The 72,089-nt window shown below is 47.3% G+C and overlaps 1 protein-coding gene across 1 annotated transcript; it reads left to right on the forward strand.

Moving 5' to 3' along the window:
- Positions 1-1,507: 1,507 nt before the first annotated feature.
- On the forward strand, positions 1,508-36,153 carry Scara3 (scavenger receptor class A member 3). Its single transcript, XM_028890020.2, has 6 exons — positions 1,508-1,771; positions 17,476-17,574; positions 18,771-18,890; positions 21,467-21,565; positions 22,813-23,856; positions 34,329-36,153. The coding sequence occupies exons 1-6, from the start codon at positions 1,765-1,767 to the stop codon at positions 34,778-34,780; spliced, it is 1,821 nt and encodes a 606-aa protein (XP_028745853.1). The 5' UTR covers positions 1,508-1,764; the 3' UTR covers positions 34,781-36,153.
- Positions 36,154-72,089: the final 35,936 nt, after the last annotated feature.

Below are 72,089 nucleotides of genomic sequence, written 5' to 3' on the forward strand. Positions count from 1 at the left end.
AACCGACCCCCTGAGATGAAGTTCCTTTTGATGGATATGACTGTCTACTCAGCACTTCCAAAGAAGTCCCCTGATGCAGGCTGTGACTCTCAGAATCCCGGACTTGAGTGGCAGACTTAGTGTCTGGGCTTCCCTCTTTCCAGGTGGTGTGAGTTTCTGTTGATATACTCCGGGACACCGTCTGCAAACTGTAGACTTCCAGGTCAGGGCCCAGCAGAGCGCAGCTTTGCCCTCTCTGGTCTGCTGGATGAGGAGCAGCGTCTTGCTCTACCCCTGGCCCTCGGGGCTCTAGTCCAGCCTTCAGTGAGGAAGACATGCAGGGGCGAGAGTATACAGTATACAGCAGGGCTGTAGCAATCAGGATGTGATAGGGGTGGGTGTGAAATCTTGGGGGCAGTAAAACTAGACCAGGACACATGTTAGAAATAGGAAAAGAGTTTTAAAAAAAGAAAAAAGAAAAGAAAAGGTAAAGCCTCCCTCCACCCTAAAAATGAGAATGGACTAGTAAGCCCTTTTGGGAAATGCCCCGAAGTGCTGGGCCAGGAGGTCATTTAGGTAACACCATTTCTCCTAAGTCTGTGTCAGAGAGACCTGGTCGGGGAGTTGGGGGGTGGGGAGTCCAGCTCTCCTCCGCCAATTGGCTTTCTTTATGTTAATCTCGGTGTTGCCATCTCCAGTCTCCATTCTTCAGCCACAAGAAGGGAAGAGGCTAGGTTGTCCTCACTCTGGAGTCCCTGCTCTCTGCTGTCACCGGCCCCATCTCTGGGCTATTATTGCTTAATTGCTGGCTTTCCATTCCTTACGACAGGTGATGTGTTCCCCACCTTCCCTCAACTTAGGGCAGGATCTGGAAGCTGGTAGGTGACTAGTACACGCGTGGTTAACATAGGCTCATTAAGTGCAAAATAACGCACAAGAGGGGACTTTATGAGCAGCATCAACTTGATTGTCTGAAATAGCTTTCCTTCTAGAATCCTTTACAGCAGCGGCCCCGCCACGTGTAACGGGATTTGGGAGTGCTCGAGACACAGTTCTTCCGTGCAGACAAGAAGTTCAACATTACTGAGCTTGACAGTGGCAGAGAGCCATTGCAACCAAGAGGTGTCAACTACAGTTTATCAGGACTGAGGGGCTCCCTGGAAGCGGAAGCTTGCAGTGCAGGGGGTGTGTATTGGGGAGAGCACAGACCGGTGCAAAACCAACAGTCGGCGGCGGAGGACTGGTCCTTAATAATTCTTGCTCCTCCAGGTCCCTCTTCTTTACAGATGGGCGAGGGAACTGTGCAGGGCTGAAATCCAGGGTCCCGGTCCCCGCCCACCACCATGGTAACGGTGCTATGCCCCGGAGTGGCGAACTCTTCCTCGCACCCATCGCCGCGCACCAGGGGCACAAAGGGACCCGGCCGCGGCAGTTTTGAAAATATCAAGGAAGTTGATCTGGGCTGGGGCCCAAGCGGTGACGACGAGGGAGGGCGGGAGGAGGAGGGAGGGATGCGCGCGAGGCCAGGACGGCGGCGGGCGCGGGGCAGCACAGCTCGCCCGGCTCCGGCGGGCAGCGCGGCGGCCCCAGCCTGCGACCCCCGGGATCCTCCTCCGGCCACGCTTGTGAAACTACACAGCGCCGCATGTATCCCCACACGAGCCCCAGTCCCGCGGGCCGTACCTAGGGGCGGCGGTCGTTGCCTGGGGAGGACCCCGGCTTCCTGCTCCATCCAAGGCTACTCCAGCACCACTGGGCCCTGCAGAGGCCCGTGCAGAAGGGACCATGAAAGGTAAGCAGACTCCCTGGGAGCACAGAGATCATCCATCCTTCTTCCTCCAAGGCACGGGCCAGGGGCACCCTGGCGCCTGGGCTGCAAGAGGGCTGAGAATCCCCAGAGCTGAAGAAGGTGTTCCAGGTCGGCCCCCCTGCCTCTTTTACTATCTTTGAAGAGAGAGTGAGGCGGAAGGTGGCGGAGGGTGGACGGGACAGGAAGAGTCCTGAGTCCGGGGGCGGGGAAAGGGGGAGAGAAAGAGAGTGAAGGTGAACGAACCTTCACACATGGCCCTTGATGTGCCGGCCTCCCCGCCATTGCTCACCCCTCAAAACAAATTTAAAGTCTAGAGAAGATTCCGATCCGGTTCCCAGGGAGCCCAGAAAGATGCTTGGTGGAGATCACAGCTGAGGTCCCATCCCAAGGGCTCCTGCAGGCCCCACCCAGGCTTAAGCTGCTCTCTTCCACTAACTTTGGCCCCTTCCCCTCAAGACAATCATGCCAGTCGGAGTCCTAACTGAGTCCTGTCCTTCCTGACATCTGAACCCTGTCTGACCCTCCCTGACCTCTGACCTGGGGACCACGAGCAAGCCCTGAGGGCCAGACAGAGTTGGGATGGAAGGAGAAACCCTTCTTGATTCCAAGCTGCTGCTCCTGGGTCCTGGAGAGCTCCCTTCCTAGCCAGGGGAGAAGCAGGCTTTGGAGGAATCATGAGGTTGGGGGTACGCTTTCTGGCGCCTGCAGGTAACCTTCCTCTAGCAGTTCCGACAGTGAGAACCTCACCACGCTTCCCTTCCTAAGAGGACCTTTGGGATGGTGTTCGGGGCTCCAAACTCCTCTCAGGTGTAGCTGGGCAGGGGCCGTTGTGCCAAGAGGTCAGGCCCCATCTGTCCAGCCTGTTTCATCTGGAGCAGCTGTGGTTTATCTCTTTGATACTCAAGGACTGGGCATTCAAGGGAAGGAAGAAACAAGGGCCTCACAGACAGCTCCCTGACTCAATTCAAACTCTGCATTGTAGAGCGTAGGAGACTGAGGCCCAGAGAATAGGGTTAACCCTGAATTTGCAGTACCCCCATGGGACCCGTACTTTGTTTAAGGTACCACCTATGGTATCTTGAAATTTATAATGTTTTTTTTTTTTTTAAACGGGGGATTCTCCCCTCTCCCCTAGTTTCATTTTGTATTGAGCCCCAGGAATTTCACAGCTAGTACTATGGAAAAGCAGCCTACAACTCATTGTTAGCCCAAGGGTCTGGAGCCCAGGACTCCAACCTTCAGTGCAGAAGAGACCCATCCCTTTCTGCTTCCATCCGTCCCTCAGGCGTCTGGCACATTCTGCCAATGCTTTCTGATGGCCTCGGGGGATCTTAGACTGACCTGGGTGAGCCAAGCAGTTGTGGGACTCCCACCAGCCCTGGGGAGTCCCCTTGGCAGATGAAGAAGAGCCTTGCCCATGGGCCCCTGCTCCTAGCTGCGGCATCCCTGGAGCGCTCTCCTCCCATCTGTAGTCCTGGGGGAGGCCGTTTTCTGAAAACTCTGAGGACACATCTCACTATAGTCCACAGGGCCACAGGCTGCCCTGGACCTTGCCGATGGTGCTAGGATGCTGTGTTTCTCAGAGTGCTTTTGACCCCCGCCACCCCCGGCCCCCAATTGCAGACAAAATATAAAAAGGCAACGATAGGGCTCAAAACTGTGCTGGGGACAAAAGAGCAATTTCGAATGAATATTTCTTAGGAGGTTCCCCAGTGAGGAACGGAGGCGACTGTGAATCCTGCCTGCTCACTCCTGCGCCAATTCTGGTGTCTCCCCAGATTCCAGGGTAACTCCCCTCCGCCAGCTTCAGGTTAGCTCTTTAGAAACCTTCAGTGATTTCCCGAGACACCCAGGGGCCTCAAGGGGTACAGAGCTGCCAGGGGAGAAAATGATTGACTCCCAGCATGCCTCTCGCCCAGCAGCCAGAAAGAGACATCACCTCTACCTATGATGGAAAGGGCAGGGTAAATGGAAACAGCAGATATTTGGCCTTTGTGATCTTCTGAGTGAAGCTTTTTTTTCTCACTGGAGTGAAAAAAAGCATGGTGCCCTTCTGAGGGAGGGAGGGGGACTTTCCAAAGAGGCCCTTCCCCAAGGGAGGCTGGCTTTTCTGGCTCCTTCAAGGCCCCACCAATCTTCCAATTACATCTGGTGGCAAAGACCCACAACGTCCCCTGCTCAAAGCAAACACAGTGATGTGATGTTTTGTGGAGGGAGGGAGCATTGGTGGGCATAGTATTTAAACCAGAAAACAGGTCTGCTGAGCACCCCAATGTCAGTCAGGGCCCTGCTCTGGCAGCCGACATGTTTTCTGCTGAGGGGGCTCCTGCCTGACAGTGGCTGGCCAGGCCTCCCAGGTAGCGGTGGTGTCTTTTTATGTAAGCTGCTGGCACCTGGCCTCTCTCACACCTAAACCTAGGAGCAAACAGCTGCTGCAAACCTCTGGGTGACAAGCCCACCTCAGAGTTTCCCGCTGACTTGTGAGCCATTAACAGCCACCTGTGACAGGGGCATGACAGAAAGCTCTCCCAGAGCCTCGCAGAAGGAGCCTGGTTGGCTATAAAGGCAGAAGCTCAAACTTCAAAGATGCCCAATCTGCAGCTCAGATGTGTCTCTCCAGTCCCGGTTCGGGTCTTTGTCTTTTCCGGCTCTGGGCCCCTTTCTCCTGAATGTTCCATGAGGCCCGGGAGCTCTGGGCCCCAGTACCACTTGGGGAGCAGAAGTGATGTGGTGGGCAGTGGCGGGAAGCATGTGCTTGGTGTGTGTCTCTGTCCCTGAGAGACATGTGGCTCAGCTGCCTGCCCATGCGAGAAGGGCATAGTCAGGCTCCAGCACTCTCCAGGAGCCATTCCCCAAAACTGAGAGAGGATCCTGAAACACAGAGTAAGAGCAGGCAGGGAGGAAAGGAGGTGGAAAAAATACGGCCCTGTGGGACTGGAGAGACGGTTCAGTAGTTAAGAATGCTGGCTGCTAGGGGTTGGGGATTTAGCTCAGTGGTAGAGCGCTTGCCTAGCAAGCCCAAGGCTCTGGGTTCTGGGTTCGGTCCTCAGCTCCGGGGGTGGGGGGAAAATAAAATAAAATGAGAATGCTGCTCTTCCAGAGTGCTGGGCTCTGATTCTCAACACCCGTATGGTGGCTCACAGCTGTCGGTAACTCCAGTTCCAGGGGATTTGATGCCCTCTTCTGGCCTCTGAGAGCACCAAGCACACACATGGTGCACAGACCTACATGTGGGCTACTTTGCCTACATGTATGAAATAGAAATAAATTAGTAAAACAAAAATACAATCCTGTGATTGACATTTGATTTTGGCCAAAAGGCTGAGAAACTTCACACTGTGAAGGCCACCCCTCAGCTTGCCCTGGAAAAAAAGTTATGCTCATTCATGAGGCAGCAGGCTATAGCCTCCATCCCCAGAATTCTGGGCCCAGAAAGGAGACCACGGTCAAAAACAAGGAGCTAATGGCAGGAGCCACAGAGGTCATAGGAACTTGGATGTTAGAGGTCAGCTCCAAACCATTAAAATTTCTCACACAAAAGTTCTTCCCTGCTCTCCATCTGTGGTAACTTTAAGACCAGAAGACTCGTATCTCAGAGCTAATTTGTAAGAGAGGAAAAAGCACGCTGCCTTGTAACAGGCACTGGTGGGTAGCTTGGCAGTTCCCATGGATGCACAGCTGGTCTGGGTGTTAGAATTGGCGTCTGGGGTGGTAGGATGGGCCCTGAACTCTTGCATACACTCCACCTGCATTCAATTATGTTGTGCCCCGTGTGTGTGTGTGCATGCGTGTGTGTTGAGGTCAGCCCAGTCTAGCGCAGACAAGCTTTATTACGGCACACCACAGGGCCCACTCCCCTCATCAAGTAGGCTGGATGATGCCACAGAGAGGTATCAGAATACGGGGTTTCATAAGCATTCTGTCTGCCCATTCTCTGCACTCAAGACAGCTCATAATACTTGTTTATTGAATCATGTGTTAACTGTAAACACACACTATGCTGAGATCTTTTAAATCAAGAATCATGCCATGCTATCCTCAGAATTGAGCCCAGGAAGTTGATAAAATGCATGCTTCTATTTAGTGAACATGTATTGACCAGATGTTAGATGCCAGGGTTCTTGTACTCTTGGAGACTAGAGTCCAAGAAAGATACAAAGAAGAGCTTGGATACCACCCTTCCTCTCAAGGAGCTTTCTTTTTGCTAGGACACAGGTTTATACCCCATAATTATTATAAAAGAGGCTGAAAGTGACCAGCCTTACAAAAGAAGCATCAAGGAAAGAGTACATACCTGTGTACTTTTCTGGCTGGTTTTTTGGGTTTTTTGTTTTTGGGTTTTTTTGTTTTGTTTTGTTTTTGTTTTTTGTCTTTTTGGATGTTCCTTGGCCTTGGATGTGAACTCCTGGGGTCTCACTGGGCACTTTCCCAAGTGGACCCAGAATGAGTGTCCCATACACAGTTCCCCAAAGTCCTGGCCAGTGTTTCCAGTAATGTCAACATCTCTATTGGAGACTGCAGACCTTTTTGCAGAGTTCAAGGAAAGTACCCTCACTCCCATCTGAACCCAGTCGGGACAGCTGCTTATTCTGGGATGTCACACTACCCCTTCCAGACAGCCGATCTTTGTGGGAGACCTGCTTCGGGGGATGAGACCCAGCAGCTGAGAAGGAAGCCACGTGGCTAACTGTGTAATCAGGACAGGTGGCGGGGAAAGACAAAGGGAGGCCACGGGGAGTGGACTCCGGGGTCCCAGGGCAAGTGCACGAATGTTCAGAAAAGCTTCAGTTACGAGTTAAGGGTGGGGCAACTTGGATCAGAGAGCTTGGGAGAGGCTAGAAGTGGTGTCAGTGAGTGTTGAGCCTTGGGTACTTGAGGAAGTAGGCTGGCGGGTGGTCAGATTTGCCTAGAGTCGAGGGCTTGCAAAGAGACGCCGAAGGCCATGGGCCAGGGCAGCCTTGTGCCCCCTGTTGTCCTTGGAGAACCTGAAAGGCTTGTCAGAAAAAGGCACATTTGACATCGCTCACTAGGCTCACCTATAACTTTATTCCTCTTCTAACTTTATCCTGTGTTGGGAAACCTACTTTCAGAGGGTGAGAGGATGAGAGTAAGCTCACAATGAAGCTGAGAGGCATGCTTGAGGACACAGGCAAAGAACTAAACCTGGAAAGTGGGGTGGGGGGGTGATTCGTACCTTTGGTGGTGATCAGAGGTGAGGGGGACTTAGCAGGCTGTGAGGAAGCTGGCTGCATGGGGGAGAGTGAGGCCAAGGGGCGGGGACTTCGGCGTGAGGGTTTCAGGAGAATGGAAGGGGGTTCTTGGAGTAAGAAATGAAGCTGGGACTGAAGAGGTGGCCAGCACTCAATGGAAGACAGAGGGACAGAAGAAAAGGGGAGAGAGCAGAAACAAGGAGATGATGGAGGAAGAGTGGGAGACCCCGTCAAAGGAGATGGAGGAAGAGTGGGAGACCCCGTCAAAGTTGATGGAGGAAGAGTGGGAGACCCCGTCAATGGTGATAGAAAAAGAGTGGGAGACCCTGTCAAAGGTGTGGAGAAGCATTCATAAGACTTGGACATTTACTTTCCTAGATGGTTATTTTGTAAATTCAAAAACTTCAAAAAGGAGGGCAAATACAGCACTTACGAAATCCCCACATCCCAGAGCTGACAGATGGCAAGACATAGATGGACATATTTTCATAAAACTTTATATAGACCTTCCCCCACTACAAAGATAAGATACTATCTATATTACTTTGTCTTACACAGTTTTGTTATTTTTACATTTTTAAGTTTGTTTTTTGGTGGGCTTGCCAGTGTGTGCTATGGTATAGATTCCATTTGGTGGCGTTGGCAGTATGTGCTGTGGTATGAATTCCACAGTTCACAGGCAGAAGTCAGAGGGCAACCTCTGGGAGCTAGTTTTCTCTTTCCATCATGTGGGTTCCAAAGACGGAACTCAGGTCATCAGGTTTGGCAGCAAGTGCCTTTACCCACGGAGCCACCTCACCAGCCCTGTGTGTAGCTTTTTAAATTAACACAAGGTAATGGGGATGTAGACTCATAGTAGAGCTTGTGCTTGGTATATTCAAAGCTCTGGGTTCAATCTCTAACATTAAAATATTTTTAAAGAGCTGGAGAGATGGCTCAGAGCTTAAGAGCACTGGCTGTTTCTTCCAGAGGTCCTGAGTTCAATTCCCAACAACCACATGGTGGCTCGAAAGCATCTGTAATGAGATCTGGTGCCCTCTTCTGTCATGCAAGTACACATGCAGGCAGAACACTGGATACATAATAAAGAAATAAATCTTAAAAATATTTTTAAAGAATTTTTAGAAGGGATGCATATATTTTCCCCAGTAATAAACATAAATCTACGTTTTTATGGAACATTTTTGTAATGTTCCATGGTATGATTCTGCAATAGTTCACGGGCATTGAAGCCATCCACATTTCCACTAGGTTTATTATAGCACTCAGTGGTCAACTCTGTAGGCACTTTTGCTGGCTGCATAGTTATCCTTTTAGGAAAGTTCCTAGAAGGGACACTGAGTCAGAGGAGAATACTCATTTGCATATGGTCAACTTAACCCTGATCTGTTCTAAATCCACATGGGTCCCCTCCCACACTGTCCACTTGTGCTTGAGTAAGAAGCAGATGGATTGAGGGCGCCAGTGAAAGATAAAGAAGTTAGACCGCAGTCATCAGTCTTTTTAGAACTTCTGCTGCCTGGGGTGGGGCTGTCTTCCACAGTGCAGAGAAAACAGGCTGAGCACCAACAGCCTGCCCAGGAGAGAGCTACAGGCTCTCTGACCCTGCAAAAGGCTCTTGTTGGGGTTCAAGATGGGTTGTGGGTAGGTGGAGAACAAGTGTACAGGCTTAGTGTGGTAGAGACTGGGAAGGCGTGGGGGCAGGGTGCAAAGGGAGGTGCTGGAGCCCATTTGTGAGGAGGAATGGCAGTCGTGCTCCAGAGAGTGAGCAGGCTGAGCTGCAGCCAGCCAGCGTGGAGCTTGAGACCCGCAGATTTCAATTAAGAAGCTTCAGCTCGGTGTTGCTCCATTCACAGGTACGGCAGGAGGAGGAGGAGGAAAGAATAATCCAACCCAGCACTGGTACTATCCAGAGCAGCATTCTCCAACACAGGGCACCTCTGAATCCTCATTCCACAGGATCAATCAATGAATGTTTTTCCAGATTGACAGGAAGTTCTGAGGTCAAGTCAGTCTGAGAAACACAGAATTAGACATGCATTTAAATGTCTTTCTTTTTCCCTCAAGACTTCTTTTTGAAATATTTGCTAAAAGCTTTTTATTTTTCTTCCCCCCACAAAGGATGTTTTGGAACCATGCTCTGTGAACACACTTTGTAAAAAGGGTTTCTTGGAAGTTGGAAATTGGTCCTGAGGGGGATGGGGGTTGGGACGTGGTAATAGATGACAGCTGTGATTGGGTTCAGGATAGGAAAATAACCCTACCCAAAGTGGCTGCGACCCTTAATCTACATGGGAGTGTGCCTTATGCTGCTCTTATTGCTGCATTCTCGGCATCCATAGCCCAGGGAGAACACCGCTGTTGTCTTACAGAAGAGGAGGCTCTGAGGAGGAGGGTGTCACAGGAAAGGCATCAGGGAACCTGAGAAGTGAGAAAGGGTGGCATTCCACAGAGCGGATTGGCAACAAGGATAAAGCAGACTGCCAACTCCCATCTCTACCATCCCACTAGAGTCTTGGGGCTCCAGGGAGTGGAGGAGGGGCTGTTTCTACTTAAGATTCTAGTGTAGGTGTGATCGGGATGGTTGCTGCCTGGGCTGAAAACTCCTAGCTCTCTTCTCAAAGAGATGTCATGTCATCCATTGGGGAACTGCTTAGAAATAGGGTAGACATTGGGGTTAGCAGAGGGTTAGAGTTAGCTTAGGCTACCCCTAAGTTAGGATGACTGTGAAAACCATGGGATCCCAAATGCCAACAGTTAGTAACAAGGGAGAGGAAACGGGAGAATATTGTTTAGAGAAAGGAATTTATCCTTGCTTAGGATAAATCAAGAATGAACTCACAATGTCTAGAGCCACCAAGAACACAGCGAGAGGTCACAGAGAGAAGGTCCAGAAGGAGGTGGCAGGGATAGAAGGGACCTAGATCCTCGCAACAAATAAGTATAAGGGTGAAGACTAACCAGGAAAGGGGTTGAGAGTGAAGATACCACAGGAGCACCGAGCCTGGCAGAGCCAGCTTACTGAGCTGGGCACACGGATCGGAACCAGAGGCCTGGCTTCCTTGGAGCTGAGAGGGACAGAAGATTCCCACCAGGCTTCAGAGGAACCCACAAAGCCATGGAGAGGGGCAGTAGCAGGCGGCTTCTGATGAAAACAACCCTGGGACCCTAATTATAGCATTCCCCGACCTTAAACTATAGCTGTCCTGAAACTTTAAATATAGCATTGGCTCCTGAGAAGGTTTCCCACATCTTTATTTTTCCTGTCCCAATTGGCTGTTTGGAAAACCCACTCTGAACTCGGCTGAAGGTAGTCATCAAAATATGTTCTTTGGAGTGCCCAAAGAAAGACCTTTTTTATTCCTCGAATCTCCCCCTTCTGACTTGTGCAGAAGAATTTGATCCAGGGGGGTGGGGGGAAGAAAGGATGAATCAATCACACATTTCTTGGTCAACCAGAAGAAAGCTTGTGTCAGGGACCGTGTCTGGGTGAGCAGATGGCTAGCACTAGAACATCCCGGATGTTTTCTACCTACAACAGGAAAAGTTGAACCAGGCTCGACCCTGAGAAAGTCAGCAGCTACTGCAACCAGGTGCCAAGACATGCACCTACCAATCCAATATTCTACCTGGCTCTTGCAAGCAAAAGCTTAAAAACAAGGAATCCCTCCTCTCTGGCCTTCCTTCTGGCATTTAAGTTGAAGATTACGCCCCCAGGTACCAGTGGAACAGAAGCCCTTTCAACCCTGCAGTGTTTGCTGTTACCTTATGAAGCTGGCTGGCAACACTGGCCTTTAAAGGCTGTTTGATGTTTTTCCTTTTTTTCCAAGCACATTGCCTGCAATGTGGGCCACATGAAGAGTAGCACCCGGCTGGCGTCTTCTCTAGGTGAAAGCACTCCAACATCGTCACAGTTCAGATTCCTTGTGGCCTTGGGACAAGAGAGGCAGTGACTGGTTCCCAGAGCCTTAGATATTTGCCCTTTCATGATTCCCAGGCACCATGCTGTTCTAGGTGTCCCTCAGAGGGGCTTCACAAAAGTTTTTAGGTCTAGAAATGTCTTGTCCGCTCCAGTGTCCTCGTCCAAGCCCAACCTGTTCCTGATGCTGAGAGCTGTAGGAGGGAGAAGAGAAAACACACAGCATGTACCTGCAATGGAGGCAACTCCTTCCTGGAAGCTTAGCCTGCTCTGGACACCTCTGTCCTATTAGAACAAGGCTCTCCTTGCTGTTCTGGACACCCAGCCACCCTTATATTTTACAGAAAGGTCACCATAACTTTGGGCAAATCCAGAGTCCTAAATGTCACATATGTTCTTGTCCCTACCCTCCCACCCACTCCTCACCCAAACAGGAATCCTTCTGGTTTTAGGAAAAGAATGTCTTATCCAGTCTCTAGCTAGCTCTGTAGAAGGCAGGGAAGCCCCACCTAAGCTCTGCTGCCTCCCTCGGCCCCCCTCCTCCCCACTTCCATTTCCTGGCAGTTCAAGCCTGAAGCCCCCGAGCGATCATTTTGGCTCTGGCGTGTTAAGCTCTTGCAAACCCCACGCATCAACACTCCCTTGGCCATAGAGAATACCAAGAATAAAACAGATTGAAACCATATTTCTAATGGTTAATCTTCACTTGTTTTTAAATTAAAACGAGCTCATGATTGAACCAGCAGAGAACGTTCAGGCCTTCAGCAAGAGTCAGCAAGCTACCTTGACTGACGCCCAGGCAACATCAGCCCTGGGCTGACCTGAAGGAGGTGACACAGTGCTGGGGGGGGGGGTTGTCTGATGAGTAAACAGACGGCAGGTCTGGGTGAAAGGGTCCTACCCCAGCTCTCATGTGCAGTCCGGTAGATGCTGCATGTGTGTTGGGGTCTGGCCCCAGATTCCTGGACACCGAGGAGCCATTACCATCCTAGGGTCTTTGTAATGGGATAGCAGTGACTCTGACTTGTAAGTTCCCTTCTGAGAGCTAGTATACCCAACACCAAATCAGCTCGGCCCAGAAAGCTGGGAAAATGGGGTGATGAAGGAAAACTGTTCTCCTGCCTCAGGGGAGCACATTTGGCCCGGCACCAGGGGTGTGCTCTGCTTCCCTTCTGGTTTCCTTTCATCTTCTCACCAGCGGGGATTTCCTCACTCTCCTGTCTGCAGGTCCATCTGGTCCCCAACCAGAACAAGCTCAATGAGACATAAACACACGGAGTTTGGGCTTACAAAAGACTTGGCTTGAGGGAGCCCCGCAAATGCTTTGGATTATGTTCTCATTAAAGCGAGAGAGGCTAAAGTGGTAAGCTGCCGAAGCGTTCCAGATATGGGCCGACCAGAGTCCCTCCGGGCAGGGCTCGGCACTGGACAGCAGGAAGTCGGGGGACTAGGAAGAGGAGAAGCCCTCCGTGGGGGCTGGGGAGGGCTATGAGTTAAGGAGCAGCTGAGATGTCATCACGGGGAAGAGAGCCAACTCAGGAACTGTCACTTCCCCTCGGTGGACCGACCGCTCTTTGCGGGACAGGAAAGTGGTGGTCCTTATTAACTCCCGTTTGCTAATGGCAGGCAATTTGAGGGGCTCTCACTGGGGGAGCAAGGGTGTGACAAAACTGCCCTGGGAGGGGTGTGTTGCTGAGGGCTGGTGTCAGCCAGGCTTCATTTAAATCATCCCAGATTCCTTGCAAAGGCTATAAACAGTGGAGTGATGAAATACGCTCTGGAGCCAGAACGGGGAGGAGGCCCTGTTATGAGGGAGGGCCGAGAAGCACCACTGGGGGGAGAAATGAAGGACATGGACAGGAAGGAAGGGGACGCTCTCTGAGGGGCTCAGCGGGAAGATCTGAGCAGGCCTCATAGCACAGTGTTCTAAAGAGCTCCTCGCCTGAGCCACCCTAGCTAGCGGCTGAGGTGTTAGTTGGACAAGCACAGAATGGCCCCAAGAATTCTAGTCCTCCTAGCCCCGAAGCTTTTGGGAAAGAGATCATCACCCTGTAAGCTGTAAGCTGCCCGGGCCAAGCAATCCTTGTAAGCCGCTGGCAGATTGATGGAGGGTCACAACCCAAGTTGCAAAGCAAAGCTGAAAAGGTTGATTCCATGGGGTTGCACGTAAAAAAAAAAATGCGTGTACCCCATTAAACTGTGCGTCTCATCCCTATTTTCCTCTCCCACTCTGCCATTCTTCTTTACAGTGCTTACCAACATACACACACACACACACACACACACACACACACACACACACACACACACTCACTTCCTCATCCAGCTATCAAACCCAGAGACTAATTTCTCTAATTTTTTTTATACCATATCCTTCTCAGCCTACTTGTAGGGATCAATTAAGGCAGTGGAGTAGGGGTGTTTTTAAGGCCCAACACTTCCATCTTCAGCCTCCCTCAACGCAGAATTCCTCTGGAGGTGAGGCTCTGAGTCTTGGGATCATGAGAGCTGCTGATGTCTTCAGGTGTAGCGGTAGAAACACCGGCAGAAAGCATGATGAAAAATTGTTCCGGTTTCAAAGCCAACGTTGTTGCCCCTGTCTTTGAATCATCAGCCTGCCCGCCCTTAGGACTCAAGCCCCGGGCATGAGAGCTGCCTGCTGAGTTCCACAGAGGCTCAATCCACAACCCTGGAGTACATGCAGCAAGGGACAGTTGAGCTGTGACAGACCCGGCGGGGGGGGGGGGGGGGGGGGACGCTAAGCAGAGGGGGCTTATGGCAGTGATGGGACCCTCCTTCCCTCCTCCCCGACGAGTCCGCTCAAGGTTGCCTCTCCTTCTCAAGTGTTCTTGCCCACTGTCTTGGGTTTTTTTTTTTCCTGTCACTGTGACAAAATATTCTGACAAAAGAAACTTACAGGAAAAAGGGTTTCTCTGGCTCACAGTTAGAGGTACAGTCCATCATGGTGAGGAAGTCAAGACAGCGTGAGCCCGAATCATCTGGCCACACCATCCACAGTCAGGAAGCAAAGAGTAATGAACCTCTCAGCTCCCTTTCGCCGTATATTCCAGGATCCCAGCTAGGGAATGGTGTCACCCACCATAGACAGGTCCTCCCACCTCAAGTAATTCTAATCAAGATAATCACACTCTAGTCATGCCCAGGGGCCCATCCCCAGGTGAACATAGATTCTGATAAATTGACAATGAACTTCATCAAGCACCCCATCTTCTCTGCATCACAGTTTCCCAGTTGATTGCAGAGGCCACGGAGGGCAGTGTTGGGGACATGAAGACACAGGCGCCAAAGGTCGACAACCCCCCCCCCCAGGGCTGTTGGTCATTGTTACAGCCCTCAAAGTTCTTCCGGCTCAGTGAAGGGCCTGTCCCTTCGCCTTTCTACCCTCTGATCTTGTAGTTGCAAGAGCAATACTTCTGGAGAGCTTTTGTTCCTCACTCACAGTTACAGTATGTGGGCCAGAGAGGGAAGATTTTTGAGTCCAGATCTTGGCTTCTCCACTTGTATTGTGTGTGTGCCGTTAGTAACATTCTTAATGTCTTTGGCTCTCAGTCTCTTTGACCATAAAACTGATACTTTAGGCTGTAAAATTTATAGGATTGTCATGATGGCTGCCTTGAGGCCAGACCCAACACTTCACCACATTTCAAAAATGAAACCGAGGAAAGCAAACTGGCTGCTTCCAGCATATTCTTTGAGCTTTAAACTTGAGGTAAGAGGTAAACGACAAATGTATTACCAAATGCTCAGCTAAGATGAAAGAAAAGAGAAGTCTCCAAGGATTAAGCAAAACAAGTCCCAAAGAAGGTGAATTCTTGGGAGAGAAACAAGAGGAGGAGGATGGGGGAAGGGAAATGGGGAGGGCAGAGACATTTAAACCAGGAGCTCAAGCCGGAGGGGAAACAAATATAGGGTTGAGTGACCGTATCATGGGCATGGAGTCTGCAACGTATGAGCTGATGGGAACATGTGACCATGAGTCCTACAGGGGGCAGCTGGGCCGCAGCTCCCACAGCAAATCCTGGCCCCCAGAAGCTGTCCCTCTTGAGCACTGCCATCACTGTGTCTTGCTCACCTTGGGACAGTCCAAGACCTTTCTGATTGGTCATGACACTCACTCTGATTGGTCAGTGTCAGGCCACACCTCTCAGTAAAGATTCTAACGTGTATCCCAGCTGGTTCCTCTAAAAATGGGGAAGGAGAGGAACAGAGGCTGAGGGAAAAGGGCCATTTGGCAGAAATGGCCAGAAAACCCAGCATCTCCAGACTCCAAGTAGAGTCTCCATGTGTGTGTGAGTGTGTGGGTGTGTGGGTGTGTGTGTGTGTGTTAGGAGCTGAACCAGGGCATCATACATTGCAAATACTTGCTTTACCCCTGAGGTACAGTGTCCATCCACCACAAGCCTTTCACCAACAATTTTTCAATGTACAAGATAAAATATGGAGATAATTGGAGTTAAAAACTCATAAACACATTTGTTTTTATTATGAGACCCATTGGGGTATGCCAGCAGATTGGTATATGCCATGTAGTTAGAAGTACAATTTTTTTTTTTTTTTTGGTTTTTCGAGACAGGGTTTCTCTGTGTAGCTTTGCGCCTTTCCTGGAACTCACTTGGTAGCCCAGGTTGGCCTCGAACTCACAGAGATCCGCCTGGCTCTGCCTCCCGAGTGCTGGGATTAAAGGCGTGCGCCACCACCGCCCGGCTTGAAGTACAATTTTTATGTCCTTCTTTGAGAGAAACTTGTTAATTACCTTATTATCAAAATATCTTTATAGTCCAATCCAGTAAATTCACTTGCAGGAATTGTATAAAGTCATTAAAGTATAAAAAAAGAGGAATTTTTTTTTAACCAGTCATTTGAGCTGTAGCTTCAGGTGCCGTGGCAATGATATATATAGCTTGGGGATGGAGAGATGGCTCAGCAGTGAAGAGCACTTGCTGCTCTTCCAGAGGACTGGAGTTAAGTTCCCAACACCCTTGTCAGGAGGCTCACACTGGCTACAACTCCACCTCCAGGGGAATCCTATGCCGCCTTCTGGCCTCTGTGAGCATTGCACCTACTTGCACATACCCACATACCCTACACAGGCACACACACATATACACATAATTATAAATAAAATATTTTTAATTACGTATATGGCTATTGTCAAGACCTGTAAGCAGAACTTTCTCTTGAGAAGCCCACAGTCAAACTTGGGTATGTCTGTTCTTCCTGAGTATCTCTCTGTTGATGATCAGACCTAAACCTACGTTAAAATCTCATCTTAATGAGCTCTAACTCTTCGTTTTTAAAAAAAAAAAAACATGCTAGTTATGACATGTCTGTGCATGCACATACACTGCAGACTAAATGAATAAAAGAATTTACATTTAAATATTTAAATAAATAAAACTATTTTTTAAAAGTGGGGGTCAAAGATGCCTCGTCTAAGTAATTTAGGTTCCATCCTTGGCTTTTATCCCCATTTCCCAGAGCAAAGTCCAAGTTGGTCCCAAAGTTGCTCTTCCTCTTTATTAGAACACCTTCCTCATCATCATTTTCCTAGGAAGAGGAGATAGGGGGGGAGGGAAGAACAGTTTTCTCAATAATGAGACACCTCACTTAGGTCTTATTTAGGAATCACCTGATTCTGGACCCCTTTGACACCTCAGTGAGTCTCCAGTGAAGTACATACAGGAGGCAGAATGTACTCATCCCTTATCTGCCCACCCGTTGATTTCTGTTTCCTCCTTCCTAGCTTGACTGGACACAGTCTTGGAGCCCATGCAGGGCCAAATCAGATTTGTGCCTGCAGCAGGCAAATTCTGCTTCTGTTCCATGTGCTGGGCCAATCGACACATTGTTATATCTCTTTGTTCCACCCCTAGGGGTCTGAGCAAGGTGCAGACTAGGTGGGCCTGTGTGTCTTTCTAGACTGTGGGAGATGGGCACATCTCACACCAGATAGGTGAGATGTCTCAGTAACTTGGCTTTCTATGTCTTAGCTTTGCCCCATTTCTCAGCTTACATCAGCTTACATTGGACCTAGGGACTGGGTGGGCATGGGATGTGAGCCTTGATACCAGATGGGAAGCTAGAGAGGGAAGGAGTGGCTTGGTGGCCAAGGTAGTGTGTAGCTAGAGATTTCCTGCCTGGCCCACAGTCAGGACAAATCTCTGTCACCCACCAGTTCCACAGCCGCTCAGACCCAACCAAGTGAACACAGAGACTTATATTGCTTACAAACTGTGTGGCCGTGGCAGGCTTCTTGCTAACTGTTCTTATAGCTTAAATTAACCCATTTCTATAAATCTATACCTTGCCACATAGCTCGTGGCTTACTGGCATCTTCATATGCTGCTTGTCATGGCGGCGACTGGCAGTGACTCCTTCCGCCTTCCTGTTCTTTCTTTTCTCCTCTCTGTTAGTCCCACCTATACTTCCTGCCTAGCCACTGGCCAATCAGTGTTTTATTTATTGACTGATCAGAGCAATTTGACATACAGACCTTCCCACAGCAGTAGGGTCTGACCCAACTGGTTCCATTGCAGTGAGATCAGCTGGCAGTGACAGGGATGTACTGTGCATTACTGAAGAGGACCCGGCTGGTGAAGACGAGGACATGCCATCCTTCCCATGCACCCAAGAAGGTAAGTACTCAGGGACTCCCTATCTCCTCCATGAGCTGAGAGTTCACTGCCTTCATCTCTAGACTGGTGAGCAATGTGTCCGAATGTGTGGTACCAGAATTCTTGCCCTCATTTTCCTACTGTTCCTTGGAGAGGGAAGGGCAGAGCGGTGCGGCCTAGGACTGTGCAGTATGGATGAAATCAGCATTTGGTGGAAGTGTCAGATGCCTCCAGGGCTCCCCCTGAGCCCTTACAGGAACCCTTACCAACTCCCCTAGCTCTGTGCCCAAGGCCTGTCTTCCACTTTGCTGCTCCTGCTATTTGAGTTGCTGGTTGGACTAGGGCCCTCAGTGGCATTCGGTATAGATTACACCTTACATCCTTTCCCTGACTGGACATTGTACGCACCCCGTGATGCCCCAGGCCCGCCCTCAGAATTCTGAATTGATTCTAGTGCACCATGTGGACCAGGCACTAGGTGTTTAATCACTGCTGTAGTCATCATTTACAGCTAAGCCGAACTCACCTTGGGGCCTTCATACGCTCTCAGTGGGCGCTGGTCATCTCCCAGAGTTCCCAGGAACACCTGCTCCCTCTCCCCTCTGTGCAGCAACCTGACTGGTGGACTTGAACTCCCTGTTTGGTTTCCAAAACAGCCACAGCTTATTTGTCCAGTTTGAAATCTGGTGACCAGCTTCTGGCGTGCCTGGGGCTGAGGGAGTCCCCAGGAGTGGGGCGTTACATCTTAACCCCGACACACTCTCTAAAGCATCACGATTTGCCCCTAATGAAGAATTATCATGGCAGGAGAGTTCCAGTCCTGTAACCCAGAAAGTCATGGGCAAACTGGGTTGTGGTGAGCACGCAAGAGAGCATAGCATTAGGCAGGAGGGCGAGCAGGCTGCTGGGATTGTGGACCACTGGCAGGACCCGTGTAGAGAGGAAAGGCATCTTGCCACTTCGTGGGCTAAAGGAAGATACTGCCAAGAAAGAAGGGCTGGTAAGGAGGGGGTCGGGTAGTCTCTGTCTCCTCTATTCCAGAAAGTTCTAGACATTCAGTCTAGGTAGGAGCAAGTAAGGGATAAAAGTGGAAAACTCCCACTGTGAGCCCAGCATGAAAAGTGATGAGGTAGGCCAGAACAGGAACATGGAACTGAGCGTTCCACTCCAGCCTCCACCACCAACCCAAGCCACCACCGTCTCCTTGTCCTCTGCAGGCCGGCCAGGACCCCACTGCAGCCGCTGTCAGAAGAACTTGTCTTTGCACACGTCGGTGAGGATCCTGTACCTCTTCCTGGCTCTGCTCCTGGTGGCCGTGGCTGTGCTGGCTTCGTTGGGTGAGTTCAGAGTTCCTTGACCCTGGTTGCTCGGGAGTGGCTGATTAGATTTCTACACCAAAAACGACCCCCGAGGAGACAAGCACTCCACATCTGTCTCCTGCAACCCACACAAGCATCTTCCTGGCTCTGGACTTTATTGTGGTTAATCCTCTAGGAGATTAGACTTGCTTCTAATCCCTGGTTAAGGGTTAGCTATGGGGTTTTGAGTAGAAGAGGATAACCAGATGAGTTTGACAGGTCTGTGTTGGAATCATTTGGGAGTTTTCAGAACTACTGATGCCCTCTCCTATTCCCAGGGTAATAGAGTGGATCCATAACTTTCAGCTCTCCAGGTGAATCTGTTGTAGAGCCCTGGATTTTGACCACTGGGTCAAGTGGCTTCTAAGACCATCCATGGTCTGTGTGTGTGTGTGTGTGTGTGTGTGTGTGTGTGTGTGTGTGTGTGTTGTTCAAGATAAGACTGGGTACCACCTGCATCAAGCTTGCCTTCAGTATTCATTAAAATGTAAATGTCTGGGTCTTACTAAGACCTACAAAATCAGAGTCCTGTAGGTGAGGCCAGGAGACCCGACTTTCGGTGCTTCTCATATAGGGTGCCGTCAGTGTGACCACGGTGCTATCATGTGGCTAGGTCCAGGTAGATTCCACTTTCTAGATTCTAAGAGTTTACGGTAAACTGTCTAAAATCAGTTTGGTCCCATCATACTGAAATCTGTTTGTCCCAACCTGCTTGACACTAGTGACAAGACTGGGTGTAGTGAGAAGCAACTGAGGCCTGAGCAACCATCACCCAAGGTACTGACCCTGAGTGTGAACACCCTCCTGCAGAGGCACGTGGTCATGCTCCTGGTTGGGGGTATTTGGGAACCAACACCCCTGGCTGCATTAGTTACATTTCTTTTTGCTTTGACACCAAGCAACTTCAGGGAGGGAGGATTCATTCTGGCTTATCACTTGAGAGCAGTCCATCATGGTGGGGGAGGCACGGCGGTAGGAGGAGACGACCAAACACATTGCCGCATCAGGCAGAAGGCAGAGAGCAGAAGGAAGGTGGGGCCTAGCTATAAGAGTCTCAAGGCCCACGCCAGTGAGCCACGACCTCCAGCGCGGCTTCACCTTTGAAAGGCCATGCCTTCCAAAACAGCGCCACCCCTCGGGGACCAAGTATTCAAACACATGAGCCTAGAGTACACATTTCACACTGAAACCATAACAAGATGAGAAGGCAGGAAAAATAAGGACAATGCCTAAACAAATTAATATGTAATTACAAAATGTGAAATGTTCAATGAGTAGTGAGAATACACGGAATACCTAAACAAATTCATATATAATTAGAAAATGTGAGATGTTCAGTGAGTAGTGAGAACACATGGAATACCTTAACAAATTAATATGTGATTACAAAATGTGAGATGTTCAGTGAGTAGTGCGAACACATGGAATGAGACCTTGGCCCAGTAGACATTAGAGTCAAAATAGCAATTGTCAGGTTTCTTTATTTCTTTTCCTTCATCTATACATAGGTTCTTAATTGAGAGAAGGCTCAAACGAAATAACTATTGCCAACTGTAAAGTGCTACCCCAACCCAACAGTATGTGAAATTGTCCCTAGGATCTCTCAAACATGTCACTGTTACTAATTAACTCCATCTCTTGACATATCTGAGATTTACAGTGTTCATGAGAGCCCAGAGATTCTAAATCATTTGAAAACATACACTTCTTGCCGGGCGTGGTGGCGCACGCCTTTAATCCCAGCACTCGGGAGGCAGAGGCAGGCGGATCTTTGTGAGTTCGAGGCCAGCCTGGGCTACCAAGTGAGCTCCAGGAAAGGCGCAAAGCTACACAGAGAAACCCTGTCTCAAAAAAAAAAAAAAAAAAGAAAACATACAGGTTTGGAGGTGCTAAGAGCTGTAGAAGTCACTGGCTCCATGTTTTCATTTTGTAGACGACTCTGTTCATTCTGGAAAGGTTCATTGACCTTCCTCAAGTCACCCAACAGACTTCGTGTCAATCTGAGTCTAGAAGCTAAGTCGATTTGGGTGAAACTAATTCTATTCTGCCCGACATGGCCTTCAGAAGATCTGTGTCAGTCATTAGTCCAACCCATACCCTCTCACCACTGCCAGGGCTATCCAGGCTTCTGCCGGATCAGCCCAGGTACCCTGCTTCTGCTGAGCCATGCTCTAAACCCTGGGGACACAACAGCTTTTGTGGGGCCCAGGCTGGGGTGAACTGTAAGGTAGCAGAGGCTGCTCTAGAGGAAGCCTTTACTGAGGATTTGTACAAATCAAAGGGTTATCATCCAAACATTTACCCCAAGGGAAAAATCATGTCCTCACAACCATCATAGATAAGGGTTATTTCCAAGATGGACCATCAGTCATATCTACACATCAAACTTTGTAAGCTTAGGAGAAGAGGTACCTTGAGTGTCCTCAACAAGAGAGGATTTTTTTTATACCCTGGGAGAAGCACAAATGGTGTCAGTGGCAGACCGTAAAATGATCTCACCAATGATGGCTACTTCTGAACCATGACCCAGCTCGGTGTCTCTTCTGTTTCCCCAGTTTTTAGGAAGGTGGACTCTCTCTCAGAAGACATCTCCTTGGCCCAGTCCATCTATAATAAGAAGCTTGTGTCGATGCAAGAAAATCTTCAAGGACTGGGTAAGATTCTAGTGTCCAGAAGCACACAGGGCCCTCCATCCTGTGTTATCAAAAGATGGATAGGTGCTGCCTACTCTCTCAGACCAGCCACGGATCCCTGCTTCCCTCTCTGGCTGAGCACTGTCTATCCAAGGAGGATTGGGATGCTGGGATACAACAAGGACTAGGGCACAGTTTCTATATGGTCTGTTGATCCAGCCACAGACCCTAGGCAGACAAGGAAAGCAAGCATGGTCCGTTCTCAAAATACCCTCATGCATCTCAAATGATTTCTAAGACCTTGCAAAGCCTCCTGATACATGAGCCTCTTTCAGATCAACGGCCTTAAACCACAGCACAGTTCACAATAGGTCTCTATCCTGCTTTTAGAATGTTTAGGAACATTCTAAAAGAGAGTGAGTAAGAAGGAGCCATAGCATATGTGGGTTTAAGGATCACTTCTCTGGTGAATAGAAAGCACTGCCCTAATACCTAATAATAGAGTTCTATTTGGTAAGCTGCTTTTCTGTCTTATTCCTTAGGAGTCACAAGAAAAAAAAAACTCACCAGGGCCACCTTCCTCACAAATACATTATGAGTTTTCAACCAAGACAACAGATATTAAAATATGTGTAAACATTTTAAAATGAAATGCACAATGGAGGTTCTTGGTCACCTCAGAACAGTTACTAAGATCTGTTCTTGAGAATGCAGTGATACTGTGGGGGGAAAAATATCCAAAATCCTGCCCTTCAGATTGTAGAGTAAAGATGGAATTCCACAGGGATTTCTGAGAGGGGTTTTTGTAGCAGGAAAGGAAGCAGGGTCTGGAAGCCACTTGCCAGTTCCTTGTGCCTGCATTTCAAGAAGTACCTTTGGGGCTAGGGAGATAACTCAGCCACACAAGCATTGTGACCTGAGCTTAATCCCAAGAACCCATGTGGAAAAGGCAGGTGTGGTAGCACAAGCTTGTGACCCCAGGGCTAAGGTGATGGAAGCAGGTGGATTCTTGGAGCTCACTTGCCAGCCAGCCTTGCCTGATTGACAAGCTCAAGGCCAGTGAGGGGATCTGTCTCGAAAATAAGATAGATGGCACCCAAGAAACACCACCTAAGGTTGTCCTCAGACCTCCACACATATGTGTGTATGCCTGCATGCATATAAACATGTACACACACACACACACACACACACACACACACACACACACACACACGAAGCACCTTTGTCCCATTTAACTGAAAATGTTGTCCCCTTTTCTCCTGAAGACCCAAAAGCCCTGAACAATTGCTCCTTTTGCCGAGAGGCTGGGCAGCTGGGGCAGGAGATCAGGAAGCTCCAAGAGGAGCTGGAGGGGCTTCAGAAGATGCTGCTGGCCCAGGAGGTCCAGCTGGACCAGACCTCCCAGGCCCATGAGCTGCTCACCACCACAAGCAGTCAAATCTCCCAGGAGATGGGCAGTTGTTCCTTCTCCATCCACCAGGTAAATCAGTCCCTCGGACTCTTCCTGGCACAGGTGAGGGGCTGGCAGGCCACCACAGCAGGCATGGACACCACTCTGAAGGACCTCACCCAGGAGTGCTATGACGTCAGGGCTGCTGTCCACCAGATCAACTTCACAGTGGGCCAGACCGCTGAGTGGATCCATGGGATCCAGCGGAAGACAGACGAGGAGACTCTGACCCTACAGAAGATAGTCACAGACTGGCAGAATTACACCAGGCTCTTTGGGGGTCTGCGCAGCACTTCTGCCAAGACTGGGGAGATGGTCAAGACCATTCAGGCCACCCTGGGGGCCTCCTCACAGCGCATTAGCCAGAATTCTGAGAGCATGCATGACCTGGTGCTGCAGGTCATGGGTCTGCAGCTACAGCTGGACAATATCTCCTCCTTCTTGGATGACCACGAGGAGAACATGCACGACCTCCAATACCACACCCGATATGCCCAGAACCGCACAGTGGAGAGGTTCGAGTCCCTGGAAGGACGCATGGCTTCTCACGAGATCGAAATTGGCACCATCTTCACTAACATCAACGCCACCGACAACCACGTGCACAGCATGCTCAAGTACCTGGACGATGTGAGGCTGTCCTGCACACTGGGCTTCCACACCCATGCTGAGGAACTCTACTACCTAAATAAGTCTGTCTCCCTCATGCTGGGCACCACAGACCTGCTCCGGGAGCGCTTCAGTCTGCTCAGTGCTCGCTTGGACTTCAATGTCCGCAACCTCTCCATGATCATGGAGGAGATGAAGGCTGTAGACACACAGCATGGAGAAATCCTTCGAAATGTCACCGTCATCCGAGGTAAGAGGAGGGGTTTGCTGGGTTCTCCAGGAACTCATGGTTTATTTGTTTTTTGTATACAGGAGCATTTGATTTTAGGGTAATCTCTAATAGTATGGACATAGAGGATGCTAGATAGAGGGTGCTGGATAGGGAAACAGATCGCTGAAATCATCCTGGAACCAACTTCCAAAGCAGCAGGCAATGTTAAGAAATGTCTTCAGGGGGCTCAGTGGTTAAGCACACCTGCTGCTCTTACAGAGGACCTGGTTCCGTTCCCAGTTCCCTCCACACCCACATAATAAGGAGGCTGATCCTCTCTAAGTTCAGGGGGTCTGAAACCCTCTCCTGGACTCCACAGGCACATGTACACACATGGTATACACATGCAAGTGGGCACACACATACCCAAGTAAAATTAAATCTTTTTTTAATGTTTAAAAATTCTGTCTTTGTGAGCTAGGCTTAATGGTGCACACCTATAATCTCAACACTCAGGAAGCTGAGGCAGGAGAATGATCATGGATTCAAGGACAGCTTGGACTACACACTAAGTCTCAGAGATACATAGTGAAGCTTCATCTCAAAAAAAGGAGCACATCAAAGAGGGGAGGAAGGGAGAGGAGGGAGGGAGGGAGGGAGGGAGGGAGGGAGGGAGGGAGGGAGGGAGGGAAGGAAGGAGGTTCTTGTAAACCTCCTGGTGAAGGTGAGGTGGTTTCTGACTTTACCTTTCACAGAAAATTTGATTTATTCATGGATTTCTTTTAGCCCACATAGGCAAGTATGCAGACTGACTTTTTCCTTTTCTTCCCTCTTCATTAATGCTTTGTTATGCCTGTCCAACTATGTGTCCCTCAGAGATCCATCACTCTGCATTCTTTTTCTCCTCCATCTCCCTAAGTTCCTTTATTCACCAGAATTCTCCAGAAAAAAAAAGCAGAACTAACAGAATGTAGGTTAAGTCGATGATAGTTAAGTGATAGGCAGGCAGACAGGCAGACAGACAGACAGATCATAAAAATTAGTTTGTGTGAACTAGAAAGACTGGCAAGTTCAAGATCTGTAGAGATCATCCCATTTGGAAGAATATCAGGCAGGAAGAACTCTCTTATTTAGGGGAGGGCGAACTTTCTGTTTTATCCTGGCCTTAAACTGCTTAGACGAAGCTAAGCCCACATTAAGGAGCATAATCTGCTTTGTTCAGACCACCAATCCATGTGTCGACCTTAACAAAAACCACCCTCACGGAGACATTCAGAGTGAGGCTTGATCAAATATCTAGGTACCTCATAGCCCCCTAAAATTGACACATAAAATTAGCCATCATAAATCTACCCCTTGTCAGCTTGTCACCCATACTTGTCTCCTTAGAGCTGGAGAGATGGTTTAGAGGTTAAGGATACTGGCTGCTCTTCCAAAAGACCCCGGTTCAATTCCCAGCACCAACATGGCAGCTCACACATTTCCTTAGGCCGCCACTCTCAGTCTCCAAGTGGAGCTGATCGTAAGGCTGCATTTTGAGCTACCACAGTACAATGAACTATCCTGTGCGAAAGCAAAAGCACACTGTTTTCCATAGAAGGAGGGCTCTAGAACAATGATCACTTTCCTCGTATCTCAGAACTCAAACACTGTGGAGGTCAATGTAGTCATTACGTCTGTGTTTTAACAGAGAGATGAAAAGGACTGAGAGAGAAGACGAAACGAAGTTTCTGCCATGTGCGCACACAGATCTGGTTACAGGAAGTGAGGAAGACATGCTTGCGACAATGCAGTCCTTATTGTTGTAATCAAGCTGGTGCTTACGGCTAGGATTTATAACGCACTTCCTTCCACTTCCTGTTCCAAATCCCCTTTGCCCTCACCGGCATTCCTGTGGATCATGGCTGCCTCTAATAGGATGACCGGAAACCTTCATGTCTGAAGGTTCCAGACCATTGTTACTCATGCAGGGGTCGGGTGTGGAAGTTTCCCACTGACCTTAGTCACGTGAGCAAGCACAGCCTTTATCTTCTTTCTTCCCTCCCTCTTGGCCCAGAGTCATTGGAGCCCTTAAGTGGCCATGTGGCCTAACTTCTTGTTCAACTGAGTCACCACTGTGTCTTTGCTGAAGGCATTTGTCCTTCCGGAACTTCTAACCCAGCAGAGCATGAAGCCGCAACAGTATGCAGACACCTTGCTGGTGGGTCACTGGGCAAAATTGTGAACTGTACCTTCTCATGATCTCCCTTTGAATCCCAAATCCTCATGAAAAGATATCTTCTAGGCCCTTACAGCATAGGAAGGAAGCCCGAAGTCCACTCTGTCTGGTCTCCTTCAGCCTTTACATCCTCCAGTATCCAAGGCAGCGACCCTTTCCAGTTCAGTTACCAGGGACACCTTTGGTCTTGGAGCCTACGTCACTGATGCCCTGCTCCTCTTTGGCCATCTAGTCCTAAGCCTGTGTCAGCTTCACTTGATGTTACAGTGTGTTTGTACTGCCACTAGAGACCATTTTTTTTCTTTAGAGACCATTTTTCTTCCCTCTGGGCTGATGGGGTCGGGGAGAGTGGACTTTTTGTTTATTGTTATCTTTCATTTTTGCAATGAAGCTAGACACTGAGAATTTCTGTGGGAACCAAAGCCTTCCCACCATATTTCACCAAAAATGGCTTCTAGGGTGCTGTGCTCCAGTGAGGAGCATGAGGAGATGGCTCTTAGGGTTCATATTCTGTCAGTTGTGTGGTGGTGTTGAATTCACTCTAAGAGCAGAGGAAATTCTAAGTTTCCCGGGGATGGCCCACTTATACACACTGATTTGTGGAGCTTCATAACAAGCCTTGGACAGTGGCTCCCTCCACCCCCTCATTGGCAGTTTTACCTCCCATGCTTTCAACTACTCATGGTCGGCCATGGTCTGAAAATACTAAGTGGGAAACTGCATAGTTTGAGAGAGATGTACCTAACTTTCTCATAGGTGTGCATATATAAGGTACAGGTGGTGTACCTGGGGTCTGCTCCTGTGTGTGATTTCACACATCCACTGGAGCCTATGGACATATACTCCATAGAGAAAGGGAATTTGAGGGTAGGAAAAGCAGATATTGGTGTGACTCTACCTTACAAGACAGGAGAGTTTGGTTAAACAATGTGTATAGGTCACAAGAGCTTGAAAATCCGGAAAACTGGAGAATCGGATTAGTTAGTAAAGTGTTTGCTGCACAGACACAGGGGTCTGAATTCAATTTCAAGTGTTTACATAAAAGCCAGGAGCATTGTACAATGACAGTGTACACCTGTCATCCCAGCACTGGGGCGGGGGGGGGGGGGCCCCGGGGGCGGGGGGGACGACGAGATGACCCCTGGCTCACTGGGCAGCCAGTCTACCCAAAACAATGAGCTCCTGGTCCAGTGACAGACCCTATTTCCAAAACATATGTTGGAGACCAATTGAGAAAAACACCTGACATTGCCCCTGGCTAATGACATGTACATATGCCCACACATGCATGAACATATACGCGCGCGCGCGCGTGCGCGCGCACACGCACACACACACACACACACACACGCACATTCCTGGTGCCCTACTTAAGTTCTTAAAGATGTGTCCACTGTGCACTCAGGAAAGGAGAAGCTGAGACATTTCTACTTAGGTCCTGCTTCACTATAGGGCCAGGGATGGAGAACGGAGGAGACAGAGACAGTACCCGGAGGAATTCTTGGAGACTGACATTTGCTGCTGCCTTGATCACAGCAGAGCTGTCTTTACAAAACTGTGTCTTAAGCATGGCAGGACATCTGTTTGAGTACACGGGACCCTCAGTTCAACATCTTCATGTTTCCATGGCCACCGAGCTTATTTTCTCTTTGATATAGACTGGTGGGGTGGGAGAGGGGAAAAGATGTTTAATTTGTTGTCTTATTTTATGTTTACAACAAAGCCAGGCACTGAGTGTTTCCATGGGAACCGAAAGCTTCCCACATCACTTCACTGAGAGGACACACGTGTGTGGCCGCTAAGGTGCGATTTTAAGTTGCGTCTGTTGGCCAACATTCCTCCTGATGCTTAAGTCATCACATGCACAACTTCTCCAATCTGGAAGAATCTTTCCCGGTAAATTACACAGCCCAACCTCGAGGGAATTAGTCCTCCACCTTCAGACAGGCCCCGAGGCTTTGACCCTGGAGCTAGCAGTGAAGGGTTGTCTGGCTGGCGTAGAGCTGATGGTTAGAACACAGGTAGAGAGGGCAGCGGTACAGGCACTAAGGGGATGCCAGGTGCCTACTGAAGGAAAGGAGCCGGGGTTGTAATTTGCTCTGGGACTTCAGGCACACCTGCTTTGTCTCCCCAACTGTGCTCTGTCATCTGTAAATGAAGGGGTAGGACCGGCCCCTTCCAGCTCTAATTCCCAGCCTCCATTTACTAAACAGAAATCCTGTGGTGCATCCATGCTGGTTACACCTCTCCTAGAATCTTTATCTCTCCCTAGGATAAAGATTTATGTCTCTAAGATAATTTTTATGTCTGTGCTAGACAATGGCTGCGCTAGACAGTGTCTCTGCTAGGACTATCCTTTGGGAGTTAGAGGCAAAAAAAAAAATTACCGCTCATTAGCTGAGTGATGGGTAGAGCTCTTCATTGCTTTCAACCTCATCTCCTCACCCACTGTGTCCTACTTTAATTTCTGTTCCTTTGACACAAAGCAACTTAGGGGAGGAAAGGTTTATTTGGCTTTCAGTTCCAGATGACGGCCCATCACTGAGGGGCAGCCAAGGCAGGAACTCAAGCAGCTAGTCACATCCCATCAACAGTCAAGAGCAGAGAGAAATGAATCCATGCAGGCTCCCTGCTTAATTGCTGGTCCACTCCCAGCCAGGCTTCTCCTCTCTTATACTGTTCTTATACCTAGGCAAGGGCCTCCTTACTTAGGTATTAATGGTGCTGCACACGAGGGGCTGTGCCTGTCCACATCAATTAACAATCAAAACAACACCCCCATAGCCATGCCCTAAGACCTACCTGATCTTGATAATTCCTTATCAAAACCCTCTTCACAGGCAATTCTAGGCTGTGTCAAGTTGACAGTTAAAACTAACCAGCACAAACACGACCATTAATACCTGTCCTGCCAGTGCCACATGGGGTCATAGTGAGATTCAGCGACAACAGTAATAAGAACCTAAAAAGGGTGTCTTAATATAAGGCCTTCTTACAAAGTGCAATTATTGATGACATAAGCTCCTCTTCCTGTTCACCACTGTCTGGCAGTCCACGGGCCCTGAAGGCACTCTGGATGTGTTTGCTCAGTGAATGAATAACTGAAAGTATGAAAGGAGGGTAGAAGCCAAGTGTGCAAGGAATTAAACTTGAACACTTGTTCCGTAAGTACCACCTGCTCTATCCTGCCGTAACCCATAAGGATTCAGGAGCTTCTAAGAAGGGAAGAGTAAAGCTGACAAGAGAGCCTTGTCAGGTTAAGGTGCCAAATCTGATAACTTGAGGTCAGTAGCTAGGACCTGAAAGGTGGAAGGAGAAACTGACTCCAGCAAGTTGTCCTCTGACCTCCAAGCACATGCTCACACACATACATGCAAACACTACACACACACAATAAATATTTTTTTTTGTTTGCATTTTAAGACAGGGCTTCCCTGTGTAACAAATCTGGCTGTCCTGGAACCGCTTTGTAGACCAGGCTGGCCTTGAACTCACAGAGATCCACCTGCCTCTGCCTCCCGAGTGCTGGCATTAAAGGCATGCGCCACCCCCACCTGGCAAAGAATTTTACTTTAAAGCAGGGGAAAACAGTTCTGTTTAGACATAGGGGCTGGGTGTGCAGGTGTCAGTGAAGAGGGGTCAGTGGCTGTGAGCCCCACTTCTGTCTGCCCAGCCTTGGAAAGCTGCTGAGAGTTTTCTTTGGCGCCCCAGCTGCACTCTTCCATTTGGTTTTTCAGCCTCTCTACACAGAGCGATCACTCCCCACAGTGCCTTGAGAGGAGAGGCAGAAGAGGTTGGCAGGCTGGCACGAGGGAGAGCCTTCTCCCGGGATCTCAGTCCTTGGGGTCACTTCAGAACTCCCAGGAAGATGCTCTGCATTGTCTCTTAACAGTTCTACTCTTGGTTGGCAGTGTAGACGGTTACACACCAGCCCGCCCTCAACAGACACAGAAGTTCATCAACATTTTCTCAGTGCTCTTTTGATGAGCACAGCTAGGACTGAGAATCCCTGGCTGAGGTCAATGGAGAGACAGACAGACAGACAGACAGAGACAGAGAAAGGTCAAGTCCAGCCACCTAACATGCTAATGCCAGAGCTGGCATTCCAACCTGGGTCTCAGGGTTCAGGACAAGGCATCTACCATTGGGCTATTCACTCAGGGAACCATCTCCTCCATTTCTAGTTCCTTCTGTCTTAGTGAGCTGACTACCAGAGGCACCGTGGAGCCCTCCTACCAATGGCTCACTATACCATGGATGGATGGGCAGGACTGTGTCTTCAGATACTAGAATCTTCCAGCCGCTCCTGATCCTTTCATCTTCCCTAATCCTGAGTATGGACCACAGAACCACCACCCACTCTACTCACCTCAGACATGCAGTCAGTTGTGGCTGGTTCCTAATGGGCCCAAGAGCCTAATTACAGCCTGTAGCTTCCTGAATAATGATGGGCCTCCCGGGGACTCCTTACCTCAGCCTCCATGGGGACTCCTTACCTCAACCACCATGCTGGTGTTTGCCTCTTGGCTGCTCAGAGCAGTTCTGAGCCCTCCTCTTCTTGCCCTGTACTCTGCCCACACCAGTGTCTTGTTACTACTGACAGGTCACTGGAACTCTATCCTGGTGGGAGCCTTGGTCTCAGCCTTGAGTCATCTTGCTCCCCATCGTCCTAACTGCTGGCGGTTGACTTTGTCCCGGGAAAGACGGGGCTCCCCTGCCCCACAATTCTTCTGACTCATCTGAGCATCTAAGAAAGGAGCCTTTCTGAGCGCCCATCCCCTTTTTTCTTTTAATGGAGGGACCAAGGATAGAATCCAGGACCTTGCACATGATGGCAAGTGCTGTTTCTTGAGACAAGTTCTTATTATCTAGCTGTCCAGACTCTATGTAGCCCAGGATAGCCCAGAACTCCCTGTCCTCCTGCCTTTGCTTCCCAAGGGCTCAGGTTATAGCTGTACACCACCATGCCTGGCTCTCTCTACACTTTACAGACCCCTCGGTGCTCCTCAGAGAAGGATTCTAGAGCCTCCCTCTTCAGACAGCTCCAAACTGGGTGGAAGAGACCCATGCATCCCTTTTGGAGGTTGCTGAGGGGCAGAAGGGGTAGCTGGGGGAGGAAGCCTGGTAGAGGGGCCTGGTACTTGGTCCTCCTGATGCTGCCGTGGACTCATCTGGGTTCTCAGAGGCAGAGCTGCAGCGGTGGCCCCAAGAGTGTGCACAGAGAAAGAGGCGGACTTTCTCTCCCGGGTCCTCCTTGTACTCAAGCTTGGCACGACAGAATGGGTGGTCCGACCAAGGCTGAGGCTTCTGCCCAATTGTCTACCCCAAGCATGATGGGCACACACTCCTCCCTCGGGGAAAGAAGGCTTGGATCTGCCCTGGAAAGATGCCCAGGGAATGAGTGGTGGTGTGGCGGAGAGGGCAGACTTTTGGCTCTGCCTTTTCTCCTTTGCTGCTGACATGGAGGCCCTAGATACACTCAGTGGCTGCTGAGCTCCTCTGGGCACTGGAGAAAATGAGCCCCAAGGAGAAGGCGAGGTTTATCAGATGGCCTGGGTGGGGGCAGGGCACAGCACCCTTGTTATCATGAGATGCTCAGACTGGACGTGGGGTGCAGTCACTTACATCCAAAGTCAAAAAGAGTGGAGAGATAGAGGACTTGGAGAAGCCCCTAGGACAGCCTGTTCCCAGACAGGTGGAGGACCAACCCAAAGGAATTCCCAAGAAGGATCAGGGACAGAGGCATGATGCAAGTCCCCACCTAGTAACGGGGCTAGGAGTCAGGAGAAGGGACTGTAGAGCCACAGAGCACTTTGACATTCAGTTGTGCAAAGTTATATTAAGGACAGCTAAGGCTGTATGTGTTAAATAACTCAACTACGAACGATATTTAGTACAGCTCTCCGCTGAACTCTGAGTTCTGGAAGGGGGAAGGATTGCCCAGCATTGCTCCATCAGCCACACAGCCTCACAGGGCCTCTCCACTGCTGAATGGCCCTCTGCTTCTCCAAATCTCAGCTGGTCCAGATGCCAGGAGCAGAATAAGGACAGGCACTGTGATTTTGCCAGTTCCCAGAGAGACCTGCCAGGCTGGGGGAGGTGGACCCTGGGTGGGCACCAGTGTGGGCCTGTGCCGGGCTGGTAACTGTGCAGTGAGGGACTCTCTGGGAATAAAAGGGCAGCTCCTGTCTCCTGGTTTCTCTAAAAGGGCCAGGCGGTGACCATCACCCACCAGCTGTCCTCAGCCCCCGAGCGCCTCTGCTGGCATGCCACGTGAGCTGAGGCGGAGCAGCGTCCCATGGCAGGCGGTGTCGGTAGCTGACTGAAGGTTTTTATTGGCTCTTGTGGGGCTGGCTGTCCAGGCTCTGGTTCCAGTTTAGGTCATAATAGATATTCACTGACCTGGTTCCGCATAGAAACACTTTGAGAAGGATGCAGGGAACAGCAGAGGTTAGGAAGCAAGGGGTAGTGGGGGTCACATCAGCCAGGATGAAGGTGATCCAGGACCACAGATAAGATTCTGACAACTTAGAGAGCTCTCAGCTCTCAAGACACATCATCCTTTCCCTCAAAGACCCCACTGAGTTCTAGTCTCCACTCCAGAAGCTCTTAGCATTTTGCACACACACACACACACACACACACACACACACACATACACACACAGAGAGAGAGACAGAGACAGAGACAGAGAGACAGAGAGAGAGACAGAGAGAGAGAGACAAAGACAGAGACAGAGACAGAGACAGAGACACAGAGAGAGGTCCTTGTGGGTCCATTTGTGTGTACAGATGTGTGTGGACCTCAGGTTTTGTTCCTTAGGAGACATCTTCCTTATTTTTTTGAGACAGGGTCTCTCATTAGCCTGGAGTTTGACAATTAGGCTAGGTGGGCTAGCTAGCCAACTCAAGGGATCCACCTGTCTCCAATCGCCCCCCACCTCCGAGCCCTCAGTACTAGGCACAGGCCACCATACCCACCCATCCCCCTTTTTTTCCACCAGTTCTGGGAATTGAACTCAGATCCTCAAAACAGCAAGCATTTTACCAACTGGACCAGTCCGCAGCCTACCCATGGGATCTCACTTCACTCTCCAGGTTTTGGTTGAAGGACCTGGACTAGATCCCCACCCAGCTGACAAACCTTGGACACCTCATTGCAAAGCGGTGGGGGTGCCAGCAGAGTTCTCATGGGGATCTGAGTCAGGCTGTGGGACCCACAGTTCCCATCAACCCTGCCCCTCAGCCACACAGAGACCGCCAAAAAGAGCTAGGTCCGCACCAAGCCTCGTCTCCGCGATAGCTGGAGCTCTTTACTCCACAATTGTCCTCATCTCAGACCACGCTCTGTCACCTGTAGCCTTAAGGCATTCTACACGTCCCTGGCGGAGTGGCAGCTACTCTCTGCCGAGTATCCTCAGAGTTGGTATAGATCTGAGAGGTGGTGACTCTCAGACTTACTCAGACAGGTAGCGGGGTGGGAGGCCACTTGACTCCCCGCATGGCCTCCACACTGCAAGTCACGCCTCTTCCTCACGGTCCTATAATAGAGGCCCGCAGATGGAGAGACGGCCTCTTCTCACAAGCGCCGAGCTCTCCTGACTGCCGACCAGGCTCTATGCCCGGTGCTAAGATGTAAGAAATGACCTGTTGTCTTTCTGAGACTGCTTTCCCAGAGTCCATGAGATACACATCCAGCGCTGGCGTTCGCTGCGCTGATTTCTCTGGGCCGATTAAAGGCTCAGAAAGCAGCAGCCGCAGGGACTCATGGGAGAGGCTGGAGTGGTTAGAGTGGACCTCCTGGAGAGGCAGCCCTTCTCTGGGATGCTTCTGGGAGATGGGCCTTGCCTTACTTTCTTCCCCTTTTTCCTCCGTGTCCCTGATGCCAGAGGCCCAGGAGGTCACAGAAGGTAGGGCAGGGTGTGAAAACAGCACTCAAAACCCACCGGAAGTATAGAAAGTCAGGCTGCCCTAGGGCAGGATGAGAGCATCCTGGATTACCACGCACCCTCCCCCTGCCTCCCCTACTCCCCACAGCCCTACACTCTGTCCTGTTAGCTGTGTGTGAAGCTTCAGGAGAGCCTGGATGTCAGAACTAGGACACCAGAACTAGCAGTACACCAGGCCCATGTACACTAATACATGTTGCATAGAACCTACTGGTCTAACCCGCTCCAGCAAGAGTAAAGCGATTACCTAATAGTCCAGCGATGGCAGCCCTGGACCAAGCTTCTGTCTGAGCCTCCACTGTCCCTGTACCTCATGAGTGACCTGTCTCTTCTATCCAACCCTAGGTGTCCCCGGACCTCCAGGACCAAGAGGACTCAAAGGAGATGCAGGCATAAAAGGACCTCTTGGAAACAGAGGTCCTAAAGGGGATTCTGGCAGCCTGGGGCCCCCAGGACCTCAGGGTCCTCAGGGGCAGCCTGGGGAACCAGGACCCATGGGAGAAAGAGGGCCAGCTGGCCCCCGAGGCTTTCAAGGATACAAAGGCTCAAAGGGCAGCTTTGGAACTGGAGGGCCAAGGGGGCAGCCAGGCCCCAAAGGAGATGTAGGGCCCCCAGGGCCGGAGGGACCCCGAGGGTCTCCAGGACCCTCGGGGCCTCAGGGAAAGCCAGGGATTTCAGGAAAGACAGGGTCACCAGGCCAACGTGGAGCCACAGGGCCTAAGGGCGAACCAGGTATCCAGGGTCCCCCTGGATTACCTGGGCCTCCAGGCCCTCCAGGGAACCACAGCCCCTACTGAAGAAGGTCTTTGGCCTGATGCTGCAATATAGGTTGGGGAGGGGGGTCAGAGAAAGCACCCAAAAGGACCTACTGTCTACAGACAATCATTGTTTGATCCTGATGTAAAGATGTCTCTCTTAAAACTGACTGTGTAGCCTTAAGCTCCCCAATAATGACTGTGCCGTAAGAAAACAGCTCACTGCCCACCCCCCCCCCACCCCCGTTTCTCTGCTGGACAGGGGGCGGGCTACTGGGTTTCCATGGCTGGTTAGGAGGAAAGGGAAGAAGACCGACCCCCTGTCCCATGATGGCCTGCTGGGGAGGTGGCTACCTGGGGAAGGCTGTCTTGGATCTCTTCAATGGTAACTAGCTCCAGTGTCTGCAGGCACTTAACACCCACGCTAGCCAACAGCATCTTGCTGGTCTTGAAAACATCCAGGGGAAACCAATGGGGCATTATAGATGAGACTCCAGGGAGCCTCTCCCAACAGCCATGGGAACAGAGTCACAGGGAGGTGCCCTGCTCCATACAGGGCAGGAGAACTCTGCCTGCCTGGCATTCTCAGGTCCTGTGCATGGTGTGCCCCTGACAAGTTCAGGGGGCTTTGATTCACACGTCCAGAAAGCTCTTCTTCCTCTTCTTCATCTTACCTCCACATCGCAGGAGTGGCCTGGAAAGAACCCAAGCAGAGTGTCATCTGCAGGGAGAGGCCCTGCAGGTCCCAGAACATTCTGCTTGCCTGCTATCCAGCTCCCAGGAGGACCGCAGGGGTGGAGGTGGGAGGACAAGGCAGGGATGAAGCTTCTCTGCAACGCCACCCCTTGTTCAACCTAGGCTGCCATGCGTGTTCCCAGTGGGGCTTCTCTGCGGTGGCCAGGGAGGAAGAAGCTGTAGCAGGGTCTACCCCTGATAACAGGGTGGCTCTTGCCTCCTACTCTTGGCTGTCCTACCCACAGATGCACACTGACCTCACCCCACCATGACCTAAGATGACTGGAGCACTTTCCCACGTGAGCAGCAAGCTGGACTAGGCCAGGAAAGAGCCTGAACATGCACAAGGAGCCTTTGACGTTGCTTCTCATCTTTCATGAACTTCTTGCATACACTGGCAGAAAGGGATGCTGGGAAAGGCCTGCATTATCTTGACTCACTCTCTGTAAGGCTGCCCTGCTCCTTCAGACTCCAGCAGACTTAGAGCTATCTCCTCCCTTGCACTGCCTCAGAGACATGTCTTCTTCCTGCTCACAGCCTCTGTGCCACCTTCCTCCTCAATATCAGTGTGCAACGGGCTTGCACGACCCACCTACCCCCTGCAAAATAATTGTCCTGTCTACATATGATAATATCATGCAACACAGTATCACTGATCCAGTAAAGAGCTATTTCCAGGAGGAACGTGTCTTCTAGTATTTGTCCTCAACCAGAGGATGTGATCCCTTCAGGAATCCATTTCATATTGACCTTCAGAGGGGAATCACTGTCAAGGGTTCTGCTGCAGAATCTGAGAACTGGGGTCCTCTGGATGTTCTAGTGGTTGACAGGGAAGCCCAAACAAGAGTCTAAGAAATTACCACCAAGGGCAAGGCCAAGCTGGAGACAGTGCATCCCCTAAAGCTTGCAACTAGACCCTGTAGTTATTTGTCTACAATGAAACCGGAAGATAGGAAATAGGAGAGGCCGAGACCCTAGAGGGATGCTTCCTGCTTCCACTTGTTGTCTCTAAAATAAAGGAGCCAAAAAGGAGAAAAAGATAAGGCCAGACTTGCCCCCAGGGTTCTGCAAGAACAGTGGTCAGTTGCGTTCCCTGGGAATCAGACTGGGCCTTGCTCCACAAGGGGTTTTAAGGGACAGAAAGTTCATTTGCTAAGTCAAACGTGACCCTGTGCAAAGCCTGGGTACTGGTTTGATGTGGGGTATGTATGAGTCAGGGGTACTTAGTAGGAGTAAAAAGGTGGAAGAACTGAGATGAGGCCACCATATACAGGCCTTGCCCATCTGTGTGGCAGGAGATCCATCCTTCCCACAGCACCTGCCATATGTGGGCTGCTGGGTTCATTGCTTAAGGGTCACGAGGGTGAGTGAGGCCTAAAATCCAACCTGGTCACCGTTCCTCAGAAGAGCAGACATGTCTACAGCCTCGAATGAAACAAGGCAGGGGAAGCAGGAGAAAGTTGGGGGTGGGGGCGAGTCTCAGGGATGAGGCAGGGCGTGTTCCGAAGGGTGACACCCAGGGGGCAGGACAAGGACAACAGGAAAGACAGGCTACTAGAGTCACTTCACACTCTTGGACTACGAGCCAACCTCCAGAAATCTTGAACTACTGGTTGCCACACTACTGGCAGGGGAAGAATTAGGCCAGGCTCTGGGACGAAGAAATGCCGAAGTGAGAGTATCAGCTGGTCTTGGAGTTAAATCCCAGCAAAGCTGGATCTGGGATTGATTCCAAGGGATGAGCTTAGATTCCAAGGGATTAAAAAACAATCAATTTGAGAACATAAGAGCAAAGATACAAAAAAGTCCTATGAGGCCTGAGCTGTTATAAACCAGCCCCTAACAGTGTGATTTGAGGAACCACTTGATTTAAGGGCACAGGCCGAAGGCAGACACCACTGAACTCATCCATGAACACAGGGTCCCCTCATGGAATGGTGCCGTAGGTAAGCTAGGGACTATGGAACCGGAAGTCCAGCTAGTCCTGTGATTACTGGGAAAAGACATCAAACACTGCACCCCTTCCATCAGACACCTGGCTGCTCCCTCATCTCCGTCACTCAGTGATTCCCCTCCCTGTACCTGTCTCCTTTCCCCTGTCCAGCATCTTCTGTTTACATGAGGTCCAACAGAACAGGACTGAGATTGGCCACACGTGGACCTTGCCCTTCAGCTGTGATTCTTAGAGTCTAGGTGAAAATCCCATTGCTAACCCCTTGACTCAAGGGTTTACCTGCCCCAGGGAGCTGTAACAGCAGACAGAAAGAGGGAGGAAGGGACACGTGACAACACGATTCACAGGAGGAGAGGAACTATAGGCAAGCTAGCAGCGAAATCCAGTGGGCACTGCAGCAGGACAGTGTTGCATGGCTTTACCTAGGAAGCCATTTCTGTTCCCCAGAGAGAGAGCAATCACAGAACAAAGAAACAGCTCCATCCAAATCCAGCTTGGAGAATCAATGAGTTTAATTGAAATTACTCACAGGAGCATGGGCAACTAGCAGGCAGATACACCACCACCAACGTAACACATGCTCTCTCCAGCAACTGTTACGCACTTACATATCCTCCGGAAGGACTGAGAACTCCATGAACCTTGTGAGTCCTCTTGCCCCCTCCCATTCCATAAGAGAATCTTAGGTGGGTAAAAGTCAGTCTCGTAAAAGTCGCTTATGAGTAATCACAGCTGCTCTGATTGCAAGGTGGCAATAGTCACGGCATGCCAGAGCCCAGAGGTCCACACCAGACAATGGTAACAATGAACGCAAACACAATGGTGGAGTCAGGCAGAGGCCACATGCCATCTGGGGCACTTCACAAATAGGAACTCAGTTTTAACTGCCATTTATAATGTATAATGGGCCACCTCTGCCTCACAGCTGGGGGAATGCCTTGGCTTCTGTGGGCCACAGACATAACTAGTTTTTTAGACAAATCCATGTTGAGACAGCCTTGGGCAAGCTGTTTAATGGCTCTCTAGCTCCCTCCCATGAGATTCCTGGGAAGCTCTTCTGGCCATTTACCAGGGTATTGGTCTACTCAGCTGCCACTAGAAAGCATGCCAGATTGCATGCTTCCAACAACAAGAAATTTCTGTTCTCACAGCTCAAGAGGTTCAAGGTGGCCCTCTGCAAACCCGGAAGAACGGGCACCATGTTGGTGCTGCATCCTCACACGATAGACAAGGACTTAGGCTTTTCCAGACACAGTCTTAAGCCCAACCTATGGCTTCATTTATGCTTACTGACTTCCTGAAAAGCACGGCTCCAGAGAGTCCCACTAAGCTGATGACTGCATAAGTCAGTCAATCCCGGGTGCCCAGCAGTAGTCAGTCTTCCACAGACATCAGCCACCATCCAGTGGTGACCATCACACAGAACCCAAGCTTCTTAGGCCTCACTGATACTCTTCTGCAAATGAGCAGCCCGAGCAGGAGGCCAGCACTCTCCTTGCACTGAGAGAGCCGAGCCCAGCCCTTCTGCCCTTTCTTTCTCTCAGCCCGCATCCCTCTGTCCCATGTCACCATATAGTCCTTTAGAATGTTGGAACTTTTGCTCAAGTCTATTGAAATCCCAAAGAACTGACTGGGGTTTAGGAGTGGGTAGTTGGAACAATAAAGCCTGAATGTATATTATGACTCAACGTGAGCTCTTGTGAGCTGGATGCCACTTGTCTGAGAGTGGGGATTGGGTAGGCTACCCAACAGGGTCGTCAGTGGACATCTAGCTGGGATAGGTCATGTTCCAGCCCTGCTGGACTCTTCTTCCTTGTGGGACCATAGGCCCAGTGCTGATCTCTTGGACCATCAGAGTCTCAGAAAACACAGAGTGAGGGGGTTTGACTGCCCTGGGCCTCGGGATTCACATTTATATGCCCTAACCAAGCTGTCTTTATCCTGCTCTGTTCAGTTGCTTCGCTGCATGTCACTAGAGCTGAGATAAGACTGAATCTTCATGGAGAAGTGATAGCCTGTGAGGTTTCTACTACTAGATGCAAAGCACAGGCTTTGCTGTTGGTGTGACTTTAATTCCAAAGTTTACAAAGCCCTGAAATTATTCCTGGGTTTCCCAAAGAGACCTCGGGGCTTCCTAGAAGCCACAAACCCGAGCCACAGTCCCTCAGTACCTCTGAAAACTCCAGGCTTGCTTTCTCATATCACCCTGGCAACCTCTCCCTTCTTCCTGCAGAACAGGACAAGGTTGGGCAAACTTGCCCTTCCCCCAGCTCGTCTCCCCAGGCCAGGGCTGAGCTGGCAACCTCTGCTGCACCAACCCTGGATACACCTGTCAAAACAGAACCACTGGAGAGTCGAGCAAGAGCTGAAAAACATGATCTGACCACACCAAACTTTCCACCAGGGCTGGGCTGCCAAGGGCCGGCTTTTCCCGAAAGCCTTACCCCCACGGGTGACTGAGCAGCCTTCTTGAGGACTACTTGACTGTGGAAGCATAAGCCACTTGGTTTTCTGGCCTTCACCTGTCCAGTCTTTTGTTTTCTTTTACTTCCACATGCAGCAGCCATGCTTAATGGGTCAGGGGACATTCAAAGGCTTATTCAGTGCCTCCTAGTGGGAACCACCTACCATGATACAACCACACAGGTGCCCATAAAAATACACACGATGTGCTTGCACCCTAAAGCCACTGGTGCAGAACTGTGGAGATGGATGAGAAGTTGAGAGTGGGAGGTAATGTGTACTACAGAGCGAGACTCAGGGAATTATGACGCCTCATAAATTTGAGATCCACAGGTGTAGTGGATAAAGAAAGGAACACAGTGTTTTTCAGTTTCTGTTTATTATCTTGTTTCATTTTCATGAGCACAGTGCACTGGCATTTACAGGTCAGAAAGCAGAGACTCAATAATGATGAATAACATACATAATTGAAAGATGTTAAATGGGGCCTGGTTAAGGGCACATACTGCTCTTGTAGAAGACGTCCAGTTCCCAGCACCTGTGTTGGGGGCTGACAACTCCAGCTTGAGGTGATCTGATGCCCTCATCTGACCACCATGGGCACCTGCCCTTATGTGCACATATTCCCACATAGACACATATGCATGCTCATAATGTTTAAATAAGTAAATAAATATATTGAGTGGTTTTAAAAAGATGTTCAATCAGATGTATGGAGGTTTCACTGAGATGGCTCAAGAATGGTGGGGTTGGGGAGTCAGTGAGCTTTGTATTTCAGAGAAGGGTTAAATCTGCAGAAAGGGGATCCCTCTAGAAGGCAGAGCAAGCTAGTGACAAAGGTGTGACAGGGCCCCAAATAAAGTGCTGCCGGCCTCCCCAGTTTCAACTGCTTTGTACTAAACAACAGGAGCAAGGGCCTTGCAAGAGCTAGGCTCAGGGGGGTACATCCTACCATGAGAGCTGGAAGGCTTCTCCAGGAACAAGGGCCTTGCAGGAGCTAGGCTGAGGAGGGTGCATCCTACCATGAGAACTGGAAGACTTCTCCAGGAGCAAGGGCCTTGCAGGAGCTAGGCTCAGGAGGGTACATCCTACCATGAGAGCTGGAAGGCTTCTCCTGGAACAAGGGCCTTGCAGGAGCTAGGCTGAGGAGGGTGCATCCTACCATGAGAACTGGAAGGCTTCTCCAGGAGCAAGGGCCCAGCAAGAGCTAGGCTCAGGAGGATGCATTCCATCATGAGAACTAGAAGGGGAGCCACCACCCAACTTCATCAAAATGCAGACCCAACCCCATCACTGAGAAACTTGTATTAAGCATTGGAACTTATTAGTACAGCATTTCCTGAATTCCCTGCCACCCTTTTAAAAGATCAGTTCATTTGAATAGCACAGACTAAAGCTATCCCTACTGATTCTGATGGGAAATGGTGGAAGAATCTCCATGTGATAGTTTTACACACATTTGTAACTTATGGCTCCTTCTCCAGAAGAAATTCCAGATGTTCTCTATCCCCCAGACAAGCCGGTCCTACCCCCAAGTTGCAACCTGGAACTCACTTGCTCCCTATCATCCATCACCATCCTTACTCAAAGAGCTCCTTCTTCTGGACACAGAAATGTTTCAAAGTTTAATAGAGAGGGTGAGGGCTCCACTGAATGTGTTCACACATCCATCAAATGGTCGGCTGCCAGCAGCTGCTACGTTGGCAGTAGGTATGTGAGAAGCAGGCACCAGGTCCAATTCTGTACAGAGAACAAGAGTCTCCAGCGGTGGTACTCAACCATCCTAACACTGTGACTCTAATACAGTGCCTCATGGTACGGTGACCCCCAACCATAAAATGATTCTCATTGCTTCCTCATAACTGCAATGTTGCTACTGTTGTGAATCATAATGTAAATATCTGATAGGCAGGATGTCTGATATATGACACCACCCCCCACCACCCCCACTCCACAAAGGGAACTTGACCCACAGGGTAAGAATCTCTGCTCTGCCAATACAGTGATCTCATAGGTGGAAGAATCAGAAGTCAGGGATTGGGGCTGCCAAGCAGCTGGAACTGGGCACTGGGCAGGATGAATCTGTGCAGACCTCTCCATGAGCAGTTGATTCTGCAAGGCACAAACTGAGGGAGCTCTGAGCTGACAGACACACCGAGCATGCACAGTAGTGAGGTGCTTTTGGAAATCTGCCCAACTCAGCCTGTCAGTCATACCAGCTGAGACAGTGGAAAAGCTGTGACTTAAAATAAATCCACATCAGGCGGCTCACAACCGCCAGCAGCTCCGGTTCCAGGGTATTCGACACCTTCTGGCCTCCCTGGGCTCCTTCGTGCACGAACTCACACATACATAGAGACTCAGCCACACGCACACATACACATTAAACATGTAACTCTCTTTTGCAAACCTGCAACAAGTAGATAAGAGGCAGCAGTAATGTGTGAAACGTTTGGATATATTTCACTAAGATCACTGCAGTATGAGAAAAGATGGCCATTATCATTAGTGATGCGAGAGATCCAAATGAAAACCACTACACGGCATCACCATAGCAATCCCTGGCAGATACCCAGCAATGAGATGCTCACACACTGCTAACAGGATTGTAAAATCATACAAGCACTTTGAAAACAGGTTGATAGCTTCTTATGTTAAGCATGGGGGCTCGAGAGATGGCTCGCTGGTTAAGAGCGCTTGCTGCTCTTACAGAGGACCTGTGTTCAGTTCCCAGAGCCCACATGGTGGCTCACAACCACCTGTAACTCCAGTTCCACATCATCTAATGCCCCCTTATGACCTCCACTGACATCAGATGTGCACATGGTGCCCATACATACATATAGACAAAACACACATGCACACTATAAAAACACATTTTAAAATCTATTTCAAAAGCTAACCTCCAATATGCTAACATACACCTCCAATATGCTTTAATCATTCCCTTCTTAGAAATGTATCCAAGAAATAAAATCATACACCCCAAAATATTTGTAAAAATGTTTTGCCTAGAAGGCTTAGGCATAAAGGCCAAAATTAAAGATGAACCAAAAGCCCGTCATCAGATGAACGAAAAGTTGTGACATTTGTACAATGGAATAACAGTCAGCAAAGAAACAGACACCACTAAACACAAACACATGGGTTAATTGAAAAGAATGTTGCTGGCTAAGTCAAACCATTGGAAAAAGTATGCAGTGCATGATGACTCCACCAGTGTGAAACTCTATACTAATGAGCAATGCACATAGGTAGAAACGAGGTTAGTGGGGCCTAGATGGCCTCACAGGAACACATGGTGATTGGAATGTACTACATCCTGATTGGGGTGATGGTTTTACATTTGTCATGACACACCAATCACATATTTTATGTGTGCATTTTATTGTAGGTAAACAATATGTCATATAATTGATATTTTTAAGTACAACTAGGATATTCTCTGGAGTTATAAAAATTCAAAGGATTTAAAAGGTCACATGCTGGTAAGGATTTTCTGAAAAACCTCTTTGGGAAATAGTTCAATTTCTTATACAGGTAAACACACATCCACCTATGACTGAGCATTTCCACTCCTAGGTATTTGCCCAAAAGAAATAGGAACAAGTTCTACAAAAAGTATTGCATGAAAACATCTGCAGCAGTTGTCATTATAACTGGAAAAGTAAAAAGCAAATCTAGAAAGAATCCACATCTGCATCCATGGGAGAAATGCGTGATATTTATGTGACCCAGGGAGAAGGGGGAAGGGGAGGAGAAGACAAAGAAAAAGAGGAGGTATAACAATGGAATAGAAGCAACAGCATGAACAAAACAAACACTCAAACGAAACACCAGATTACAATGTTAAAAACCAACAATACAAAGATTACATGTAACATGTTTCCACTTGTGTTAGACTTAGAAAGGGCAAAGATGCTATGTGATGTGGAAATCAGAATCATCACTACATGTGGGTTTTCTGGAAACAGCAAAGATAGGCACAATCCCTGAAGTGCTGGAGGTCTAATTTACACAGGCGTGTGTTTGGTAGAATCTGCCCAAGTGGATCCATGATCTGTACATTCCACTAAGTACAAGTTAAAACTCACTGGTTAAAAATAATCATAAGACAGTAATTCATTTCCAAAAAGAAACTATAATATAAATAAGCTTAAATAAATATAGGATATATTTTCAAACTGTTGTATGAGGAGACTGTCTTAGAAAGTTTAGGAAAGTAGCTGAAGCAAGACTTAAACATAAAATTAGTAGCCATGAAATGTCATTTTAGATGAAAAAGAAAGTTAGGATGCCTGCTTAAGAAGAATAGAAAAGTAAACCAGAACAGGGTAAATCCAAAAGAAAGAGCTAATAAGATGGAGAGATTAAAAATATAAAGAAGGAAAGTATGGGGCTTATTTTTGAAATGGTCCTGTATCCCAGGTTTGCCTTGAGCTTACTTCATCTTGGAGGGTGGGCAATCTCTAACTGTGATCCTCCTGCCTCCATGTCCTGAGTGCTGAGATTACAAGCATGTGACACCATGCCCAGTCCATAAGAAGAAAGTTTGGAATAAAGAGGGTCAACAAAGTCAAAGTTTATAAAATTAAGATACCCTAAGTGAGTGGTTCTCAATCTTCCTAATGCTGCGACCCTTCAATACAGTTCCTCGTGTTGTAGTGAACCCCAATCATAAAATTATTTTAATTGCTACTTCATAACTCTAATTTTGCTACTGTTATGAATTGTCATGTATCTGTGTTTTCCAATGGTCTTATGTGAAACCTGTGAAAGCGTCATTCGACCCCCAAAGGACTAGTGACCCACAGGTTGAGAAGCACTGACCTAGGCAATGTTGACTAGTACCTCAAGCACTAAAGTCCATGAAGGCATAAATAGAGAGGGTTACCATGTTACCATGGGAAAGGTGGAATTGGGAAGAATTATGAATATCCAAGGCCAATAACTTTGAAAACTCAGATGGAATAAACAAATTTGTAGGAAAATATAACTCACCAAGTAAACTCAAGAAGTAAAAAAAAAAAAAAAAAAAAAAAAAAAAAAAATCCTAAAAGGTCTGAAACCATGTAAGTGGTTTAAAATGCTCCCACAAGAAAAACAGCAGGTCTGTGGAGAAAGACATACAGGCAAATCCTACCAAAACATTCAAAGACAATGTTCCAATCCAACACAAACTTTCCTAAAGAACAGGAAAAGTAGGGCGCAGTTTCCTGGCTTCTTCTATGAGGATAGAAAGAAAACATTTTCCAAAATCAGAAAAATAAAATAGATACAAAAACGAAGCTCAGTAAGCTGAGGACCTGGGAACAATGTTCACAAAATTTGATCGAACTAAGAATAAATGTATTAGGCCTAATATTTAGTATAAAAAAAAATCCCACAAGTATCTTTGCTGAAGATGAAAAGTGGAAAATGTTCCCTTTAAAAGAGCCAGACATTGGGTGTTTCCTGATAGGCCACCATAACAAACTGAGAAGGCAACTCACCATAACAAGGGAGATGAGAAAATGGACCCAAAATATAATGGAGCATCTTCAGCATCCTCCAGTTTACAGCCAACATCCAAAGAGTGAAGTATGTTAAAGGATCAGTATGGGCTCAGGAGCCCTAAGGCCAAGTTCTCAGCACAAAGAAGATTTATTTGCCCCAGAGGGATAAAAAGCAGGGAATAAGGGACAAAGACAGGAGACAGAGGAAGAAGGAGAAGGGGAAGGGAACAAAGGGGAGGGAGAAAGAGTATTTGTCCCAGAGAGACAAAGGACAGCCTCTAGATAGAAAGGAGACAGATGTGGCCCATAGGAAAGTGGTGGTTTGTAAAGGTAAGCATTGAAACCCTGTGTTAGGATGAGGGGGTTAATTTTAACTGGGCATGTTAATCAGGTGAGCCCAAGGGGGCTTTTGATTTCTGAACTTCAATACTTTGATGATAGCTGGGCCTTGGTAATCAGCCTTAGGAGGAGGAATTGGCCAAATAAAAGAGGGAATAGACCTTGGTAGCTAGCTTCAGGAATGTAATCTAACAATTTTTAGCAAAGCAGAGGGAATGGAGGAGAAGGGCAAGGCCTGCCAGAGCCCCATGCTCAAATGGGCTAGTGTCTCTTCATGTGTCAAACTGCATCTTCATATTATTGAGGTGATAGCTAACCAAACCCAGAAAGATCCAGTTTCTTCAACATATAAATGGCATGGAAGATAAGAAGAGAAGAATGTTATACATTAAATAGACTTGAAATTGATCTTCAAATAGAAGTCTATTGAAAAGACAGAACTTTAAAAATGTGTCTACAAATGTAAGATGTAGTCAGGGTTTGAACCTATCGTGACTATGGTAAAGGCCTCTATTTTAGAGAGACCTTTGCAATGGTTAATGAAGGAGTTGGATGCAGAGACGGGGCTTTAGAAAAGTGGTTGGATCATGAGGCCTCTGCCTTCATCAATGGATTAATCCGTTGATGGGTTTAATTTAAGTATTTTTATACAATATATTTTGATTACATTATTGCCCCTTCCAAACTTCTCTCAGATCCTCCCCACCTCTTTATCTATCTAGTAACTTCAAGTTCTTTTTCTCTTTCTCAAAAAACAAAACAACAAAGTAAAATTCAAAACTAACAAACTAAAATATAGAAAACTCATAAGACCAAAACAAAACACACACACACACACACACAGAGTCCATTTTGTGCTGACCAAACCTTTCCTGGTCATGAAGACTGCCCATGAGTGTGGATGATATAACCAGTGAGACTCCATTTGAGAAAACTGATTCCCCACACCCCTTTCTCATTGGGTATGAATTGTGAATAACTCTTTGGTTAGGGATGGGGCTTTGTTTCCACTTCCCCTTCTCAGTGCTGGGATGTTGTCTGGTTTGAACCTGTGCAGGTCTTATGTGTGCTGTCCCAGTCACTATGAGTTCATATGTGTGTTAGTCCTATTGTATGTAGAAGACTCCGTTTCTTTGGAGTCATCCACAGCTTCTAGCTCTTACAATTCTTTCTGCCTCCTCTTCCACATAGATCCCTGAGCCTTGAAGGGAGGGATTTGGTAAAGACATCCCATTTAGAGCTGAGTTTATCCAAAGTCTCTTACTCTCTGCACATTGTCCAGTTGTGGCTCTCGGTGTTACTTACCTTCTACTGCAAGAAGAAGCTTCTCTGCTGAAAGTTGAGTGGTATACTTAACTATGGAGTATAACAATATGTCATTAGGAGTCATTTTATTGCTATGTTGCTTTATCAGAATAATAATAGTAAGTTTCCTCAAAGCCTATGACATATCTAGTCTCAGGTTCTTGGCCACTTTGGCAGTGTCAGGGTTAAGTACCACCTTATAGAGTGGGCCTTAAATCCAATAAAAAAAAAAAAAAGTGGTTGGTTACTCCTATAATGGGTTTTGCAAATATTGTACCAGTATATCTTGCAGGCAGTTCTCTGTTGTAGGTCACAGAATTTGTACCTGGGTGATATTGACACTTACTTTTCTCCTCCAGTAGTGTGCAATGTACCTCCCAGCACTACAAATCCTAGTCAGCAGGGGTGAAGCTTCTAGTTGGGCACCAGCTTGATTTCTCCATGTTCAAAGATATAAGTAAGTTGTGTCTTCAACAATCGGGTCTTACCATCATTAGGTTATGAAGAGTAACCAATAGCCTTGGCAATAATATGCAATGTTTGAAGGTGTCTATGGGACCCCTTTGGCCAATGACTCCAAAAGATGTAAACTGACAGGGTGGGGTTTTTTTTTGTTTGTTTGTTTGTTTTTGTTTTTTGAGATAGGGTCTCACTATGCTCTTCTGGCCATGTTCTGGAACTCACTATGTAGACCAGGCTGCCCTCAAACTCATAGAGATCCACTTGCTTCTGTCTCTCAGTGCTAGGATTAAAGGCATGAGCCACTATGCCTGGCTTATTTGATGTGTATTAAATTTGAATAGACTATGCTATGTGGGGTGGTAGAATTGTGAAAAGTAGGGTCTCATTGGAAGAAGTGGGTCCCTGGGGTCACCCCTTACATAGTGGTTAATCTTCATTTTCAACTTGAGTAGATTTGGAATCACCTGGGAGACACACATCTTGGTGTGTCTGTGAGGGTTTAACTGAAGATGGAAAAGTATGCGGGCAGTGCCATTCAACAGACTGGGGTCCTATACCAAATCACAGAGAAAAAGAAGGAGAGCAGCTGAATACCGGTGTCCATATCTCTCTGCTTCCTGAACGTAGACGCAATGTGACCACCTGTCCCATGCTCCAGCCACTGTGCCTTTCCTACCTTCCAGGAGGGACTGTATTACCAAACTGTGGGCCAAAAGAAACTCCTCCTTCATCTTTACATTGTCAGATGTGTTGTCACAGCAACGAGAAAGTAATGACTACATTCTGGGAAGACACATTTGTCCCTGGCGGTTCATGCTGCTCTCCCTGTTTCCTGGCTGCCATGAGATAAGAAGCTTTCCCCCACCATGCCCTTCTACCTGCCCAGAAACACACTGCTAGGTGACCAGGAACAAATATCTCTGGATCTGTAAGCCAGAGTGAGGCTTCCTTTTCTTCAACTGTTTGTCTCAGGTATTACGCCACTGTGACAAAAACCGACTGACGTCATATCCGGCGGGTGTAGAGGAAACACGATGTGGTGTCTGGGGTTTGTTTTAAAGCACTCCTCGAGGGAAGATCGGCAACTTAAAGTGGGCAGAACATTCAAAATTGCAAAGCTGGGTGGCAGGCCCAGGTGGGTTGGTTATCTGGTCTGGTTTGTCTTTGGGTTTGTTTAAAGTCTTCCGTAATGAAACTCAAAAGGTGGGAAGAGTGGCCATGGCAGTAAGAGCTGCAACATACGCTGTTCTGAACAGAACGGAGACAGTTTCTCCCTCTTTACCGGCCTGGAGCCCCGGGGGGCCAGGCTGCTAGATCAGTCCACACCTTGTGCTTTTCTCACGTCCTCCCAGAATGCTCTTCCTTTCTGTTACTCAAGCCCACCTCAAATGCTTATCTGTCGCAGAGAGCTGTTCGTGCTGGTTTGCCAAGCACCCTTCCCATCCTCATCGGCTGTCAACACCCCTGTTCTCCTACGGACAAACACCTTGAATAACATCATGTGGTTCACATGAGACTGACCTCACCACCCACATCCCCCCCAGGGGATAGCGAGTGACTCAGGTCTGGCTGCTGCTAATGCCACAGTGACTACAGCAATGGGCATGTCGCCAAGGCTGCCCATGAGCATCGGATTAGCTCCCAGACTTACTGGAAGTATTTAGATAAAAGACGCCCCCCCCCCCCCAGCACTGGTTTGCTAACTCAGAAGGTGAAAGCAAGCCCGGACTTCTCGGGGGCTATTTGCCTCAATGTGTAAGCAGATTCTGCCCAAGACAGAAGCCACCATAGAGAGCAAGAGACACAGATAGTGGTGGTCAGTATAATCATGCACACACCCAAACCAGTCTTCACCTCGGCACCTCCCCCTCCCCCCAGTATATTAATCAACAAAGGAGCCCCTTGTTTGAAAAAGGACGGACAGAAGTAGAACAGCAAAGACAGGGTAGAGAAGTGGGGAAAAGATGCTGGTGATGGTGATGATGATGACCACAACAGCAGTGATGACGATTACAGAAAGAGAAAGGAAAGAGACAGACTGACAGGATGAGACAGACTGACAGAATGAGGGGCAGAGGAAGACAGAGACTTTACTCTGGGACCAAGAACAGGACAACCGGAGTACCCATCATCACGACTGTGTTCATCATTGGAAGGGACGCCCCGCAAATTTCAGAGACGAGGGAGAAAGAGATGGTGCAGGATGCCAAGAGGCCAACTGCTGTGTGAGATGCTTCTGCAGAGCCGGGTTAATTCAGTCAGTATCTTCACTGCTGTCCTCCCAGGAACTGAATGCACCTGGTTTCCGTGTGGTTACTACCTGCAGTCAGGATCCTAACCTTCCCTGTCTTCCTTCCCTTTGCCTCAGTGTGACAACGGACCTGACAGAAGCCATCCCAGGAAGACAGGCTGGTTTTAGAAAGTTTTCGTCAACCATCGCACGGCAGAACAGCTCAGCTCGTGGGGTGGGGAGTGAGTGGAAGACATCCCAGGAGATCAGGTAGCAGAGCTGGAGATCAGTTGTAACCTTCCAGGCCTGCCCCTAGTGGTCCACTTCTACCAGCCCTGCCCCGCCTCCCGAAAGTACCACAGCCCTCAAAACAGCGCTGCCGGCTGCTGAACAAGTATTTCACACAGGAACCTGCAGGGGCATTTTAGATTTCAACCTTTGCTTTGGTCTTCTCACAGTCTAGCTGGTTCCTCAATAACTCACAGGAGGGCTGGCAAGATGGCTCATTGGATAGAGGTGCTTGCCACCAAGCCTGATGACCTGAGTTTGGTCCTCAGTACCCACGAGGTGGAAGGAAAGAACCAACTCCTCCAAGCTGTTTTGTGACCTCCACACATGCACCATGGCAAACACATGAGTACCCACAATAAATGAATGAATGAATGAATGAATGAATGAATGAATGAATGAATTTTTAAAAGAATTTAAATAACTCTGGGGAGAGGTACCTCTCTTCCCTTCTGGAACCTAGAAGCAGAACGAGACTTCAGTCAGGGACAGGGGGACAGAGAAACTGTATCCTTGGGGTCCAGGTTAGACTCTCAGCTCTAACCAGCTAGACAACATTCTAAGACTCGCTGTCCTTATCTGGAGGGTGAAGGTAGCAACAGCCCTCCATATGGTTATTGAGGGAGTTGACTGAGACGATAAATGTGCACACACATCCAAGCATTACTCTTCCCATCCCCACTCTGCTTCTCCATAGAGAAACCATTTTTGTTTGCTTGTTTGTTGGCTGGAATTTCTGTTTATTTCTTAGTGTGAGTCAGATCACTTCTGTTCCATGCTTAAAATCTTTCCAGTGTTTCTCATCCCACTTGAGATAAAAGCCAAACTTGTATTTAATGGGCATGCACGCGCACGTGTGTGTGTGTGTGTGTGTGTGTGTGTGTGTGTGTGTGTGTGTGTGCATGTGTGAGCGCATGTGGAAAGCAAGAGTTGGTCCATCCTTCTACTGTGGGTTCCATGGGTCAAACAGAGATCATCAGACTTGTGTGTAAAGTGCTTCTACCCACTGATCCTGCCAGTCCAAATCCATACCTTTCGTAAGGCTCATGGACTATGCGTGCCTAGGACCTACCGCCTTCTCCATCCTCTCTGGCCTTCAGCCTCTCCTTTGTTTTTACAAACATGTCACCTTCCTGATCTTTCTAACATGGACCCAGCAGGTACCATTCTCAGAGAATAAACAAATGTGAATGTCACAGTCTACTATTCTTCCCTATGACCATTGTACGGCTGACTCCTTTCCAGCCTTCAGAACTACTCAAAAGTCAATTTCTCCTCTGAAGGGTTCTCTCTGATCACTCTTTCTAAAATACAGAAATTATTTGGGGTGGAGGTGGGTGACTTTAAATGGGGCATATTTCACATGAATAAAGGGCATTTTTTTCACATGCAACTGGCACCATAGTGTTCTGAGCACATGTGTGCTCTGATGACAAGCTGCAAGTCTCTCCGTCTCCAGACTTGGAGAAAATGTTTGGTCTGTGTGAGCAGAAGCAGAGGAGATATGATCCAAGCTAGTGGTCTGGGGAGGGCTGGTCTTGTGTTACCTGGATGTTCATTTGTGCCAGTCAATAAACTCTACCCCTCAGCTTCAGATTCAGTCCTCTGCTCTTACCATACCGGCCAAGAACTCTTCCCTTGTCCAACCGCATCCTCCTTGCCTAGTTGGTTCTACCTTATTGAAATGCAGTTGAAATGCAGAACACCACAGTCCTGGAGTTCAAAAAGAGATTCATCTCTTCCCCCATCTGCTTGCTCCTTGCTATGGGGTCTGGTTCCCACCCTACAAGCACTGCCCACTCTCCCTCCTTATTCTGCAATCACAGTAGTCAATTCCTTCCCAATGAACCTGGCTTAGTTTTCCCAAGACACAATCATTCATGCACACACCACCACCACCACCACCACCACCACCCCCCCCCGTTGAAACCCTAACACTGGCCTCTTTTCAGATGTCTGGAACCCCCTTCTCCAAGATTGGAGACACTAGCATCAGAGACACCAGAACTGAGACCCACCCTGAGCTCAGTGGGCCCCTCCTCAATGTTTCTGAGTTTTGACAATTTAGACTTTCCCTTTTGTTCTTCTAGCCTAGGGGAGTGGGTGATGGCTTCCTAGGGTGGCAGCTTCCATGACACTGTAGGGTTTTCCCCTTGCCTTTTCTCTAGGGGATAAGTTCCTGTCTTTAAGTCTTAGTATCAGATTCTCTCACTGCCTAGCATGGTCTCTGCTCCTAAGAGGACTCTGAACTGTACAGTCATCCAGAGAGGCCAAGAGAGATGGATGATGTGTAGGTCAGCCAACAAGGAGAAACAAGGAATAGCTAGGGATCTGATAGGCTTTCTTAGGGTCCACGGGAAGAGAATTCTAGGGCAGAGTAATAAAGATGAATCCCAGAAACTCATTCATCAAAAAATATGTATTTAAATGCCTTTTGTATTCCACAGATTCTGGTCTTTGGTAACTGGTCTTTGTGTCTATAATTAATGACGCATTTGGGGTTTGTCCCTGCAATTGCCCCCATCTACGGGAGGAAATGTGTTGTACTCATGTCTGGTGGTGAGCGGTGACTAATAATGAGGAAGAAAAGGATAAAGGGGACAAATGGGACACAGATAGAGGGAAAGAATGGTTTTAGAGATGCAGAAAGAAGAGAGCATTATCCATGCCTGCATGCAGTGAGGACTTCTATGGGTGTGTCAGGAAAGAACACACTTGAATGAACATTTTCCAGAATTGCTTAGGAAGGGAAATCTTTCCTGCAACTTCCACACAGAGTGAGCAGAGAGGCCAGTACAGGGAGCTGTTGGGGGGTGGCAGTATCCTACTTTGTGACCTGTGTGAAGGGGGTATACATATTGGCTTTAGAGCTATTTTTAAATAAATGTTTTTCTGCTTCTCTAAATAAATATCTCACAATTTAAAAAGGAGAAAGGAAGGAAGGAAAGAAGAAAGAAAGAAACACACACAGAGAGAGAATGGGTGTGGGGTTCTGTGTTTGAAGATGCTTTCTGTAACAGCCTCCAGATAACCAATCTTCTTAGATGCTAGAAGTCCATCAGAAACACTCTGAACACCAGTCCAGAGCAAGTCATTAAGAAGAGGCCTTGCAAGCCAGAAACAGAGTCCTGCAGGCACATTCCAAGTAGCCTGAGAGGGTCCCTTGAAGAGTGATTTCATAAGTCACTTGCAGAAGCATCCAGCAGAATAAAGGCACCCTCTGGGACCAGGAGTCTCTAGACCCTGTTCCCAACCGAAGGATGGGCTTGGGGGTCATAGTGGAGACTGCTCTTGTTTGCACCCAGCACACTAAGCAGAACAGGACTTTGTGTCTGGCCGGGGATGGAAGTCTGGGAGGAATAAGGAAATGAAACAGGAGCCACTGCTAAAAAGCCCGATTATTCTGTGACCCTTTCCAAGCTAAGCCAGTGATCCAGCTCAGCACTGATGCCATGCACTGAGCTGTGGCATATCTGTCCCTCATAATCTTCCCACGACACAGAAAAGGGAGTCAGGTGGGAGAACAGGATTCCCAAGGCCCTGTGCCTGGGAACAAAAAGTCCTATTGTGCTTAGATGTCAAAGTGCAGAAGACATCTAATCAATCTAGAATCGGGGGGGGGGGGGGGCTGTGCTTGCAAGGGTGGCCCAGCCAGGTTATCTCAACCCCCAGGTTTCCCAGAAGTTGGTGCATAGAGACAAGCACAGGCTGGGCTGTCTTGGCTCTACTCAAGCTGAGCTGGACCCAGCAAAGGACTGTGGACCCACATCCAAGAGTCGTTCTGTTAACAGAATTCTGGCCCCAGGACGTATACTTTCAGAAACGAAATAGATGGACCTTTTATTTGGAGACCTGCCAACTCTCCTAGCATGCATGAGCCCGAGGGACTCAGCAGAAGTTGCTCACTTACTCTGGGATTTCTAGCTCTTTCTAAGCTTGGCCATCTGGAATAAAGTAAAAGAATTCCATACAGGGCATAAATATAAGGGCATGCCTGTGAGGCAAACAGCAAAAGTAACACTCTTTGTGACCAGTTTTCTTCCAACAGTCAGTTTACAGCTGGTTCCACCTGTGCACACAAGAGCATTTGCTGGGCAGTGGTGGCACACACCTTTAATCCCAACCCTTGTGAAACAGAGGCAGGAGGATTTCTCTGTTCAGGGCCAGCTTGGTCTACGGAGTGAGTTCCAGGACAGCCTAGAGATACACAGAGAAACTCTGTCTCGGGGGAAAAAAATAAGGAATAGATAGATAAATAAATAAATAAATAATACACACAAGCATTTAAAGATGCTCCATATTTTGGAATACCAATGACCTTTGACCCTGCAGTCCCATGCCTACTCTCTCATTCTCTTTTCCATCTCTTTCTCTCTCTCTCACCTGGGAAATAATGCATTCAAAAAGCTGTGTATAACATCACATGTAATTGTAAACATTGGCGATTAATAGTAGACTAGGTCAGTTGTGATACAGCTCTGAGATGAAAAATTATGTAGGTATTAAAAAAAAAAAAAAAGGTATGGCTGTGCATGTCTGTAATCCCAGCACTTAGGAGGTAGAGGCAGGAGGATTGTGAGTTTCAGGCCAGACTGAGCTATAACATGAGATCCTGTCTCAAACAAACAACAAAACAATCACAAAGGGGTTTAGGTGTAGCTCAGTCGTTTATCGTAGAGTACTTGCTTAGCACGCATGAGATCCTGAGTTCAATCACCACTGTCACTTTAAAAAGAAGTAGTCAGGGACTAGCAAGATGGCTTGACAGGTAAAGACACCTGTGGCCAAGGCTAATGACCTGAGTTCAATCCCCAGACCCCACGTGGAGGAAGGAGAGAACCAGCTCCTGCAAGTGGTCCTCTGACCTCTGCATGTGCATCGCTACAAACATGCCCATCCTACATGTTAAAGAAACAAGTCAGAATTTAATAACTTTTTAAAGTAACCAGACAGCTGTCTTCTGGACTGGTAAGGAATTTAAAAAGCTTAATTTAAAAACAAAAAAAAAAATTTTAATATAGCAAGGTCCGAAAGAGCATGCACAGTAAGTGTCTACATAAAAGCTTCTAAATGCCCAGAGCACCCATGGAAGCCTGTGACAGAAGCTGCCACTGCCAAGGGGATTTAGGAGCAGAAGCAGCAGGGGGCGGGGGCTGACCTTTCCCTGTGTTTTGTGCCTTTGGGGTTTTGTAACTGTGAGAAGCAACTGTTTTAATTTTTTAAAAAATAATTTTAAGTCAATATGGGGCTGGGGCTGGAGCTCCGTTGATGGAATACCCACTTGAGATGCACAAGGCCCTGGGTTTGATCCCCAGCACAGCACTGACTGGGCACGGTGATGTTATCCCTGAAATCCCCAAGCATGGGAGGTGGAGGCAGAAATGAAACACAAAGTCATCATCCTTGGCTACAGAAGGAGCTTGAGGTCAATTAGGGATGCATGAGAGACTTCATCTCCACCCCCTCCACCCCCTCCCCTCCCTCCCCCCCCCCCCCCGCCCCTTCCAAATAAAAGTTAAGTAGGCGGGCTGCCTTTACAAAACAGGAAGTATTTACTTTGAACCAGCTTGGGGACAATTTGGGAATTGAGCAGCTCAAATTCTCTTTCTTCCATCCACACTTGTCATGACATCATGATTCATCTCAACACACTTTCACAGCCTCTGACTCTTAGTCATTTCATGATGACAATGACTCATGCTGGCAGCCCCTGCAAGCAAGTGGGGGTGAGGGGGTGAAGAGGTGAGGGAGAGGCTGGCTTCCCACTGTGTCGCTCTCTCCACCTGTGAGCTGCTTGGAGGAAGACCCTTATCTGCTACATTAAACCCGACCCCACTGGGATTCCTGTAAGTTGAGTTTCAGTACACATATGACTCCTGAGTCCTTCCTATGACCTCATTCTCCATTGCAACACCCGTTTCCCTGTGGCTCCTAGAATTCCATTTCTGCATTCTGCAGGTACTGGAATCCCTGCTCCGCTCAGCCAAGTTCTCCTACCCTAGTGTTCTCCTATGACTGATCACAGATCCCCCCAGGTTACTCAGGTTTCAGGTAAGAACGTACAATGAAAGATTTCTAAAATAACCCCGATTCCAGGAAGGCAATACTGGACTGTGAGTCTGCTTCCCTATTCTGGCTTCTAACCTTCATGCCAAGGTCATTCTCTCTCCCTCTGCACAGTCTCCAGCAAGATGCTGACAGTTTCGTTCCATGGAAACTGTCCCCAGACCCCGTGTGAAAACATTGGGTATAGTGGTGGACTTGTAATCCAGCACTGAGAAAGTGGGGACAGGAAGATGTCAGGGGCTTCTGGCCAGCCACTCTAATCCAGCTGATTAACTCCAAGCCAATGAGAGTCCCTGTCTCAAAGGAGATGCACAATGTGGTAGCTTGAATGTAATTGGCCCCTATTAGCTCATAGGGAGTGGCACTATTAGGAGGTGTGGCTTTGTTGGAGTGCATATGGCCTTGTTGGAGGAAAAGTGTCACTGTGGAGGTGGGCTTTGAGGTTTCCTATGCTCAAGACACACACCCAGTGCCACAGACCTTACTGTTATCAAGATGTAGCCAACACCATGTCACCCTGCATGCTGCCATGTTCCCTGCTATGATGATAATGGACTGAACCTCTGAACTGTAAGCTGCCACCTCAATTAAATGTTTTCCTTGATAAGAGTTGCTGTGGTCGCCGGGCGGTGGTGGCGCACGCCTTTAATCCCAGCACTCGGGAGGCAGAGGCAGGCGGATCTCTGTGAGTTCGAGGCCAGCCTGGTCTACCAAGTGAGTTCCAGGAAAGGCGCAAAGCTACACAGAGAAACCCTGTCTCGAAAAAACAAAAAAAAAAAAAGAGTTGCTGTGGTCATGGTGTCTCTTCACAGCAATACAAACCCTAAGACAAACAATGTTCCTGAAGATGATATTCTAGGTTGTTCTCTGGCCTCCACATGTATATGCAGGAATGTGCAGGAATGTGCTTCTGTGTGTATGTATATGTGTATATGCACACACATGTACACACCACACATACACTCATTTTTTAAAGGTGTTGTACAAGATACAGTAGTAGTCTCACTGGGTATGGTGGCATATTCATCTATTCTAGCACTCAGGGGGCAGAGGCAAGTGGATCTCTGTGTGTTCAGGGCCAATCTGGTCTATACAGTGAGCTTCAGGGACATCTAGGACTACATAGAGAGACCCCGTCTTAAAGATAAAAATGATACAGTTGTGGTCCGGTTAGCTTAGGAGTCAGAATTGAGAGGGTGAGTCAGCCAGAGCAATTGTGATCTGAAGGCAGGGCACTGGTGAAGACAGAGATATGCAGAGCAGGAGGCAGGCACTGGGTTTGGGCCATCACTGAGGACTTAGGAAGAGCTGAGCTACACACACACAGGAAAACACTGCACAGGGTCAATGGAGAGGGTGACAGTGAATTAAGAATGAAATTGGATAGAAGTCCTGGTGATACTGGAGATCAGGACCAGAGAGGAGGGAGAGAATATCATCAACGAATCATTAGTGTCTCAAACATCAGGCTGAGGTACGCAGAGGCTAAAGACTACACACTAGAAAAGGTCTGTCATCCACTCAAAAGAAAGGACCCAAAGATAAACTCTGAAAAAAAAAATCTAAGAATTGAAGCATTGTTAATCCCACCAGCCGAGAATAAGACCACTACTACAATTTTAAGCCAAATTTGAATCAAGCTTTAAATACTGGCCATGAAGATGGATTTTGGTCAGGTCCACTCCTGGGTTCCCAGGAAGTAGTGACAAGTCACATTCTGTAGAGGCTTAAAAAGGTAAACCTAAAGGCCACCATATTTCCAATCAGGTCCAATCACAGGCAAGCATATATCCTGATGTATCCCCTGTCTACATACCTCCCACATACATGTGACCAAGCACATCTGGTGCATGTGGCTCAAACAAACTTGCTTAGGGCATCAAAAATATGTAGCTTGTTATCTCCCATAAACAATAGCCTCCAGCATTTCAGGAGTATCTATCCTTGGACAAAGGGCTTAAAGGTTAGAGGCATTTTTGTTTCATGTATCTCTTAGGCACAGTAATCAAAACTAAAAATGTAATTTTGACTCTTACAGCATGAATTTAGAGATTGGGAAAATGTGTGGGTTTTCTCACAAATTTGCCTAAAATAAGTCAAGGCAAATATGAGGGACTAAGCCAGTGATTGAACTGTGTGATGGATCAAAAAGTAATGCTCTTCAGGAGAAAATAAGAGATCCCATGATTTCTAAAAAGATATCACTAGCAATGTCCAATAAAAATCAGAAGTTTCCCAAGCTTGGAAAAAAAATATGACCCTGCTGTCCAGAAAAACTAGAAGAAATAGAAATGATAGCACCAAATGCTAGCAGACAAAAACAAAAACAAACTTGGATAATAAATATGTTCAAATAACTAGAGAAAAAAAGGCCATAATGACTGACTAAATAAGGAATCTTAGAAAAGAGCCAAAAGATTAAAAAAGAAAAAAGAAAAAAATGGAAATTCTAAAATCTACAATTAGAACAGTTGAAATCCACATTGGATATCCTCAATGGCTCAGCAGAAGGCAAGGAAAATGTATATTTGAAAACAAGTCAGTAGAAATTACTCAAACTAGAAAATGAAGAGGGAAAAATAGAGTAGAAATTGAACAGAATTTCAGGGACAGGTGGGAATTTTTCAAATGGTCTAACACACATGAAGTTAGGCACTCAGTGTGTGAGACCAAAATGAGCCATCTTAGAAATAAGACCAAAATGCTTTCACCCTAAAATTAAGGCCTAAGATTTCTCCTTTTGAGAACAGGCCAGAAGTTACTGAGACCAGTCAGTTCAGATTCCAGAAACCAGGAAGTGTAAAAGTACAGAGTCACAAGGTAGTCAGGAGGTGATGGCTGCCGGACTATGGAATGTCCTCTCCCTGGCCCCCTAGGCAACTGCTTGACCATAGAATGTCCCAACCCTAGTTTCCATAGTGACTGTGTAATCACCAGATGCCCCCATCTGGGGGCAGCCAATGAAAAATGGTGGTGGGCAACTACTTCCTTAGAAGGAAAACTGAATTGTGACTTCTGAAATTCCTAGACACAAGCCAATCAGAATTGAACCTGTACTAGCACCCCTAAATGATGTAACCTTGTGACTTTTCCCTTTAAAAACTGAGCTTGCAGACAGGTGGGCACTTCCTCCAGCTTCCACTGCGTTGGATCTGTTGGACGAAGTCCCTGCCTAGGCTTGTATTGCTTTTGGATATCCAGAATTAAACCTTGCTTTTGCATTCCGGCATGCTCGTCTTTGGTGGTCTCTCTGGGGGTCACGATCTGGGCACAACAAGTGAAAGAAAATTAAGAAGAAATACAAAGAAAAATCACAACTGTGTGGTGATATATTTTCTGAAAATGTCTCTTGTCTTCAAAGAGACTGAAGTTTTTCTGGACCTTGAAACCAAGTTAATAATATGTTTTAATATCATTTAAGACTGTGTGCTTAACCTGATGCCCTACAGTGTACACAGCCTATTTAAGTATCAAAAACTATTGGAGTCCAGCCTCGAATAGTCTTTTCCCAGGGTTCCAGAAGAGATGTTACCAGTGACAAGAAATAATCTGAGGGAATGAAGTACACCAAGCTCTTTAGTCCATTCACTTTACTCTTTAAGACAAAATCCTATCTACACAGCTTCTATTCTGTTCTCATACTTAGCTCCTCTCTGTCCCTTCCCCTCCTGTACTCTCACAGTTTTAAGTTTTTTCCATCTCATTCTCATCTTCGTCTTTGTTCCTCTCTGCATCTTTGTTCCTCTCCTTCCTCTTTCTATGACCCATCTCCATCCTACAATCAGCAATCCTCTGGCTCTGATGCTCTCTGGCCAGGCGGGGCAAGTGTACTTGGTCGCTAGGTAACCTGTGTCATAGCTTGAATGCAACTGGTATGTAAAGACCCTTTTTGTTCTGAGTAAATTGTTTGAGGGGAATTCTTTTTTTTTTTTGGTTTTTTGAGACAGGGTTTCTCTGTGTAGCTTTGCGCCTTTCCTGGAGCTCACTTGGTAGCCCAGGCTGGCCTCGAACTCACAGAGATCCACCTGGCTCTGCCTCCCGAGTGCTGGGATTAAAGGCGTGCGCCACCAACGCCCGGCTGAGGGGAATTCTAGAGGTGCCACTTGGCCTGTCAGAGAAAGGGGGACCTGAGCTCAATTTTGCACAAGAAACAAAGCTATGTACCTAATATCCACCTGGCCTAGGCAGTGTCTCCATATTTACCTTAATTCAGGAGACTAGCAGGTGGTCTGGAATGCTTATACTGTCTGCCATTTGTCCTCGGATGTTTGACAGGTATCTCAGATAGAATGCTTTTGTCCAGAGCTGGCCCTAGCCTTGGATGCTTGCTAAAGGAGATAATTACAGAAGGCAGAAATCTGATTCTAGTGCTAAAAGGAAGAAACAAAAGCTTGGAAGTAGGAAGCCTTGCCTGTGTGACTGTTATCCAAATACCTTAATTGTATATGCCCAAAGAATGATCAATCTACACTGTTTAGAAGCTCTTAGGAAAAACAATCAATTGGGGAAGCTATAATAGTGCACATGAAATTCATAGCAGAAAACAGCTGATATATTCAAAAGCCAAAATAACACCAATACTCCTTGAGCCTTGGCTTCCTCTAGAAAAATCCTTGACTTTTCCAGTTAATAGCTTTGCCATAGTCAGCTGAATTCCCATTTCACGTTTCTACATCCCATAGCATTTAAGTTTAACCTCCTTTTTTTTTTTTTTTTTTTAGTGAATTTAAGCATTTTTTTTCTTTTTTCTTTCTTTTTTTATTTTATTTTACAATACCATTCAGTTCTACATATCAGCCACAGGTTCCCCTATTCTCTCCCCTCCCACCCCCTCCCCTTACCCTCAGCCTACCCCCCATTCCCACCTCCTCCAGGGCAAATCCTCCCCTGAGGACTGCGATCAACCTGGTAGACTCAGTCCAGGCAGGTCCAGTCCCTTCCTCCCAGACTGAGCCAAGTGTCCCTGCATAAGCTCCAGGTTTCAAACAGCCAACTCATGCAATGAGCACAGAACTTGGTCCCACTGCCTAGTTGCCTCCCAAACTGATCAAGCCAATCAACTGTCTCACCTATTCAGAGGGTCTGATCCAGCTGGGGGCCCCTCAGCCTTTGGTTCATAGTTCATGTGTTTCCATTTATTTGGCTATTTTTTTTTTCAATAATTGAGTAAAACCAAAATTTATTATAAGCCACAGTCGTCCTAGGGACCTCCATGCTATATATATAGCCTCTATGGTTCTATGGGTTGTGTTCTGATTATTCTTTATTTTATATCTAGAATCCACCTATGAGTGAGTACATACCATGACTGTCTTTCTGGGTTTGGGTTACCTCACTCAGGATGATTTTTTCTAGTTCCATCCATTTGCCTGCAAATTTCATGCTTTCATTGTTTTTCTCTGCTGAGTAGTACTCCATTGTGTATATGTACCACATTTTTTCCATCCATTCTTCAGTTGATGGGCATCTAGGTTGTTTCCAGGTTCTGGCTATTACAAATAGTGCTGCTATGAACATAGCTGAGCATGTATCTTTATGGTATGAATCAGCATTCCTTGGGTATATGCCCAAGAGTGGGATGGCTGGGTCTTGAGGTAGTTCGATTCCTAATTTTCTGAGAAACCGCCATACTGATTTCCACAGTGGTTGTACAAGTTTACATTCCCACCAACAGTGGAGGAGTGTTTCCTTTGCTCCACATCCTCTCCAACATTGGCTGTCATTGGTGTTTTTGATCATAGCCATTCTGACAGGTGTAAGGTGGTATCTCAGAGTCGTTTTGATTTGCATTTCTCTGATGATTAAGGATGTTGAGCATTTCTTTAAATGTCTTTCAGCCACTTTTAACCTCCTTTTAAGAGGACAATGGAACCAACTTTACTATGCCTTGGATATCTTTCTACCTCATTTGAGACAGATTCTCATATTGTTTGTCCTTATAAGTAAGTGTGGTATGGAAAATGGGAAGCAGATAATAAAATGTGAAGGGGCACAATGTGGACTCTAAGTAGACATTTATAAGCTAAATATAATGGTTAGCCTGTCAACTTGACCAAACATAGAATAACCTGGGGGCAAGGCCTTTGAGGATGCCTGTGACATGATGCCTTAATTATGGTAGCTGAGGTAGGAAGAACCACTTGGAGTGCCTAACACCTAGTCAGGGTATCCTGAACTGTACAAGAGTGGAAAAAGTGAGCTAAGCACTAGCATACATTTATTGCTCTCCTTTAACTGTAGGCACAATGTGACCCACTGATCAACCTCTGTCTGCCTTGATTTCCCCACCAGGATGAACTGCACCATGAACTGTGAGCTAAACTCTTCCTCCCTACATTGTTTTGTTAGAGAGTACTCTATCACCACTACAGGAAAAGCAACTAAGACACACACTAACGATTCACATTATTAACCCTAGAATAAGCACTAAAATTAAACATGTCACTTATAAGCCAAAACAAAATAAAGGGGAGTATTTAAAAGTATTCTGTTAACTCATGAAGAGGCAAAAATAGAGCCACAGATGAGTAGAAAGCAGAACAAGCAAATGGGAAAAAAGGTGATAGATGGCCTCTCTGTTGTATCCATGTGTCTGTTAAATGCTGGAGGACTAAACAACTAAAATTCAGAGATTTTAATGCTACTTATTTAATATCTGTATTAAATATCTAGGGCCTGGAGAGATGGTGTGGTGGTTTGAATAGGAATGTCTCCCTGTCTTAGTTAAGTTTTCTACTGCTATGAAGAGACACCATGACCATGCATCTCTTATAAAGGAAAACATTTAATTGGAGCTGGTTTACAGTTTCAGAGGTTTAGTCTGTTATCAACATGGCAGGAAAGCATGGTGACACTCAGGCTGACATGGTGTTGGAGAAGGAGCTGAGAGTTCTACACCTTGATATACAGGCAGCAGAAGCAACTCTGTACCACATTGAGTGTAGTTTGAGCCTAGGAGACCTCAAAGCCCACCCCCACAGTGGCACACTTCCTCTAACAAGGCCGCACCCACTCCAACAATCCACATCTCCTAATAGTGCCACTCCCTGTGGAGAACATTTTCTTTGAAACCTCCACACCCCCATAGACTTATGTGTTTGAATGCTTGGCCCACAGGGAGTGGCACTATTAGGAGGTGTGGCCTTGTTAGAGTAGGTATGGCCTTGCTGGAGGAAATGTGTCACTGTGGAGGCAGGCTCTGAGGTCTTATATGCTCAAGCTACATCTCTCCCTGCTGCCTGCGGATCAAGATGTACAACTCTCAACTCCTCCAACACCAAGATGGCCTGCACAACTGCCATATTTCCCACTGTGATGATAACGGACTAAACTTCTGAAACTGTAAGCCAGCCCCAATTAAATTTTTTCAATTATAAGAGTTGCTGTAGTCATGGATTCTCTTCACAGCAATACAAACTCTAACTAAAACAGAAGTTGGTACCAAAGATTGGGGTATTACTGTGATAGTCCAGACCATGTTTCTGTTGGAAAGAATATGGACTTTGGGACTGTGGATTAGAAAAGCAGTTGCATAGTTTAAGGGGGCTTAATGGGCAATACTAGTAGGAACATGGAAGGCAGTGGTGCTGAGGGTGATTTGAACTGTGGGGGCCTGTCTCAAGAGGTTTCAGGGGAGAAAAATGTTAATGTGTGGCCTAGAAACTGTTCTTGTGATATTCTGGCCAAGAATGTGGCTGCTTTTTGCCCTTGTCCAAAAAGTTTGACTGAAGCTAAATTGAAGAGTTTTGGATTAATTCCATTGGCAGAGGAAATTTCAAAACAGCCTAGTATTGACTCTGTCATGTGGTTATTAGTGTTCACTCTTATGAAGACTTATAATGAAAAGGAGCAAGCTAAGCAAGTAAAAATACAAAATATACAGATTAAGGAGAAAAGGGCACCAGGAAGTGGAATATAACTAAGTCTTATGTTCAAGGATATAAATAGATTCCATTAAGAAATGGAATAAAGTGAGTGGTGACCCCAGGGCAAGACCCCACCCAGCTAAGCTTCCCGTTTGTGAAAAAAATTAAAGAAAAGTGAAAGGGAATTAAAGAACAGCTTAGGTCCAGGTATGGTGACGCACACCTTTAATCCCAGCATTCAGAAGGTAGAAGCATGTCTGAGTTTGAGGCCAGCCAGGTCTACAGAGCAAGTTTCAGGACAGTGAAGCTTAGTAAGTGAAGGTAACTATCAAAAACAGAAAGCTGGTGAAGGTGCATCTGAACAAGGGGGCCATGTTCCAGCTCCAGCAAGCAGCAGAACTTGGCTTTAGAGTCAAGGACAGAAGAGGGGCTTATAGAATCTTCTTCTACAACTAATGAAAGTTGTTGAGGCCAGCTATGTGGTAAGGGTGTCCCTACATGGAGGCCCAGAGAGGCCACTTGTGTGAAGCTTGTGAAGGTGGAAGCCTGGATTGCCTTTGGAGACCCCAAGATGTTGGAGATGCCAGAGTCATGGGATACCTGCTGAGGAGAGCTGCTACCAGGGAGTGGAACCAGCCCAAGAGAATGAGGCGTGTTACAGTCAACAAAACTGAAAGGAATCGAAGATCTGAAGAGTTCTTTGACACCAGACAAGGAGATGTAGAGTTTGGAGTTTGTCCAGCTGGTTTTTGGTCTTGCTTTGGTCCAGTATTTCCTCACTATGCTCCTTTCCCTATGTTTTGGAATGGTACTGTATATCCTGTGCCATATATAACTCAGCAGTTAAGAGCACTGACTGCTGCAGAGGACCTAGATTTGGTTCCCAGCACGCACATGGCAGCTCACAACCATCTACAACTCCAGTTCAAGGTGATCCAGTGCTCTCTTCTGACTTCTGTGGGCACCAGGCACACACATGGTGCGTAGACATCAATGCAAGGAAAATACTCATAAAACAAAAGGAATCAATCTTTTAAAATATTTAAAAATTTCAAAAGTTGTCTTGTAGCTAGAGTTTTCCTGTCTGGCCCATCAGCAGCCAGGGCAAATCTCTGATACCTGCCAGTCCCACAGCCCCTCAGACCCAATCAAGTAAACACAGAGACTTATATTGCTTATAAACTGTATGGCCGTGGCAGGCTTCTTGCTAACTGTTCTTATATCTTAAATTAATCCATTTCCATAAATCTATACCTTGCCACATGGCTCATGGCTTACCAGTATCTTCACATGCTGCTTGTCATGGTGGCAGCTGGCAGTGATTCCTTCCGCCTTCCTATTCTCTCAGTTCTCCTCTCTGTTAGTCCTGCCTATACTTCCTGTCTGGCTACTGGCCAATCAGTGTTTTATTTATTGACCAATCAGCAACACATTTGACATACAGACAATCCTGTGTCAACGTGTGCAAGGTTGTTCCCTACTTTCACTTCTATCAGGTTCAGTGTAACTGGATTTATGTTGAGGTCTTTGATCCACTTGGACTCGAGTTTTGTGCATGTTGATAGATATGGATCTCTTTACATTCTTCTAAATGCAACATCCAGTTATGCCAGCATCATTTGTTAACGAAGCTTTCATTTTTCCATTGTATAGTTTTGACTTCTTTGTAGAAAATCAAGTGTTCATAGATGTGTGGATTTATGTCTGGGTCTTCAATTTGATTCTTTTGACCCACTTGTCTGCTTTTATGTCAATATCATGCTGTTTTTATTTCTATAATTGTGTATAGAGCTTGAGATCAGGGATGGTGATATCTCCAGTGTTCTTTTATTGTACAGGATAGTTTCAGCTATCCTGGTTTTTTTGTTTTCCCATATGAAGTTGAGTATTGTTCTTTCAAGGTTTGTAAAGAACTGTGCTGAAGTTTTGATGGGGATTGTGTTGAATTTGTAGATTGCGTTTGGTAAGATGGACATTTTTACTTTGTTAATCTTACTGATCCATGAGCATGGGAGATCTTTCCATCTTCTGATATCTTCTCCAATTTCTTTCTTCAAAGATTCGAAATTCTCAACAATTAATAAATGGGACATCATGAAACTGAAAAGCTTCTGTAAGGCAAAGGACACTGTCAATAAGACAAAATGGCAGCCTACAGAATTGGAAAAAATCTTCACCAACCCCACATTTAACAGAGGTCTAATCTCTAAAATATATAAAGAACTCAAGAAACTAGACATCAAAAAGTAATCCAATTTAAAAATGGGGTACTGACCTAGACAGAGAATTCCCAACAGAAGAATCTCAAAAGGCAGAGAAACACTTAAAGAAATGTTCATCATCATTAACCATCAGGGAAATGCAAATAAAAATTACTCTGAGGTTCCATCTTACACCTGTCAGAATGGCTAAGATCAAAAACACAAATGACAGCTTATGTTGGAAAGAATGTGGAGCAAGGGGAACCATGCCTTCATTGCTGGTGGAAGTGCAAACTTATACAGCCACTCTGGAAATCAGTATGGCAGTTTCTCAGAAAACTGAGAATCAGTCTAACTGAAGACCCAATGATACCACTCTTGGGCATATACCTAAAGGATACAACAAGGACACTTGCTCAACTATGTTTATAGTAGCTTTATTTGTAATAGCCAGAACCTGGAAACAGCCTAGATGCCCCTCAACCAAAAAAATGGATAAAGAAAATGTGGTACATTTACACAATGGAGTATTACTCAGCTGTTAAAAATAATGACATCAGGAAATTTGAAGGCAAATGGATGGAACTAGAAAAAATCATCTTGAGTGAGGTAACCCAGACCCAGAAAGACAAACAAGATATGTACCCACTCATAAGTGGATATTAAGTGTAATGTAAAGGATAATCATGCTACAATCCATAGACCCAGAGAGCCTAGGTAACAAGGAGGGCCCAAGGGGGGGGGGGAATGTATGGATCTCCCAGGGAAGGGGAAATAGAGGAGATCTCCAGGTTAGACTGGGGGCAGGTGGGCATGGGAACTTGAGAGGTCAGGTTGGAGGGTGGGTAAAGGGAGACAGTGCTGAGAGAGATGACTGGAAAGAGGGGCTTTATGGAGTCAGGTAGAAGCCTAATGCAAGGGAAACTTCCGGGAGTCTATAAGGATGGCTCCAGCTAAGACTCCTGGCAGCAGTCCGAACTGGTTATCCCCTGTGATCGGATTGGTGACTACCCTCGTTGTCATCAGAGAGCCTCAGTGACTGGTGGAGGCAGATTCAGATATCCAAGGCCAAACATTGGGTGGTGCTCCGGGAGTCCTGCTGAGGGGAGGGAGGAGGGACTGTATGACATAGGGGCTCAGGAACATCACAGAAAAAAACCCACAGAAACCACTAGGCTGGCTCATGGGAATTCACAGAGTCTGAACCAACAACCAGGGAGACTGCCTGGGACTGACCTAGACCCTCTGCATATATGTGACAGTTGTGTACCTTGGTCTACATGTGGGACTCCCGGCAATGGGAGCAGGGGCTGTCCCAGGTGCATTGACTGGCTCTTGGGAACCTATTCCTCAGGCTGGATTGCCTTGCTCAGCCTGAATCCAGGCAGAGGTGCTTGGTTTTATGGCAGCTTGAGATGCCAGGCTTTGCTGAAGCCCATGGGAGGCCCCGCCCCTTTCTGAGTGATTATGGAGGAGTGGAGGCTGGAATGTAAAATAAATAAATTAAAACTATCCAACCTGATGTTACCTACACTAGGTACACTTTAACTACAAGAGTAGATTTGAAGTAATATGGTTGGCAGAAGACACACGAAGAAAATAGTACTCATAAGAAAGCTGACAGAAGGGCTCGGGCTCAGTTGGTAGTGTGTTTGTCTAGAATGTGCAAAGCCCTGGGTTCAATCTCCAGCACTCCATGCTGGTACATGCCTGTAATCCCAACAGAGAGAAGATGGATGCAGGAAAATCTGAAAGAGTTCAAGGCCAATCTAATCTACTTAGCATGTTCAAGGCCACCTTGGGCTACATGAGACCAGGTCTCAAATGAAAAATAAATATGTAAAAAAGAGAAAATTATACCCAAGGTAAACAGATATAAAAAGAGTGATAACCATGGGAACAGAAATTAGCAACAACCAAAAACCCCACAAGCAACAGAGTTAGCAAAGCCCAAAGTTATTTGAAGAAATTAAATTGATGATTCCCCCCCCAAAGAAACTTAATTGAATATTAGAGAAAAACATAAAGTCTAATACTATAAAGGAATGATTCTATTATATAGACAATATAGACATTAGAGGGAAAATAGGGAAATAATATGTACAACTAAGTGCCAATGTATTTGATAATACACGAAATAGAGATACCTGAATAACACAACTTATAAAAAAAAAACTCAAGGCAATAAAAATCTAAACAACTATATCATTTAAAGAAATTTATTTAAAAAAAACTAAAACAAAAAGTCTTCATAAAGAAAATATGGTTTTGATGTTTCCACAGGTGCATTCTATAAAAGATTTAAGCATGATGTAATCCAATTCTCATGAACACTCAGGAAATAAAAAGCAATCTCAGCTTATTTTATAAGACCAGTATAAATCTGCTAGTAAAATCAGACAAAAGCAATAAAGAAAATTGCAGACAAATGCCATAAAGAACTTAAGAACAGTGTTTATTAAGTAGTGCAATTAACAATCATTAACAAATTGAAGGGCAGAGAGATGGTTCAATTAGTGCCTTCTAAGCTTGAGGACCTCAGTTTGCTCCTCAGAACCTGTGTATAAAGCCTGGTGTGGCAATGGGCACCTGCCATCTCAGCACGGAGCAGCGGATGGCAGATGGCTCCCTGTGGTTCATAGGTCAGCCAGTCTAGTCTGCAAAGCAAGTTTCAGGTCTGTGAGGGACCCTGTCTCAAAGAACAAGGTGGAACACTCCTGAGGAACCATACATGAGGTTGGCTTCTAGCCTGTACACACATGTGCACATGCACAAACACACCCACACACATGCGTACACACACACTTATAAACCAAACTGAATCTAATACAGGGAACAAAAATATAATGTATTAAGACCAAATGGACTTTATTCCAGGAATCTATAAATAAATGCGTTGTCATTTGAAAACCAATTAATGTCATTCTCCACTCTGACAGAACAAAGGAGGAAAATTTAGCCATTTCGACTGAAAATCATTTGACAAGGCTCAAAACTCCCTTTGAATGTAAAGAGCAAATTATAAAGGGAAATATTTCAACTTAATAAAGAGCATTAATTTATATTTTTATCTATAGGGAATTATACAGTCAATTGTAAGAGAGGAAACGTTTTTCTTCTAAGATCAGGAATGAGGCAATACTTTCATCTCTGCTTCTGTTCAGTCCTTCACTGGGACTCATTTCTGAAGACAGCAAGATCAGCAAATATATCTTGGAAAAGAAGAGATGAAATGGTCTTTATTCACAGACCTCATAGACAAATACAGAAAATCCTAAGGAGTCTACCAGGAAAAAATGGTGGTAAATGAATTTACCAGTGTTACAAACATTCTTCACACTGCTATATACTAGGAGTAGAAATTAGGAATATTAAATAGTCACATAGTAATTACATAAAACACGCAGAAAAATGAAATTATTAAGGGATGTGTATGACCTTCATAACAAAAGCTACAAAACTCCTGAGAGAAATTTTTAAAGGTTTGTTGCTACTGTTTGTTTTGTTTGTTGTTGTGGGTTGGTAGTTTTGTTTGTTTGTTTTTTCTTTTGCTTTTTTGCTTTTTTGTAGCCCGGGCTGGCCTCTACCTCACTTTGTAGCTGAAGTTGACTTTGAACTTCTGATCCACTTGGGGGAGTGTTGCGATTACAGGTGAGTGCCTTCTGTTTTGGTGTATGAAGTGCTACAGGGGTCACAGGGTTCATGCATGCTAAGTAAGCGCTCTACCAACGGAGCTATATCCAGCTCTTGATACATGGAACTTGAGTGAACCTTTAAAAGAGGTTAGGCAGAGGAAGTCAGTCGAAAGAGAACACAGTGTGATTTCACTGAGTTATAAAATAGGCAAAATGCATCAGAAATCAGGTGAGGTTTTGATTAGTAGAGCAATTGAACAGTTATATGCATTTATTAGAATCCATTGGCTTGTGTATGTGTTGGATGTAAATAATGCCTCAACATGGTTCATTCCTTAAACCCCAGAAGGGTCCCCACTGTCCACCAGTAAGATGACACCTTCTCCCTTTCAAGAATGCTCCTGCCTCCTCCCAATTCCCATGCCTGCATACACTCCTTGGCACATGACTTCACTTATCAGCACCTTCCAGACCAGGAGCTGTTTGCTTCTAGGGCTCCATGAACAACAATCCAAGTTTTCCCAAAGGGTTTCCTGAGCCTAGGAAGATAGTGTATATTCTGGATCAAAACTGAGAAAGTTCCAGAAAGTCGGAGGGCTGGTTATCATCTGTAGAACCCTGTACCACTCCTGGCTCCAGCCCTAGGCTTGGCAATAGGCATGTGATGTATGTTTAGTAATGTTTACCCAAAGCCTAGAATAGACCTCAAAGTTCTACTTGCAGTGGCAGGTGCTGAGCGGGAACAGGAAGCCTAAGGCAGTGACTGGCTGACCTCTCTACAGAGGGTCACCCAGGTCCTCCCCAGGGCTTAAGATCTTACCCCTCTGTGGGGTGTTCTGGAAAGCAGATAAACTGCTGACCTCAGCCCTATTTAAATATTATAGGGTAGCCAAAGTCTTCCAGAAACAGTCTCCCTCCCCTTGCCTGCTCATTTCCCGCTCCGATGAAGTCATCTGAGCCCAGGAGTTGGGGGGGGGGGGTGCTGTAGTTTCCTTTCTCTCCACACCTCCCAAATAGGCTGCCCTGTCCCAGGGACTGACCTTTCGGGGTAGTTTGTTCAAGTGCCATAAGCAAACAAAAACAGCCTTGGGGTTGGCCAGGGCTGGCAGCATGGGATAGAAAATAACATGCTGGGGAGAGAGAGCGGCTGGTGAGCGCCCTTGCCTCCCTGGGACCCTGGACCTCTGTCCTCCCAGCCTTGTCCCTCAGGGCCTCCTTTGTCAGAACTCTGGTCTCTGATTGGGGACAGGAGGGGGACAGTAGTGGCTTTGAACAATACCACTGTGTCTGGCCAGGGAGCCTGCTTGACCTGGTTAGGCTTCCGAGCTTGGGGCGGGGACCCAGGCAGCCTTCAGAAACTGTTTTCCACCCTGACTTGTCACTCCCGTCTCTGCAGTGGCTCTTTTTTGGTGAAATAGGTTGGTTGACTCCTTTGCACAGTGGCACGGATGGCCTTCCTGATCTCTGCCTACACAGGCTCTGGGACCTGCAGGTCTACTTACCCTTCTTGCCCCTCCCACCGGGCAGCTCTCCAGCAGTGTTTTTCTCACTGCAGCTCACGCTCTGGCCATGCCAGGCCCAAAGCACCCGCACCCGAGTCCAGCTGGCATCCACTTGAAAGCCTTCCTGCTGAGAGCCTCAAGGTCGCCCACGCCCACAGCCCTGGCCCTGGGGCCTGAGCACAGGGCCACGGAAACTTGGCCAAGAAACTTCAGGAGAAAAATCATCCCCCAGCCGCAGGAGGACGCCTCCCATCCCCTTCTTGAGCCCCAGCTTGTGGTGCACCATCCCCACCCCGCACCTCCTGTGCCTGGGGAGACACCCTGGGGATATGGAGAGTGCTGGGGCAGCACTTTTGAGTTTGTTGGTACAGATGGATGGGAAACCAGAGGGCAGAAATTTCCAAAGACTGCAGAAACGGTGAAAATGGAGAAGGCTAGGGTAAGGCCGGAGGAAGGGAGGGGTGGCCGGGTGGGCCCAACAACCAGGTCTATCCTTGGTATGTTGGCAAAAGGCGACCATCTGAAAGCTTCCTTGAGAGGGGGGGAAAAATCTAGTCAGTCAGCTTGTAATGCGCTTGGTTACAGCGGGGACTGTTTCCAGGTGAGGCCTGGGGAAACTGAGTCAGCTAAGATCACACAGCTTTTTCAAACGGAGGCCTCCACTTACAAAAGCTCTCCTTGTTTGTTTTCTGGTTTTGTTTGATTTTGTTGGGTTGGGGGTTTTGTTGTGGTTTGATTTTGTGTGTTTCTTTAATTAAATGATTGAGTGTTTTGCCTTGCATGTAAGTTATGTGCAACACATGCATGCAGT

The sequence above is a fragment of the Peromyscus leucopus genome, chromosome 9 (assembly GCF_004664715.2).
Source record: "Peromyscus leucopus breed LL Stock chromosome 9, UCI_PerLeu_2.1, whole genome shotgun sequence".
NCBI lineage: Eukaryota > Metazoa > Chordata > Mammalia > Rodentia > Cricetidae > Peromyscus > Peromyscus leucopus.

Coding starts and splice junctions, on each gene's coding strand:
- Scara3 (XM_028890020.2), top strand. Junction 18,891..21,466: donor GGCTGTGCTGGCTTCGTTGG/GTGAGTTCAGAG, acceptor CTGTTTCCCCAG/TTTTTAGGAAGGTGGACTCT. Junction 21,566..22,812: donor AGAAAATCTTCAAGGACTGG/GTAAGATTCTAG, acceptor TTTCTCCTGAAG/ACCCAAAAGCCCTGAACAAT.